This window comes from Aedes albopictus, chromosome 2, assembly GCF_035046485.1.
Source record: "Aedes albopictus strain Foshan chromosome 2, AalbF5, whole genome shotgun sequence".
Classification (NCBI taxonomy): domain Eukaryota; kingdom Metazoa; phylum Arthropoda; class Insecta; order Diptera; family Culicidae; genus Aedes; species Aedes albopictus.
Genome location: NC_085137.1, coordinates 330582262 through 330654350, shown reverse-complemented (window position 1 = coordinate 330654350; position 72089 = coordinate 330582262). Strand labels below are relative to the sequence as shown.

Genomic DNA, 72089 nt, shown 5'->3' with positions numbered 1-72089 from the left:
AAGACAGCACTACTCTCTCCTCGACATACTAAACACATTCCCATGGTCACCAAACCTTAAGTCCCTCCGGAATCACCAAGAAGGCATTGCTTCAGAGAGGGACTAGATCACATCGCACCTTCAATGCTGACGCTTGGCTTGTTTCCCGAGTGGTCCTCGCCACTCCTTTTGTCTTCGGAGGGTCAACCACCATGCCCGCGCCCAACTGTTTTGCAAGCATCAAGAACTGATGTTTACGTGCAACACGTGCAGTACAAATCGGACATTCAGGAGAACCCGCATAATGTAGATATTGTCGGAAGCAACCTTGACCTGAAGGGACCTGGGTCAAGTGGAATGTTTCTTCTGCATGGCGCCTTTTAGCTCAAGGATCAGCCTATGGGTCCTTTGGTGAAACTGTCCCACGCGCGCTGTCATTTGACCATGGAGGCCGTCCTGGCAGTACTGAGTATGCCCCTTGTGTGGCGCAGTTCGATTCACTCTATGACCTCCCTGATAAGGATTTTGATAGGCACCATTACCCATCACGCTGAGCTCATCATGTGACACGGTACGGTACGCGCTCGCAACCCTTAGGCAAATCAGCCTATAAGTAAATACTTTCTAGCTTACCACGGTAGCTTTCGGTACTAAGCACCGTGTCCCACGCCAGGCCGCCATACCTTAGTATGGACGTAGCGACACTAGCCAGAGGCTTGCGCTTACTGGCGTACACCGCTGAGCTATTGGACATCATCCGGGTCAGTGCCACTATAGCTGTGGGTGGGGAGGCTCTTTACAGGCGTAATCAACTTGGCTACCGAAGGTAAGCTTATCGTTGATCATCACACCCAAGTGTTTGAGGGAGCGGTTCGAAGTAATAGTGCAATCGCCTACACTGATCACTGCTTGCTGCGCCGACTTTCAGTTGTTCACAACCACTACCTCAGTTTTGTGGTGGGTCAACTCCAGTTTCCTAGATCTCATCCACGCCTCCACAACCTTAATCGAGTGGGTAGTAGTTAACTCCACTTCTTCCATCGATTCACCGTAGACTACCAGCGTAATGTCATCTGCGAAGCCTACGATCCCCACTCCTCCGGGAAGTCTAACCTCAACACCTCGCTGTACATGACAATTCATAACACCGGACCCAGGATGGAACCTTGCGGGACTTCTGAGGTTATGTGAAAGCACTTCCGACCCACCTCTGTGTCGTAAACTAGTACTCGATTCTGGAAGTAACTTCCGAGAGTCTTGTACAGGTACCCAGATATCCCCAGACTCAGGAGAGCGTCGGCAACAGCCGGCCAACTGGCGCTATTGAACGCATTCCTTACATCCAGTGTCTCTACAGCGAATCCCTCTGCTCTTACGCTGAAGCGGTGGTTTTTGTAACCGACAGAATAGCATCAACGGTTGACCTCCCCTTCCGGAAGCCGAACCGGCTACTCGAGAGACCATTTACACCCTCGGTGTGGCTAAACATTCTATTGAGGATGATTTTTCGAGCACCTTCCCGGGTCTCCGAGTAGTTTCCCGCCTTTGACAATATAACCAGGCTCTGCCAATTCCAAATTTCTACGAAAACTCCCTCGTCCAGGAATCCTGCTAACCCTGCAAGTACGACATCGGTGACCCTCTCTACATCGCCAGCCCCAGGCTCCAACTGTCCTACGAAAGGAAGTCGAGGACTAGAACCATGGCGCGGACAAAGCCTTTTGATGAACCCTTCCAACATCTCTAGATATTGCCTTATAGGAGTCATTACACCTCTCAAATTGGCCATCACGATCCTGTAGGCACCACTCCACGGATTCGCATTGGTACTCTGAAAGAGACCATTGAAGCAGGCCTTTTTGCTTGCCATTGTTTCTGTCTTCTGCGCGGCTTTTACAGCGGAAAACGCCACCTGTCGTTCGTTTCGCTCATCCTCAGATCGTGCTCGATGCATCTGCCGCCTAGCCCGCAGACAGGCGCGGCGCAAGTCCGCAATCACTTGAGTCTACCAGTAAGCCGGTGGTATCCCATTTCAAGGGTGGACTCGCCTAGGCATGGTCGTACGCACGCGAGAGCACCGCTACCAGCTCGTCGCCGTCTAAACCGAGTAGGTTTCGCTCACGGCGGAGCGCTTCTCTAAATACCCCTTCGTTGAAGTATGATGTCTCCCACCTTCGAGGGCTTTGCCTTGACCTAGCCGTCTCTAACTCTACCCGCAGCCTACAGATGTTGTAGTCGATACTGTAGCGATCTGCCAGGTGATCGATGTGAGTATAGCCATCGTCTACTCTCCAGTTCGAACTACTTGTTAGGCCAAGACTACAAAAAGTACCTGTAATCGACTTCGTACCGTTCCGACTAAAGTTACTCTTGGTACCGACATAACCCAGGTCGACATCTAATATGGTTAGTATCTCTAGCAGGATCTGACCCTGCTAGTTTGTGAAACGGCTTCCGCATTCCACGTCCCAGACATTGAAGTCACTCGCTCTTACCACCGGCCTTCGCCCTGTCAGCACGGTCGTCATACAGCCCATCATCTACGTGAACTGCTCGATCGGCCATCGCGGAGGCGCATAACAGCTACAGAAGGAGATCCCATTTACTTTGACGACCATGAAGCTGTCAAAGATAGTAGACGCTTACTCTTGGATGGGTTATTTTGCCATCGTTCAAATCGCCGTCATTTTTCCGGACCCAGCCATTACCCAATTCCCGTTACCGTTGCGGTATGGGTCCGCTATGATGGCGATATCCGTCCCCCACTCTGAAACCGCATGACAAAGCAGTTACTGAGCTGCGTCACAGTGGCTCAGGTTCAGCTGCCGTACATGCACTACGGCTTTCTTGAAGGCTGGGCTCCTTGGACTACACGCTGGGTGCCTGTTGTTCACGGATTTTCCGGAACAAATCAAACGCGTCGGTGCACTCGTGTAGCCTTGTGCCTCATGGCCTTTGGCGCCGCATCGCCTCCACAGATTGCTCCTACCAGGTCATTTCAGTCCTCCAGTTGCAGAGGCTCCAGTTTTATGTAATACTTAAGTAGTACAGATCTTGGATTACTTGCATAGTCAACTGCCCAACGTTCTTGTCCTATCTGCAAGAGAGGAAGTACATACAAGATATAGCGCTTTGCTCTAGTATACCTAATTCATAACGAGTTGACTAATTAACATATTGTGAGATATAAGATGTACTGCATAAAGCTGTGGAAAGGAGATTGATCACAGCAGGCGATATAGCGCATTTGAATGTGATGCGAACTGTCAAGCGAACAATGTTAGCATCCCTGCTTGCGTAGCAACAACTCCAGGCGTCACCCAACCGCGTTCACTCTTGCCACTTGCGAACCGACGTCAGCCTGGGTAAGTTGTGTGTGCTGCATGTGAGGGGTGATTCCTTCCCAGTGAAATACCAAACTCCACATTGGCGAATTCCTGCCAGTTTTTTTTCGTTTAATTGAGGAAATGGAACCTATATTTTTGCTGGGAGGAATCACCCTTCAATGTGCATGCATTAGTGAACAAGTGAGGGAAACACAAAACCCATATGTGAAAAGTGGAAGTTCGGTGTGATATTTTTCGGGGACGTAGCTCCCGCTGGAGCATGCCTGCGGAAAACTATTTGTGCATGGGCAATTATTGACGGGAAAGAGTGCAACAAAAAGAACAAATTCCAGCAGCGCTATAGTGATCGATTTTTTTTTGTTTTGTGCTTACAGCGTGTTGTTTGTCGTGGAGGAAGACTCCCGGCAATGTCCGCTTACGAAAAGCTAGATAAGAAAGATCCCGTTGTTTTGCATCGTGCAAATGTCGGATCGGAAGCTTACAGCGTGTTGTTTGTCGTGGAGGAAAACTCCCGGCAATGTCCGCTTACGAAAAGCTAGGTTAGAAAGATCCTGTTGTTTTGCATCGTGCAAATGTCGGATCGGAAGCTTACAGCGTGTTGTTTGTCGTGGAGGAAAACTCCCGGCAATGTCCGCTTACGAAAAGCTAGATAAGAAAGATCCCGTTGTTTTGCATCGTGCAAATGTCGGATCGGAAGCTTACAGCGTGTTGTTTGTCGTGGAGGAAAACTCCCGGCAATGTCCGCTTACGAAAAGCTAGGTTAGAAAGATCCCGTTTTGCATCGTGCAAATGTCGGATCGGAAGCTTACAGCGTGTTGTTTGTCGTGGAGGAAAACTCCCGGCAATGTCCGCTTACGAAAAGCTAGATAAGAAAGATCCCGTTGTTTTGCATCGTGCAAATGTCGGATCGGAAGCTTACAGCGTGTTGTTTGTCGTGGAGGAAAACTCCCGGCAATGTCCGCTTACGAAAAGCTAGGTTAGAAAGATCCCGTTGTTTTGCATCGTGCAAATGTCGGATCGGAAGCTTACAGCGTGTTGTTTGTCGTGGAGGAAAACTCCCGGCAATGTCCGCTTACGAAAAGCTAGGTTAGAAAGATCCCGTTGTTTTGCATCGTGCAAATGTCGGATCGGAAGCTTACAGCGTGTTGTTTGTCGTGGAGGAAAACTCCCGGCAATGTCCGCTTACGAAAAGCTAGGTTAGAAAGATCCCGTTGTTTTGCATCGTGCAAATGTCGGATCGGAAGCTTACAGCGTGTTGTTTGTCGTGGAGGAAAACTCCCGGCAATGTCCGCTTACGAAAAGCTAGGTTAGAAAGATCCCGTTGTTTTGCATCGTGCAAATGTCGGATCGGAAGCTTACAGCGTGTTGTTTGTCGTGGAGGAAAACTCCCGGCAATGTCCTCTTACGAAAAGCTAGATAAGAAAGATCCCGTTGTTTTGCATCGTGCAAATGTCGGATCGGAAGCTTACAGCGTATTGTTTGTCGTGGTGGAAGACTCCCGGCAATTTCCGCTTACGAAAAGCTAGGTTAGAAAGATCCCGGTGTTTTGCTTCGCGCAAATGTCGGATCGGAAGCTTACATCGTGTTGTTTGTCGTGAAGAGAGAGTCCCGGTAATTTCCGCTGACGAAAAGCTAGATTAGAAAGATCCCGTAGTTTTGCTTCGCGCAAATCTCGGATTGAAAGTTTGCATCGTGTTGTTTGTCATGGTAGATAAACATTGGCAATGTACGCAAAAACAAAATATTAGAAAAATCACGTAGTTTTGATTCATGCAAATGTGGTATCGAATGGTTACAATATATTATTTATCAAGGAGTGTCGTCAATGTTGGCTGGCCAGAAGAAGGATTATGTTAATGCAGTTTGTTTTCTGTGACTAGTGTTTCAATGAATGGCAAGGCAATAAACTTTATCTCTAATGTATTTTATCAGATATCTCGAATTTAAACGACGGTGTAATGGGATAAATTTGGGTATAAGATTAAATAAAGACTCAAAGAACAAGATGTTTTTTTTTCTGGATCACCCAGTACCAAACCGGTAATTTCTTTTAAATACTACAAGTATAGAGGCTTGCATTACCAACATAACTAACGAAATGAGATACAATTTGTAAGCATTGCCCTCAAAATTATTTCGCGAGCAAGGACGGCTGTATCGAGCGACCCTGAACGAGAGAAAGAGATAGAGAGATGATGATGACGTCACTGTGCAAGCTCCCATTGCTCGTCGGAAAATATCATTCCCACAATTAAGCACTAAAATGTTTGATCTATTTTGAAAAAAAGTAGCGGCAACATAATCAGAATGGTACCTCACAATAAAACTGTATTCGGTAGCTTCATGGCAGCAATTACAACGTATGCGATGATGTAATATAACAGTAACTTTTTGCCCGTTGTGATGATTTATAGATTCCGACGCAAATGATTATGCTCATTTTCAGCGTAGGTGCGTTATAAATGTTTGCGTACAATGCAAAATCATCACCAAATGTGTACCTAGCAACACAGCGTAAAATATTCACCAGGACGCGGTCTGGTTTTATATCTGTGGGCCCACGCAACTAATTTTCGCGCAGGAGTCTAAACAGGTGGAATCTCCGCAATATGTTAAATAGTTGTAAGTAAACACTCCAAATTGAGATACGGAAAATCATTTTTTTTTTGTTGAAAATGTGTAAAACTTCTTTAGAGTAGAAGGAGAATGTGAGATATAAGATGTACTGCATAAAGCTGTGGAAAGGAGATTGATCACAGCAGGCGATATAGCGCATTTGAATGTGATGCGAACTGTCAAGCGAACAATGTTAGCATCCCTGCTTGCGTAGCAACAACTCCAGGCGTCACCCAACCGCGTTCACTCTTGCCACTTGCGAACCGACGTCAGCCTGGGTAAGTTGTGTGTGCTGCATGTGAGGGGTGATTCCTTCCCAGTGAAATACCAAACTCCACACATATGTCAGACGAAGAATCATTATCAGACCATCACTACATCTTTTTTGCACATGTGAAAGTTATTTCACAAGCTTTGCGTTTCAAGAATCCCCGATCAACCAACTGGGACCTCTTTACTGATTTGGTTGCGGTCAAATTTCATGAATACTCACCATTCATTGACACTACAAATGATTTAAATGATGCCGTTGATACTAACGACCTTCGACATGGAAGCTTTTGAAGAAGCTTGACCTCTACGGCCTGTGAAGACCACAAGAGGAACCCCTTGGTGGAACTCTGATCTGGTAAAGCTCAGGAAACAATGTGAAAAGACTTGGAACACACGACGTTCCGTTGGATCGGAGGCTTTAGACCGGCAAGGCCCACCAGAAATCCTTGCGAAATCTAAAGATTCCCGAGTAAACAAACTTCGTTTGGCAAATGGTGATTTCACTTCCTCTGATGAGGAAGTTTTGGATTGCTTATTTAGTACACACTTCCCGAGATCTATGGATATTACATCTTCGGATGAATTTTTCCATTCATTCCTAGGCACGGTAAGCAAAAATCCGCACAACACCATGAACTAGGGGTCACCTGACTAGTGGACTCTTACCACTGGAACAGGTGGTCCGTAGTGCTATTCTTAATCAGTAGAAACAACCACTCGACAGACAGCTCTAGGCTAATCGGGAAAGAAATTGAAATAAGCGATTTAATGCACATTTACAGGATAACAAATCCCAAGAAAGACAACTCCGAGGCCCTTAAACGGTCAATAAATTAAATTACTTGGACTTCCATGCGTACTAAAACTGTCAAATTTATCCAAAATTCGTTCTGTCAGAAACGTTGCAATTAATTGCATTCGCCGCAGCATGCTCGTGTAATCCGCCCTATCAAACGACACAAGGGATGAATTATGCCCCTACCGGTAATAAAAATGGTCAAATTAAGGAATTTAATTTGCTTTTACCTTGTTTTATGTTCATCTCGGTGCGGATTTTCGTTGTTCTCCCACTCGCCCCCAAGCGGACCATTTTCAGAAGCATCCATCCACACCGCGGACTCCGGCGTGCCGGCAGCGGCGGTCCCCAGAACGTACGCACCGTGCATTTTTCCAATCGAGTTCGGAACTAATAAGCCGAGTTTTATGTCTGCGACCAATGATAAATGACCACAGAAGCGAGGAAATGTGTCTCCATTCGAGTGCAACGTCAGTTTGGGGGAGAAGCTGCAGTGCAGTCACCGAGAGGAAGACCACCGCCCTTCGGCTTAATTTGACGTGCAATGGGCGTGTTGCAATCTCGGACTAGCAGCTCTCGACGGTGGTGGTGAGGATGAGAATGACGACGACGACGACGACGATTCAGACCGTTTGGCTTCATCGAAGTTAAATCTTTTGCGCGCGGACAAGGATCGAATTAAAAATGATTTATGATCGTCCGGTGGCAGTCGGTGTGTGCCAAGTCAGGGCGAGGTGGGATGGTTCTGCAGGACCATGTAAGCCATCGCCCGGTGGGTTGTTTTGTTTGACTTTGATGGTGGTGAGTGCATCTGGAGTGAGACGCATTCTACTGGTTTGAATTTGTGTAATTGAAATAAGAGAAGAAAGTGTTATGAAACCGGTGATCTAAGTAGTGCCCAGATAACAATTTAATGCTGTTCAAACTAACAGTTAGTAAGTTAGTGATAGTTACTAGCCTTACTGCAGCTATAATCTCTTGGAATCTACTCGATTTAAAATGATACGTGGGTAAAGAAACTCCAGGAGGAATCCCAGATAAAAACTCCAGGAGAGAAATTTTTGAAAGAATTTCTAGACGAATTCTGAAGAAATTCCAGGAGGGATCGCAGAAGCAACTCCAGTAGGAACCCATGAAGGAACTTCTGGAGAGATCCCTGAAGCAACGTCAGAGAAAATACCTGATTGGAGCTCTAGAGGCATTACTGAACGAGTGTTGAGAGATGCATCAATGTGCAATTCTGAACTTAGCAACATTCACTTGGTGATCTAGGTCATCCAAACTATTCTGGAATTAACCTTCAAGCGCTACAAGCTCTACTCTTGTATCTCTTCACTCTATCGGTGTAATTCTTCCACGATAACCTCTGTTGTATCTCATAATAAATATTGAGTATTTCTTTGTGTTACCTGTGCACCCACTGATATACAAATGATCTTTATGGTATTTGGAAGTGTCAGACATTATCCAATAAATCCTCTAGGCATTCCTCAGAAATTCCTCCAGGAGTCCCACAGAAATTCATCGTGATGTCCTCCGAGAATACGCCAGCGAGTTCCTAGGGAATGCTTCAAGACTTCCCATGCATGAGATTCCCAGCAGTTTCTCAACAATTTCATCAGGAGCTACAGCTGTGCTGAAATTCCCTCAGGAGTTCCTCAGGAATTGCTTTAAAAATCTTTCGAAAAATCATGCAGGAGTTCCTCGGGAATTTCTCCAAAAATTCCCCGAGGATTTCGCGGAAGTCCCCCAGATATTTCTACAGGCATTCTATTAAAACTCCTTAAGGAAATTTTCTCAAGAGTTCCTCCAGAAATTTCTCCTGGGATTCCTCCAGAAATTTTCCTAGGAATTTATCCAGGGATTGCTCCAGCGATTTCTCTAGAAATTCTTCCAGAGATTCCTTAAGGGATCCCTTCAGGAATACCCCCAGGGATTCCTTCGCGAATTCCTCCATGGACTCATCAAGGAATCCATTCAGATATTCCTCCAGCAAATTTTTACAGAGCTCCTTCAGGAATTCATCCCAAATTGCTCCGGATAATCTTCGCTTGTAATTTCTTCAGGAATTCCTCCAGGAATACCTCCAGGAATTTCATCATGAACAACTGCTAATTTATTTATGAATTCATCAAGGAGTTCCTTCAGAAATTCCTCCACGGTGTCCTCCAGAAATTCTTCCAGGAGTTCCTCCAGGAATACCTCCAGGAATTCCTCCACAAAATTATCCCAGTATACCTCCAGCAATTCCAACAATTGCTGCAATTCTTCCCGAAATTCCTCACAGAGATTCCTCCTTAAATACTTTCAGGAATTTCATCAGTCATTCCTCCAGGAATTCTTTCTGGATATACTCGAGGATATATTCCAGAAATTCCTCCGGCAAATACTCCAGGAGTTCCTTCAGGAGTTTCTCCAAGAATTACTCTACGAGTTCCTTCTGGAATTTCTACAGGAAATCGTCTAGGAATTGTTCCGAGAAACATCCCAGGAACTCCTTCTAGGAATTCCTTCAGCATTAATCGCAGGATTACCCACAGGAATTGCTGTAGGAATTACTACGGGAATTTCTCCAGAAATTCCTTCAATTCCAGTTCTTGCGGGAAACACGTGAGATATTCGAAGTTACTCGCATGAATTTCTCCATGAATTCTTACAGGAAATAATACTTCATGAAATTCTCCAGGAATTCCCCCAGAAAACAAAAATTGAAAAAAAAAACTTCTAAAATTTCTTCGCAGTTCAAGGAAATCCTTCAGGAATTCCTCTAAGAATTTCCCTGGGGAATTCATTAAAATGTTCTTCACAAACTACTGCATGAATTCTTGCAGGCAGTACTCCAGGAATTCCTCCAGGGTATTCTCCAGATATTTCTTCAAGAAATTCTAGAAGAAATTCCTGGAAGTATTCTTGTAGGAATTCTTGAAGGAATTCCTGAAAAAAAAATCTTCAAGTAATTCCTGGAGAAATTCCTAGAGAGATTCTTTGAGGAATTCTTGAAAGATTTCTTGGAGGTATTCCTGAAGGAATTCATGGAAAGGAATTCTAGAAGAGATTGTTGGAGGAGTTCTTGGAGGATGTGTTGGAGAAATTCCTGGACGAATTCTTGAAGGATTTCCTGAAGGAATTCTTGGAGAAATTTTTGGGGGTATTCTTGTAGGCATTTCTGGAGGAATTTCTGAAGGTATTTATAGAAATTCCCTGGAGGTATTCCTAGAGAAATTTATAAAGGAATCCCTGGCCAAATTCATGGACGGATTCTTGAAGGAATTTTGACAACAATATTGGAGCAGGTCTTGGAGAAATTCTTATTAGAGTTCCTGTTGAAAAGAACTTCTGAAAAAATTTCTGGACGGATTCTTGGAGGAATATCTGGAATTTTTGGAGAAAGTTTTGGAGGAGGTCTTGGAGTATTTCCTTGAGCAACATTGGAGGAATTCGTGGAAGAAGTCTCGGAGCAGTTCCTGTAGAAATTCTTGAAGGAATTCTCGGTGGAATCCCTGGAGTTGTCCCGGGAGTATTTTCTTGAGGAATTTCTGGAGGTTTCCTGAAGAATCTAGGAGGTTTTCATAAAGGAATTTCTTCTTAATGAACTTTTGAAGGAATTTCTTAAAAATTCCCTGAAGGCATTTCTGGCGAAATTATTGGAGGAATTTCTGACGAAATTCCTGAAGGGATTATTGGCAGAAATCTTAGAGGGTTCTCTGATGAAATTATTGGGGAAGGTCCAGTAGGAGTTTTTGAAATTCCTGGAGGGATTCTTGGAAGAATTCTAGGCAAATATCTTGGAGGAGTTCCTGGATGAGTTCTTGGAGAAATTCCTTGAGGAATTCTTGGGGGAGTTCTTTGAGATATTATAAGAGGAATCCCTGGAGGACTTCATGAAGGAATTTCTGGAGGAAACTCTGGAGGAATCCCTGAAGAAATTTCTGGAAGAATTCCTTGAATCCTGAAGAAATCCTTGGATTAGTTGCTGGAGGAAATCTTGGATGAATTTCCGAAGGAGCTTTAGAGGAATTCCTGGAGGAATACCTGAATGAATTCCTGGATGAATCCATGCCCAACCAAAACGCGGTTGCGCTGTAAGTCATAGTGACTTCTGTGCAACCCTTACATACGCTGCCGTCACTGTTTTTTAACCATGTGCGTTGCTTGGGATGCAGGAATTTCTGGGGGTATTCCTGCAGGAATCCTTGAAGGAATGCCTTAAGCAATCCCTGGAAGAACTTCTAGAGAAACCGCCGGAGTAATCTTAGAGAAATTCTTAGGAAAAAACTTCCTGGAGGAATCCCAGGAGAAATTTCTGGATGAACTCTTGGGAAAACTTCCTTGAGAAGTTTTCAGGGAACTCTTGGAGAAATCCTTGGGGACTCCCGTGGAATCCTCGGAAAATTATCGGAGAAATTCCTGAGGAACTTTCGGAAGAATTCCCGTGGAAATCCTGCTTGATTTTTCGAAAGATTCTTAAAGTAATTCCTGAGGAACTCCTGAATGAATTTCAGCATAGCTCCTGATGAAATTTTTTAGAAACTGCGGCGAATCTTCTGCAGAATTTCACGGGAAGTCCTGAAGCATTCCCTAGAAACTCGCTGAGGTATTCTCGGAGAACATCACGATGAATTTCTGAGGGACTCCTGGAGGAATTTCCGACACTTCCGAATACCATAAAGATAATGATCTTTATGTATGTCAGTGGTCTGCCCTTACTGCGCTAACCGGAGCAATGGTGCAGTTGACCTTGTGTTTCTCCGATATAATCAGCTATCCTTTTTAAACCTAAATTGCTAGGTTTAACAAGGGTAGATTATTAGTATGTTGTTTATTAGCTTTAAATATCACCTATATGGCTCTTCGTGTTATGCATTTTACATAATGTCCTCTGTGTATTTTCGCCTCTGGCGTTCTTCAATCGATACTGAATTGGTATTTATCGCTACTGTTATTTTCTTGTGTTGTGATTGTAAGAGTTTTTATCATGCCTTGTTTGGGTAGTGGCTATGATTATGACAGCTCAGATCAATCTTCAGCATAAAAGAACAGCTTTAGTTCAAGAACCTTACTTTCGTAGGGGAATTTCTATCTAGGTGTCTTAGCTTTAATTAACACCTTTATGGTTTCGCATTATGCGTTCTACCCGATGTGTGCTACTTTCAGTAAAAATGAATTGGCATACTCGCGTGTTATGCCTCGAGTGGCAATTAACTTCCTCTGATGATGATTTCCAAGAATGCTTTTTCGATACTCACTTCTCTGGGTGTGTGGATATTACATCTTCGTATGAACTTGATAGATATCGATTGAATGAGCACTAAATCGCTATGCTCCTTTTAAATCTCCAAAATGTAAATACATTAAACATGTTTCGATCAATCTGCTTTTTAGCAGCCTGGCTATTCCCAAATCCTGGCGCGATTATACTGTCGAGTTATTCCGGGAGAGGATCATGCATCGTATGAAGATCAGACCTATCAGTTTGACCACTTTCTTCTGAAACAGTTAGAACCAAGATTAGAACGCTTTGTCGAGCATCATATCCGTGATGTTTTTCTACTAAACATGCTTTTCTATCGGAACCAACATGCTTACTAAAATGGAAAGTTACACAATGTTGCTCACGATATCAAGAAAGCATTCATTCAAAAGCAATTGTTGTTTGAATTTTTTTTATGGATTTCGAGGATACGTTTGAATATGCACTTTTCGATTCCATATTGGAAGCCACACGGGTTTTTCTGTTTCTCTTTAATGGTTTCCAATTGGATTTACCAAATGCTCATAAACATTTCTTCTCGGCATTACGTTAAGCAGTCTTTAGAAAATTGAGTGTTTGTGGATGCCCCCATGCGGGAGTCTTGTCGCCACTTTTAAGGAATTGAGATAACTCGCAACTGCGTTTCCGGGTACTCGATAAACACTTGATTAAGTGGAACTGATTAAGAAGCCTGAATCTTCACGATGTTCTGATGTTCTGAACCTCTTGTGATAAGTACACTGTTGCGACAGGTGATGATTCCTCGGACAATCCAAAGAGCGAACTCGTAATTTTGATTGTGGAGTTGCTTTTAGCTGCAAATTTATTTAATTAATTAGTTTCTAAGCTCTAACATAGTTCATAAGTTCAATATTGCATGAATAGGAAATTTTACAATTTAATTTATGATTTGCATGATTTAGATTTAAGTAGAATAACAAATTGTGTTCGTGACTTACATTTTTAGTCCCTTTTTCGTGTGAATCCTGTACAACAAACTGTAATTAACGTAATTATCACTATTTTCACTGACCGTCTCAAATTGTTCCACTTATCGTGTGTGTCTTGTGTGCTATCTGTTTCTGTACTGTATTGTGTACCTATATTGTGTGTTGAAGTCGGCTACGAAGTCATTGTTTGTTTCTCACAGTTGGCAGTAGGTACACGGTGGGAAATTATTAGGTCGATAGGGCGCCGTCCTGAACATTCCTATCGACCCGTATTGCTCCATGTCCTCTCGAGCATTACCAGCAACATCTAGGACGGCTAGTTTCGCCACCGGACGTCGCAGTACACCAGTTGCTGTCTGTACGTTTGCGCTGCGACATCTGCCATCTCGTCCAGGGAACACGCGTAGGACTTGTCCCCTTATCCATCCGTTACGGACTCGATCGTCCACGATGACCACCAGATCACCGGCAGAGACCGGCTTGGTGTCAACGAACCACTTGGTTCGTCTGTTGATGGTGGGTAGGTACTCCTTTACCCAGCGCGTCCAGAATTGGTCCAGCAATCGTTGGCACAGGAACCAGCTGGTGTAAAGAGTCTGCCTATCGTCCACAAGCTGGGTTGGAGGCTGGTTCACCCCGCTAGTACTCAGCATGAGGAAACAGTTCGGAGTAAGTGCCACATGCTCCGAAGTTTGCAGCGGCATGTAGGTCAACGGCCTCGAATTTACCATCGACTCAGCTTCCACCAGCAACGTGACCAAAACTTCCTCGTTAGGTTTGCGTTCGACCGATAGCGAAGCCAATGCACACTTCACCGACCGAACCATGCGCTCCCAAGACCCCCCCATATGCGGCGCAGCTGGAGGATTGAAGCGCCATTGGGTGACCGTATTGGTGAATGTTGATGCTAGCTCTTGGTTGACTGCTCTGACTTGCTCCTTTAACTCGCCACTGACCCCAACGAAGTTAGTCCCTTGATCACTGTAGATCTCCGAAGGTGCCCCCCTCCGTGCTATGAACCGCCGTAAAGCCATCTTGCAGCACTCCGCTGATAAGCTGGTGACGATTTCTAGATGGATCGCCCTGATTGTCAGACAGGTGAAGAGGGCGACCCATCGCTTCACTTCACGACGACCTTGGACTACCAACAGCGGGCCGAAGTAATCCACTCCAACGAAGCTGAACGGCCTGATGCGGGGAGTGACTCTTGCCTCCGATAGCGGTGCCATTCTTGGAACTGCGGGTGTCGCCTTGTAGACCTTACACCACATGCAAGTTTTGCTGATCTTTCGAAATGCTGCTCTCATCTCCGTCAGGTGATATTTTTGCCGCATTTCATTCACTGCTGTCTCTCCGTTGGAATGCTTGTACCGCCGATGGTACGAATCGACGATGAGCTGGGTAACGTAGTGGTTCTTCGGTAGCACAGTAGGGTATTTGAAATCAAACGTCGCATCAGAGAAACCGTCGATCCGTCCTTCCATTCGAACTACGCCTTGATTGTCCAAGAAAGGAGACAGTTTGTACAGCTTGCTTGAACTTTCGAGGCGCTGACGCTGATCCACTGGTAGAGTCTGGTTGTTCTGCATCGTGATCACTTCATCTCCAAAGGCTTCGAACTGGGCCTGCCTGATAACCGTCTGTTCCGCACGCTGAAGCTCTTCTCGAGTAAGGATGTCTGTTACGTCAGATTCTTCTTTATTCCGCTTCCGCTTCAGCTGGTCTACGAAGCGGTGAACGTAGGCGACAGCACGAAGACATCGTTCCCACTTGGAAAAGTGGCTGAATTGCACCACTTGTTCCTTCCGAAGCTCTCGATGGACGTAAATGGGTCTCAGTTCCTCCGTTGTTGTGGTAGATTGCACCTCCTGTTTTGGCCACTGGTTTGGAGGATCGTACAGGAAGTCTGGTCCGCTGAACCAGCGATGACTGTTGCTGATCTGGAGCCGCTCTTTCCACTTAGTGGCATCATCCGCCACGTTAAGGTGCGAGGGAACATAGTGCCATTCATCGACTTTTGAAGTGTCCAGGATCTCCGACACTCGGTACGCTACAAACTGGCGATATCGTCTATGATCCGAGCGTAGCCAAGAAAGGACAGTGGAAGAATCACTCCAGAAGAATCGTTGTTTGATTCGCAGAGTGTGGTTTTCCGCTACAGACTCTGCTAATCTGGCTCCTAGTAACGCAGCCTGGAGCTCAAGACGGGGAACTGACAGTAACTTCAGTGGGGCAACTTTCGTCTTTGACGATACCAGAGAGCAGCGAACTTGAGACTGGTCTACGATCCTGAAGAAGGCGGTTGCCACGTACGCCTCTTCACTTGCATCTACAAAGATGTGTAGCTGCAAAGATTCGTAGCTTTCCGGAAGGTATGCTGGGAAGTAGCACCGTGGTATGCGAACTGTGTCGAGCTGCCTCAACAGCTCAATCCACCGACGCCATAGTTCGAGCAAGTCTTCGTTGATTTTGTCGTCCCACCCGATTTTTGCTCGCCACGCCTTCTGAACGAGGATCTTTCCGTGACCCACGGCGAGCGACACCAGACCTAGTGGATCGAAAATGCTCATGACCACTTGGAGGAGCTGCCGTTTTGTAGGAACCACATCTCCATGAAGCAGAGGCATTAGTTGTTCTCGGAAAAGTCCGCGGAATCCGAACTCGTCCGATTCGGGAAACCAGCTCATCCCGAGTACGCGTTCTGAAACTGCAGTTGAGTGCGTCTTGAAATTCTTCGCAGATTCTTCAGCTGAATCCCCGACCCGTGAAAGCACCTCTCTGGAGTTGGACATCCAGTTCCGAATGTGAAACCCGGCTTTAGCATGGACAGTTTTCACTTGCAGTGCCAGGTCTGCTGCCTCATCGACGGTGTCCCGACTGTCCAAATAGTCGTCCACATAGTGATTGTGGACGATCGCTGCGGCAGCCTCAGGAAATTCGGACTCAAAGTCCTTCGCATTTTGATTTTTGATGAACTGTGCAGCAGAGGGAGAGCAAGCTACACCAAAGGTGGCCACGTCCATGACGTAGATGTCAGGTGCTTTGGAGGAGTCGCTTCGAAACAGGAACCGTTGTGCCTGTCGATCCTCGGGTCTGATCTGGAACTGGTGAAACATCTCCTTTATATCGCCACAGATCGCCACCTGGCGTTGACGGTATTTGGAGAGCACTGACGGGAGGGAGGACAACAGATCTGGTCCTGGAAGCAAGGCAGAGTTGAGAGACTGGCCTTGGACGCTCGCTGCCGCATCCCAGACTATGCGAACCTTTCCTGGCTTTTTGGGATGAACAACCACCTCCAACGGAAGATACCAGACTTTCTTGGGATCTGAGCCGAGAACCTCCTCCTGTGTTATTTTGTGTGCGTACCCCTTTTCCACGTACTCGACTATCTGCTGCTGCAGGTTCTCGAACAATTCAGGTTTCCGCCGCAAACGACGCTCCAGCGATTTGAGCCGACTCTCTGCCATCGGCTTACTGTCTGGAAAGTGGATGTGGTCATATTTCCAGAGCAGCCCTGTCTGAAACCGACCGGATGGCAGCCGTAAAGTCGTTTCTTCAAGGATCTTTCTGGAACGCATTTCGTCGGATCCTTCCAACAAAGGAGCTACAGCAACACCAACGTGCTCCACCGAGAAAAACTCCTTCACAAGGTCGTGTAACACATCGTCAGGGTTCCGAGCTTCCTTGTATAGATGAAACTGACTCTGCTGAGTCGAGGAGCTTCCACCAGGAATAGGGCCGTACACCGTCCAACCCTGTCTGGTTTTCGCCGCCGCTGGTTGACCGACTCTGCCTTCCTGTACCTTAAGAGGAATCTTCAGGTGAGTGTTGTCCAAACCGATAAGGATTGTTGGAGTGGCGTTGCGATATCCTTGAATGGGTAGACCACGGAGGTGTGGAAACTGTTGAGCGAGTTCATCAAACGGCAAGCTTTGTTGAGGAAGACACAGTTGATCCACGGTATGAGCTGCCGCAACGATGTATCGTTTGTTGGCCCCACGACCCGAGATTTCCAGTCGAATCAGCTGAGAATTGTCCCCACATCGTTCAACATCACTGGTCCATTGCAAGTAAAGCGGATGGACTTCACCTTTCACTCCCAACTCCTGGGCAATACGGACGTCGACCAGTGTAGACGAGGACCCTTCGTCCAAAAACGCAAACGTGTGGATAGATCTTTCGTTACCGTACAGCGTCACTGGTACTATACGAAAGAGCGTGGATACCTTCAGAGCGGTGTGGACGTTTACGATTTCGGTCGCCGTGGCCTGTTTTGCTGGGACTACTGGCTGTGGCTTTCCAGGATGCAAAAGCTTATGGTGCCGCTCATCACATCCTTCCATTCCACACGATGTTGCCTTGCACGGGAACTTTCCGTGTGCTACCAGGCACCGTCTGCATAGGTAATGCTGCTGAACGCGCATCCAACGTTCCTCCAGGCTGCACTTCTTAAAGTCGTCGCAGTCTCGCACCTTGTGCCCTTGTTTCCCACAGATTGGGCACGGTTTTGGTTGGTTCTGCTTGCCTCCAGGATTGCTAGGAGGATTCCGTTTACCAACGTTGTCCACCGAATTGCCAGATGCGTGAGTGTTCACATACAGCTTCTCTTTTTCCTTTTGTTTGTTCGAACCAACACTAGCTTCTTGAGACGGTTGATAGGGAGCGACGTCACTTGCAGCTACCACCAGTTGCGCCATGTAATCGCCAAATGTACCGAGGTCGACCACAGGGCACTTTTGTTTGAAAAGCGCCCAATCAAGTTTGATGTTTGCTGGTAACTTGCTGACTAACTCCTGCAGCAACGCCGGATTGGAGAAGTGGGCCTGTTGTCCAGCTGCACGCAAATGACCACAGAGGTTTTGGCAGGCTAGACCGAACGATATCATAGACTCCAGCTTGTCCGGTTTTGGGGCTGGAGTAGAGCGCACCTTCTGCAGTAGTGAGTTGATGACCAGATCGGGACGACCGTACAATGTATGAAGTGTCGAGAGGATCATAGGAACCGATGAGGGCTCCAGAAGTAAACTCCTCACTGCTTCCAGGGCGTTTCCTTTGAGGCTCCGTTGCAGACACATCAAATTCTCTCCGTGGGAAAACCCACATAAATGTGTGGTGTTCTGAAAACAACTCAGGAATAGCGGCCATTCGACAGAATCGCCCGAAAAGATGGGTAGCTCCTTGGGAACGATGTGCCTAGCAGCGAGCTGTTGAGATGTCGGAGAACTTATCCACGGTTGAGGGACTGGCGCAGTTGCAGAGGTAGAATCGAAGGGAAGGAACGCTTGTGGAAACACGTTGGGCACCACTGGATCACTGTTGGCAGCCATCGACGACGCTATAGGCACCGTACTGCTTTGAACTGTTTGCACTTGAGTAGACAATGGCAAGCGGGCCGACGAAACGAGCGGAAAGTCAGCAAATCGCACGGAGGGGGCAGTCGAGGGACGGACATGAGGAGTGCTTCTATATGCTGGATTGAAGGCAAACGCATTGTTTTGGCTAGTTTGGGTAGTTTGGTGGGGCTTGCATGGTTCGGTCAAGGGGAAGGGAGTGTGTGAAATAAATGACGACAATTTGGGCATATCGAATGTCACCTTGCTTTGCAATGGTCTTGTTAGTGTCGGAAATATATTAGAGCACGTTTGACTCACCGAAGTAATCGCTGCCGACGCTTCCTGTCCGGTTGGTGCTGATTCGAGGCCGGACGTCTGCTGGTATCGGGTTGTGAGGGGCTCCAACGCGAGCGCCGCTTGGATTTGTCCCATACTACTTGCCAACGCTGGGCTTATAGTTGGAATCTCCTGCTGCTGTGAGGAAACCCAGTGGATGGGATTCTGCTGGGCTTCACTTAGTACCGGCTCGCTAGCTGGTAACGGCCAACCTACTGGGTGCTGGCTCGGGTTGGGGGGACGTAATTGCACACCGCAGAACTTCCGCTGGATCTCCTCCAAGTCCACTGCGATTCGTCGTTTCGGTATGGGTTCGTCAGGATGTTCCCAAGTCAAACTCCAATCCAACGGGTTTTGCGTTTGGTTCACCCGTGGTACAACGCATCTTGACGCATCTTGGCTTAGTGGCTGGCTCGGATTGAGCCCGAAAGAGTGCTCCGCATGCTGCCCTGACTTGGGAGTTGAAGATGCAGCGACTGTCGTTGGTACTAGCCGGTTTGGCTTGTAGACCGTGCCTGTCCGAGACGATACACCGGCGGGGATTTCACTTTGCCCGATGCCGGATTCTACGTTGTCGGTGGGCTTGTCCAGAAGCCAAGCTTGAACCTTCTCGATGCTGGATATCGATCGACGACTACTGGCTTCACTATTTGCAAGCAGATCAGCCTGCATGAGCTCATATTTCTTCGCGAGATATTCCCTATCACGTCTCACTTTCTCCTCAGCAGCCTTCTCCTGCAAGCACTTTTCTTCTTCGAGCCGCTGCAAATCGAGCAACAGCTGGGCTCGGGTAGAAGAGCTTGCCGACCGCCTTGTAGTTGAAGGGGGAGGTGGAGGGTCTCGCCGATAACAACGCTCACACACAACGCGTTCACCACCGATACAACGACCGATCACAGCACACGCGAGATGAATCGAACGCAGGCACTCACTACACTTTGCCTTTTCTTCATCACCGACGATTGGTTCGCCGCATGTGCAATTATATCTGGCCGCCGCCATCGCGCTTTGGGCTTCCACGTGGGTGTCGTTGAAAAACGGTCGCGGATAAAAATCTAAAAGATTTGTTGCGACAGGTGATGATTCCTCGGACAATCCAAAGAGCGAACTCGTAATTTTGATTGTGGAGTTGCTTTTAGCTGCAAATTTATTTAATTAATTAGTTTCTAAGCTCTAACATAGTTCATAAGTTCAATATTGCATGAATAGGAAATTTTACAATTTAATTTATGATTTGCATGATTTAGATTTAAGTAGAATAACAAATTGTGTTCGTGACTTACATTTTTAGTCCCTTTTTCGTGTGAATCCTGTACAACAAACTGTAATTAACGTAATTATCACTATTTTCACTGACCGTCTCAAATTGTTCCACTTATCGTGTGTGTCTTGTGTGCTATCTGTTTCTGTACTGTATTGTGTACCTATATTGTGTGTTGAAGTCGGCTACGAAGTCATTGTTTGTTTCTCACAGTTGGCAGTAGGTACACGGTGGGAAATTATTAGGTCGATAGGGCGCCGTCCTGAACATACACTGTGGTGCATAATTGATCGGACAAACGCCGATTTTCATACAAAATGGCCAAGTTTGAGATGCTGTAACTATGGTTTGCTTTGATGAATTGAGCTCACGCGTGCCGCTGTCCGATCACTTTTGCAATATTTTCAACGCCTTGCCACGCCCAGACCTGTGAACGAAAACATTTTATACTTTGTATACACAAAATTCAGCATATTTGTAGTTCCGTGTCAAAAATTGAGCTCAATCCAACAAAGCAAACCATAGTTACAGCATCTTAAACTTGGCCATTTTGTATGAAAATCGGCGTTTGTCCGATCAATTATGCACCACAGTGTAGCTGTAGGCTTACTTTACGCTTTATGCGTTTTTTGTTGTGCCCTTTTCAGGGCGCTATTTGAACCCGCCATGGTACGCTCATGCGATTGTGTCGATCCTATTCCCTTACAGTGACCGGCACAAAAAAAAGATCCACCATATAGTGGTTACAATTTCTCATAAAAACTACATGCATAAATGATAAAATATGCCTTTCAATGAATGCACTTCACCCATTTTACTTTGTTTTAGTAATCTGTGTTGAAAAATTTGGTTATTGAGGAATAAGTGAATTCTTATAAGATTTAGAAAATTGCTTAAAAATAGGGTACACACCAAATTTTTTTCGCTGAAAATCAGCAAAATTTTGCTGAATTTTGCCGAGCTGAAATTCCAGCAATCCGTTCAGCAATAAAAATTACTGAAATTTTCAGCAAAGTCAAATGTCATCGTAAATGACAGAAGCTTACTGAAAAAATCAGCAAATCATTGAGGATTGCTGAAAATTCAGTTATTTCGTCCGGCGTGGGATTCGGCAGCACATTGCTGATAGATTTCAGCAAACTGAATCAAAACATTAAAAAAAGTTTGTTTTTGTTTGAAATAGGAATAGACTTGTTTGAATTTCACAGTTTTATTGAGAATTGATGAAACATTTTGCGATTTGTTGGCTGTTGTCTGTGGAATCTGATGATTTTGAAGCATCGCGGAAAAGTCGTTGGATCAACTTGATGAATATTTTCAGATGCTTGGAAAACATGGAAAATCGTCTGAAAGAAAGAAGTTTCGTTTATAATCATGCAGTTTATTTATTCAAACATTGATACGTACCTGCCGAGAGGTGTTACATTGTGTAATAGACTACTTCGTTACCAATTCTTCTCGAAAAAGACTTGAGATAATTTTGCGATTCCGCCAAAACAAATGACACACAACACATTTTTTTTAATTTTTTCACGGCCGGTGAGCGATCGGAAAAGTTTGCTGGAATTTCAGAAACTCAGGCGACTTTGCTGATTTTCGGCAAACACAATCAGTTTACTGATTTTTTCAGTAAAGTATGTGTTTGCTGAATGTGCTTCAGCAAAGCATTTTGCTGAAACCTTGAATCGAATTTTGGTGTGTATGACAGAAAAAAAAGATCCACCTAGCAATTAATTCTGAAATTTCAAAATTTCGTCAAATTTTCGCACGTTTTACTTCTTGGTGTATGCTATTGTAATGTTTTCGACATATTGAATTTATTTTGACAAGAGTTTTATCAATTTTAGGGTGATATGGGGCGAATTTGTTTTTCGTGGTTAATTTAATGGGTAAACATTTTCCTAAACTGCAGAAACTATCTGTAAGCAAGAATGAATGCTATTAATCTACAATATAACAATAATTTAGCTTGCAGACATACATGGATGTACTTTTTTGGACAATTTTTATGAGTTTTGATCTTGGTTTGGTCGACTAATGCAAAGAAATGCACATGTTGTGATGATTCTTAAGGATTATTTGATAACTCAAAACACTCTCACCTTTGTATATCGCAACGATCTCCTCCATCTGCTTGTGCTAAAGCATGCTGGAAGTATATTCTAACATATACATTTTGATAATTACAAATTTACAATTTAATTCAAGTAGTACACACGGGTATTCAATTATAATATTAATTTTTAACATCAAATTCAACTGTCGCTCCTATACACACATTCTCAGAATCAAAAGTTTACAAAAGAATAAAGACTCAGATCATCTTGCTGTCTTCTGCAATATTTTTCGTTGGATTGCAAGGAATATATGTGCCGAAGACACCAACACGATTTGACGTTAGTCTCTCTTGCAATCACTCATTTCATGTGTGCGCATAATTTAACACCAATGTGATTTCATTTTGAAAGTTAACATTATAAGTGTGCACCATGTGTACCATTTGTAATACATTGAAAATTTGTAATTATCAATGTGTATATGATAGAATATAGCTCCAGCAAGCTTCAGCACAGGCGGATGGAAGTGATACACAAACGTTAGAGTGTTTTGAGTTATAAAATAATCCTTAAGAATCTTTACAACATATGCATTTCTTTGCATTAGTCGACCAAACCAAGACCAAAACTCATAAAAATTGTTATATTGTATATTAATAACATTCTTTCTTGCTTACAGATAGTTTCTGCAGTTTAGGAACATTTTTACCCAATATAATAACCATGAAAAACAAATTCGCCCCATATCAGCCTAAAATTGATAAAACTCATGTCAAAATAAATTCAATATGTCGAAAACATTACAATAGCATACACCAAGAAGTAAAACGTGCGAAAATTTGGCGAAATTTTGAAATTTCAGAATTAATTGCTAGGTGGATCTTTTTTTCTGTCATACCCTATTTTTAAGCAATTTTCCCAATTTTATGAGAATTCACTTTATTCCTCAACAACCAAATATTTTTTAACACAGATTACTAACACAAAGTAAAATGGGTGAAGTGCATTCATTGAAAGGAATATTTTATCATTTTTGTATGTAGCTTTTATAAGAAACTGTAACCACTATATGGTGGATCTTTTTTTGTGCCGGTCACTGTGCCTTCCTTTTCTCTTTCCCATCCCTTATTTATCCCTTCCTTCTCCCTCGAGTGAATGATGAATAGGCTCGTATTCATGGCGATGGCACAAATTTCCCAAATAAAGGAGAACGTGCCTCTGGAGCCGACCTACTTATACTTGATACCAGCATTAACGTGGCGTTGACGGTAACGGCCAACCGTGAGAGTTACGGAATGTTAAAGCGGTCTTCTCACTTTACCGGGCCGGGCCCCGGCCGTGCCCCGGTCATCGATTTCTTTCTAACGATATCTATAGCGTGCTTCTCACTTGCCCGGCCGGGGCCCGACGACCGAGCCCCGGCACGGTGTGATGTGAAACACGCCATAGTAATCGCATGTAAGAAATCGATGACCGGGCCACGGCCGGGGCCCGGCACGGTCCCGGCCCGGTGTAATGGGAATAGCCCTTAATTGTTTCAAATGGTTGAATCTTAAAGCCTCCATTGACTGGCAGGCGGTTCAAAAGAATAACTTCGTAAATCAAATTCATCCAATAAGTAGGTTGATGTTGACAGAGAAGCTTCAGAGCTACTCAATGAAGTAATACATAAACAAGGACGACATTTTACAAGCAGGAGGAAGATTGGTAATTTTTTTAGGAACTTTGAGGATAATAATAACCTTAAAGAAAATGTAGAGTTCGGGTCATGCTTGTTAGGCACCAGTGCTGTATTAAACGAGTTTTGTGTCAGTTGCGAACGGTTTAAGGCAGTTGAGTGTGGAAATATTAAAAGCATGTTTGCTAGCTAGATTTTATTATCAGGGTTCTTTAGAAGACTGTAGAAAAAAACATGTATGAGTGAGTATGTCCCACTTTTGCGGAAAGTTTACAGCGCAGAAAAATATTCTTAGTAGCTAAGACGAGTGTTTCGTATTCTACACTTTTTTCGTTAACAAAAATAAATAAAATATTAAAAAATATGTGTGCGAGTTCATGATTTGACAATATGATGCATTAGTGTGGGTCATCGGAAACGTTTTCTCAGATCAAAGCTTTTTTGGTTTCGTTACGGGTCCTGAGTATCTGTGCAAAATATGAGCACGATCGGTTGCGTCTACACTCTGCGCATTGCAATTGAAATTTGTATGGGATTTTGTATGAGAAAACATACTTTTTTTGCATTTTAGCCATAAGTTGAAAAATTGTGTCTGAAACTGTAAAATTATAGCCTAGGATGTTCTGAAGAACTTTGTTGAAGACCGCAAAGCGATCCGATGCTTATGAAAATAGGGCATTGGTTCCCTTATTAAGCATGTGGCTCCCACTTTCATCCTACGAAAAACGAAGGATTGAGGCGCGGTTTGTTTTGTTTCTTAATTTTGTATTTTTTGTTAGAAGTGAGCACCCATGAAAACAAAAAGAACGGAATCAAACGGTGCCGTAATCGCTTGTTTTCGATTAGGATGAATATGGGAGCGTGAGATTACTGATGGAACACATACCCTAGTTATAACCAACGAACCGCATGCATGTGTTTATGTTTTAACATGTAAAGGAATAACAATAGCAACAAAATCATGATGTTTCGCCAAGCAATGCCTAAACAAATAAAAAACATGATCTCTAGTGAATCAAAATTCAACCATCGCGCAACAATAACGACAATGTCGCAACCTGAATTTGTTGCGATATTCTACCTAATGCGACATAGGTTTGTCGCAACCTTCAACTGAATAGGACAAAGATCGCGCACCATGAGTTTGGAGATTTTAAAGCCTTGCATTGTGATTTTCGAGCGCTAACTTCGAGTCGTTAAACACTGTAACGCTGCTAAAGATGTATCATCAAAAAGTTTCGATATTGGGTTACAAATAATTGATTAGTCACGGATTGAAAAATACGCAACAGATTCAGCTTCCGTTTTGTCTGCAACAAAAAAATCGGAGATCACATCAAAAAAAATTGAGATCATCATGTTACCGCGTCTTCTTTGTGTCTTGTTTTGTGCCTCTTTTGTCTGACAATTCTCCTCACTGATGATCTCAGAAAAAAATTAGTAAAAATGGCGTAATTGATTCTTCCCAGGTTTTGATGAGCATTTCTTAAGCAGCTTGTTCAAAAATCGAATATAAAAAAGAGTTAGATAATGTTTGGTATTTAGTGATAAATAATGCTGAAATTAACACCTTTGTGCAAATGCAAATTTTGAGCATGACGTAAACTGTTAGAGAACTCTATTGATCTTCACACTATCATGACAACTGAAAGGAAATGTAAAATATGGATCACAATACACTATATTCTGAAAGAAACCAGAATGGTTCGGTTTATTCAATGAACAAAGTCCATTTTTAATTTTGAAACAGTCTATACCATGAGCTAACACTGAGGGCTGTGTTTCAATATGGTTAAAATCAATGAGCGTGTCGGTTTCTCACTTTGTCTGACACTATAACTTCTCACGTATCTTTATCGGTGCATACTTTTTCGGCGAAAAGAAAGCTACAATTACGATCGTCCGATGTCACAGTGTAGACAACCGATCCAATGAGATTTTTCTCTTTTTGTCATGATAATAAGCCATTTTTAGCTACTCCTGCTCCAATGAAGGGGACGAACAGAGTCCTTAAGTACCCATCGACCGCCTTATCTATGTATGACACACCATCAACTGAACGGGAGTGTTAACTGACACCCGATTTACCAAGTGCTGTGCCAGCAGATGAGCTTACGCTTTCTACACAAATTGGCTCATTTCTGGCGTCTGCCACGGGTAGAAATCCTTTCTCATCCGAATAAGACTCCTAATGCTACACACAACATAGAAAATGGTTTCAGTTGATGGCGAAAAAATGCCACCCGCATTTCTCCGAAACATGGTCAGAAAGCTTTGCAAAATTCCAGTATTATCTTACATTTACATTGTTGCTTCGCTAGAATGGCTGACGGTTGACATTTTTACGAGAGGACAATGGACCTTTGCCTTAGCTGCAAAGGCAATGAAAGTTTAGTTCCCAGAATTCTCTACGATCGACGGACTGTAATAGTCTCTGAAGAACGAGTTTGGCGCGGAACGACAAAGTGTGTCTAAAAGTTTCCAATTGAAGCTTCTTTCAACAAAAAAAATTAAATTATACCAACGACTGATGCAGACTGACAGGCGGAAAGTCGAGACGATTTAAACTGTAACAAGCCCATAATTGGCATAAATGATTCCTGCACCGAGGCTCGGAGTCTCACTGCAGTCTGTCTACTGGTTAGGGTCGGGGTATGCGCTATGTCGGATGCCTAACGCTAGATGAATTTAGAAAGGCAATAAGAAAGCAACATTAGCTCGATAGTGAGTAACTACCCAAACTACTACGCCGTACTCTACTTAAAATCAATCCTCGGTGGATCAAGCTGGTTTTTGTGAGTGATGATTTTTTTTCATCTGCGAGAAATGTTCAACTTCAACGAATTTTTGGAGTAAAACTTGTAGACTTAGGTCGGTCCAAAGAACTTTTTGTAAAGGAAACTTTCTTGTCTTTTTTGAATAAAGAGTATCATTGTGCCTGCTATACGTGCAAAATGATCATTGACAGAGGGAGTTCTTAGTTAATAACCGACAACCGTGGAAGTGCTCCCAGAACACTAAGCTGAGAAGACATCGCATACCCCTATCCCGCAGTATAGGGCCGTATATATGTACTGCTTACCGTAGACGTCACAGTCGGCCCAGGAACGGCGGCAAAAAGTACACAACACTCACACTCCCCCTTTTATTCCGGTTCGAATCGGACTTTGTTCCGTCTCCCTCGCGATGGTCCAGACGAAACGCAACAATGTTGCCTACGTAGGTACAATCATGGGCGCATGGGTAGGTATCCACCGCAAGTCAGCAGACAGATGAGGCACGCGGGACGGATGCAACAATGTTTCGAATCATGAGGAACCGCGAAAAAAGCGCCCAGGGAACCAGCCAAAGACAATGTGCTCGCCTCGCTCGTTCGCTACATTTCAACGGATATCGAGAGGAGTTAATTTGCGATTCCAGTCAAATGGGCCAAAGGCACCGGACAGCCTGATGAGTGCTGCTGACTGTTGTTGCTGGCTGGGATGTCATTTGGGAAGTTCGAGACTATGGGGTGTGGAAATTACGGACGACTTACATTGTAAGACTATCGTTTTAGGTAGTGCCTTTCCCACGTCTCCTCTGTCAATTTCTAATGAGCATCTGAGGGAGAGGATACTGGTCTGTCTAGACGGTTCCGATACTTCCTTAGGAATTAAATCCTAATTTATAGGGCTAGCAGAACAAGTATATATAATATAAGTGATTAAGATCAAGGTAACACACTTCTGGCGTAGTCCATAAACTACGTGGACTCATTTTTAGGCATCCCAGATACTTCCTCCATTCTACTCTCGTAGAAATTAGTCATACCATATTTACGGAATTTGTATGGATCGTAGATTTTTTACGTTGATAACACTAGTTTACAGCATTTTTGAACTCGGTAAGCTGATGATTAGGATTAGTGTAGTAGTGCCCTGAGTTCGAAAACGTGAAGGAAAGAAATTAGAGCGTATTTTTTTTTTCGGCATTCCATACAAGGCTGTCAGTTTGAAATCGATTTTTGTTCTATTTTTAAGCGAAATTTCTCCCTTCATAACCAATGCTCCGAATGGCCTGAAATTTTTACTGTAACTGGCTAACAGCCAATGTTTCAAATGTACGTTGAGAAAGGATTTTTGAAATGATTTTTTCTTACTGAAAAAAAAAATCTTCATTATTTTTCGGAAATTTTGCACAAATTTAAGGAGATAGGCTTATATCTTTGAATCCCACTAATTTGAAGCAAAAATTATGTTCCGATGATCGAAACATATAATATTCAGCTTTCTATGTATGCAAACTATTGACGAAAAAAGAAAACGACTGAAAATACATAAGTTTCCCTATGATGTTCTAATAGAAAACTCGTTTTTCAGTGTCTAACCGACAACACACTTAAGCAAAAAAAAATTGGCACTGTCTCGCCTAGGCACGGTTATTATTATTATTATTATTATTATTATTATTATTATTATTATTATTATTATTATTATTATTATTATTATTGTCTTTATTAATGAGGTTTTCAACCCTTAATTGGTTCGTCTCAAATAGGCACGGTGGACTGGCACGGTACTGCAATTCAGAGCTCTTGTAAGGTCCTACTTGTCATGCAACTCAGATAGAGACTGTTCAAGACTGTTTCCCGCCCGGAACGGGAATCGAACCCGCCGTCTCCGTATTGGCGTTTCATAGCCTTAACCACTAGGCTAACTGGAGACCCCCCTGACAGCGACCCTCCGGACAGTAAACGGCCCTGCGAACTGGCCGGAAAAAAACAACCAGTGGATAAGCAACAATAGATAAAGAACCGATACAATTGGCGATGACCCCCAGCGACTTGCAATAGAAATCCCAGTACATGGAACTGTATTTCTCTCAATTTCATCGAGAGCACCCGCGGGTGCCCTATCCGGTGCCACCCGCATATTTGCCGATATACTTAAGGGTAGCGAGTGATATGCTGGAGCGCGTGATCGCCCAAGAAACAGAGATAGCTGAACAACAGTTTCTTAAGCTGAAGTTTGCTTAAGAGCTGTTTGTTCAACTCTTACACAGCTAAAATGTTCGTTGGGCGGTTGATGCCTGATAAACGAAGGAATGTGCAAGTTGAGGGTCAAGGGTTAGCTCTCTAACTTCAAAGTACAAATCTCATATACTGGAAACACTAATGATGACAATTCAACGTGCAGCACGAACACGAGTAAGACAGCTAGCCAAGCCATGACGTCAAGATCATCACAGGATACCAGCAGACCCGCTTCCGGGAGAAAAAGCACCGCTTGGATGAAGCAGAGTGCAAACAAATAGAACTGCATCCAGCAAAGGCTTTGTGTGCGAGCCGATATGTGCAGGAATAAGGACGGGAGAATTTTGAACCAATTCCCAAGTTGAGGAAAGTTAAGGATATAATTCAGTAGCTCAGGAATAATTTGTCAGCTGGTAAGGATGGTATCGGAGCTGACCTCATCAAGATGGTCCCGGAGAAGTTGGATAACTTCCAGCACCGGCTAATGTTCGGATTTGGCCGACCGAATAGCTATCGGTCGAATAGTGGAAGGAAGGAGCCACAAAAAAAAAGTGATAAGTTAGAATGTGAGAAATTGGGGACTCCAGTTAGCCTTGTGGATAAGGCTTTGAATCGACTATCCAGAGACGACGGGTTTGATTCCAATTCTGGTCGGGAACTTTTCTCGACTTCCCTGAAAATATTGTATAATTGTTCTTGCCTCACAATGTACAAATTCCTGCAATGACAGACAAATAAAGCCCATCAATTAATAACTGTGAAAGTGCTCAAAGAACACTAAGTTGAAGATAAGGCAGGCCAAGTTCCAGTAGGAACGTAGAGCAACAAAGAAGATGAGGAAGTGTGTGAAGTTCTGAGGGATCACAACTATGAATGCTGCTTACAAAGTGTTATTCCAGATTTTTCGTCGCCTTTCACCTAAAGCAAATGAGTTTGTGGGAAGTGTTCAAGCCGGGATAATGGATCAGATCTTCATCGCGCGGAAAATCCTTCAAAAATGCCACGAATGCGGTGGCGTAATGCAGTATTGACCGCACAAAGATGTAAAGGCGTGGGCACGGTGTACAATATTTAGAAGGTGATACATTCCGGAAATCTGACAGTTTTTTGATGACGTAGTTAAAATCGTTCATAGGCAATCTAGTACTCCACACCAATTTGATCAACGTTAAATGATAAGAACGACGTCACATTTTTACATCCAAAATTGATGTTTATATAGGTTACAAGCCTGCCTTGTGATATTTATGCCGTGGGCGTGGGTATTCAGCATGACAATTCTAAGAGTGCCGGGTTCGATTCCCGGTCAGTTCAATAATTCGTAAAGGCAATTTTCTTGACTTCCTTGGGCATAGAGTATCTTCGTGTCTGGTTCGTTCAAATATCGCCGCAACCTACCGCGACTACAACAAGGTGATGAATGTCCCTTATTTTGCAAAAATTGGAATTGTTTAAATTCGTTAGTGGAAAATGATCGTTTTAGCTAAAAAATGATCGTGTCAAAATTTGAAGTCCGTATCTCAAGGCTAAGTGGTCCCTCAAGGGGCCTAAAGTTGTCAAAAATTGTATGGGACCAAAAAAACATGAAATTTTTTTCGACAAAAAAAATACGCTATTCTACTAAAACCGGTGATTTTAGGACCCTAAAGGGCCAAAAATGTGCTTAGATTTACGATATCTCTACTCGTTTCCAAGATATTGACAAAAAACAACTGAAAAATCAGCATTTTTGACCATTTTTTTAAATTTCGAAGGAAACTTACCCTATTTTGCTCAATAACTCAAAAACGAGTAGAGATATCACAAATCTAAGCACATTTTTGGCCCTTTAGGGTCCTAAAATCACCGGTTTTAGTAAAATAGCGTATTTTTTCGTCGAAAAAAATTTCATGTTTTTTTGATCCCATACAATTTTTGACAACTTTAGGCCCCTTGAGGGACCACTTAGCCTTGAGATACGGACTTCAAATTTTGACACGATCATTTTTTAGCTAAAACGATCATTTTCCACTAACGAACTTATAACATTTCTAAATTTTGCAAAATAAGGGACGGCCTAGTGATGAACTCTCATGCCTGCCTTTCAACATCGCCCTGGAAGTTGTTAGCGACGAAAAAGGCACAACATCCAGAGCACGATTTTCACGAAATACGGCCAGTTTGTCTGTTTTGCGGATGACATGGATGTTATTGCCGGAACATTTGGAACGGTAGTAGAACTGTACCTGCATCCGCCTGAAACCTATTGCACAATCGTGGGAGGTGTGGGTGTTAACCCCCCTCCCCCCATTACCAACGCATCATACACTAGGCGCCCCTCCGTCTTTTGCCGAAATTGGGGAAAACCCCTCCCTTGGCGCCACTTCTGTGCACGGGCCTGATGTAATACTTAGTTAATGAAGTACTCATGTTGCTACCGGCTTAGAATAGCACTACGGGCCCCCTGTTACAGCGATAAAAGTTCACCAAACAGGGGACCCCAATTCAAGGTGCCAGGTGATCCGTTTTGAGAGACGAACGGTTGAAGGGATTTAAAAGATGCTCAATATTTAACGGAGCCCATAACGTGAGTAGATCACCTTTTTGGGTTGCGTTACGGAGTAAGACCATCCAAACCGATACTTGGTTTTGTCCTCTTTTTCAATTTTGGAATATGGGTTTTGGTAATTCAAGGAATCATAGTTTTTACTCCTTCCTACCGGTGTCTTGGTGACTTATAGTCTCTGAATAAAACTAAGTTAACATACTTTACTTTGCAAATAGTTAAAAACCTCCCCATCCGAGGCTAAACTTAATGCAAGGGATATCAAATTGGGTTAGGCATCCATGTATGTACTAACTCTTCAAAAACTGGTAAGTGCTGGTATGCAAGGAACATACTATAATTCTCATTACTGAACAAATGCTCCTTTATTGGAATGATATTGTTGCTAATTTTAAAACCAGGGTCCTAAACTTCCTACTGAGGAGAACTTAGCAGTAAAACAAGGGCGATGCTAGGTTTCCGATGCATAGCCAATTTATCAGTGCTTATGATTTGTTTTCTAAGAAACAAAACAAAAACTGTATCAAAATCGATACTTTATTACCCTTCAATGGCAATGGAGTAATGCGACATGCACTACACGGGTAATGTCACAATAGATCCCAAACAAGAACACCGCTAGCCATGATGGTCTCCAATAGCGGAAGGTCCGAAAGAGCTTGAAACTATTGAGAAATCATCATGTCTACAGGTCGTAAGCCCTGATAAAGTGTGGAACGTTTTGATGGCTGTGATCCCTGACCATCATGTCAAAACCCAGGGATACCCAAGTGACCATACTGTTAGGGTGTAGGGGTTGCATGTGTGAGGCGCATATATTGACAGGCATTGCTATGGACCGTTAGGGCTGAGTAGGGTCGAGGAATGGATCTACGATTGCTGAATTATACTGAAAAAGTCGTGATTCAGCAGTGGTGGCACCGGTTTCCGCTTTTGTTCGGCCTTGGTGGTTTGTGTGGGGTGGTGCATGTCGGTGTGTGTGTGCTTTGTGCGTGCGGTGCTTACGGCTTCAGCAGGGTGGTTACTTGGGTAGTGTGGGATAATTGGGTTTGGGACTGAGGGGGTCGTCGTTGATAAGGCCGACATCATTGAGTGCTCAGTGTTGGCGGTTGTATTGATGACGATTTCTTCAGCCTTAAGATCTCATTTATACCACGCACAGATTTTTGGGAAGAGGGAGTACTTTGTAATGCAAGAGAGGGATTTAAACTCTGCGTTACGGGTTGGGCGAGGTCATGCAGACAGACTCAACCCAGGTGACCGTGCGGCTCGGACAGTGATGCATGAATGAGTGCGGTGTGGGTGAGGTGCGCTGCCCTGTGGGTGCAGTTGAGTCCGGGTTGGAGTGGAAAGAGACCCTTCTCTACTCTAGGTCGGTTTCGGTTGTACGAGCGGGGTAGTGTTTGTCTTATTTGTGCCGTGTTGTGCGTGATTTGCGGCTCGAGCTGCGTGGTTACGTGGGAAGTATTGTGCTCTGTAATCTAGATTTTGGTCTTAAGGTGAAGCTAAGGCTGGGCTGTGCCTCGGATTTGTTGGGCGCAGGTCGGGAGAGCTGGTGGCAGTTTGTGCTGGGGGGTTTACTCGATTGGTTATTCACTGATGGTGGCCAGTCGATCGACTTATCGGCGCTGCCTGTCATTTGGTTCTTGGGGTTTGTGCTCTCGAGGTTCGGGGCGTTGTTTCGTTGTATCTTCGCTTTAATACTAATATTCCTTGTTTGATTTAACTGACTGTTTTTTACAGGCGTTTAACTCATTCTATTTCATAGATTGCCAAATTTAAGGGTAATGGTTCAATAGGGTGTTAGCTATCAGAGTGGATTAGAACGAGTTGGCGCCTACAATACACCAACACTGACACACACACTCCAATACTTACACGCACACATGCACCTACAACTAGCTGTAAAAGACCAGTGGGCGGGACAATGGTGCCTACCCAACAGTTGTAGGTGGGGTGTTTGGCTTAGCTACATGACTTGGTCCGGCAAGCCCATAAACATCAATTGGTAGACGTATTGCCTAGTGAAAAGACAACGCAGATGGGCGAAAGCCAGGGGATGCGTTGATAATAGCAGAATAGATCCCAAACAAGAATTAAAAAAAAAGTTAATGAAAATGAAATTTTTGAGTTGCTGTCTATGGTTCTGTACTATAAAGACATGATATGATTATCAGAAGTTAAACATTCATTTGGAAATAATCATGAAAGGACTCTAAATTTTTGAAACCCTTGACTTCTTTAGTTTTTACTCACATTCTGCAGCTAATATTGTTCTTATTTCTCGTTTTTTTTTCAGGTACGACCAGGTCCTTTTAAACTACATAAGTAATGTATGACATTTTAATAACTGTAATTCGCGTTAATGTTGATACATTGTTTAATCAACCGCATCCTAAACCAAAAAATCACACCCTATTTTCCCTAACTCGTTTGATCATTCTAACATTTCCATTTATATGAGAGAGTAAAAGATATTACTTTCCAGTTTGTTTTTGTAGCTGAGTCCCAGAACTACTTCTTATTATCACTAGGGAACTCCATATATGCAAATTTATTGTGTTAATAAAATAATTCACTTTTTCACAAAATTCAGAAATAACGAGTTGATATTGTTATAACATCAGTATGTATATCTTAAAACCATCATAATGAACCTTCATCGAGAAAGACGTGATCTACGTTCAATTCTGATACAAGCTTCACCTCAACTCAGCGCTAAAAAGAACTTCATCCCGATTCCTCCACGCCTCGTCGGCTATATTTGCTCCAGTCGCTAAGCTAAGCTTCCTCCGTTATAACTCATTAAAGGTTAAAACTTTTCGGATGTCATTTCATCCGTCAGATTAGAGGTAATTCAATTGCCGAGACTGAGCCTGAGCTTGCTCAATGCTCACTCACGCTCGGGACTTACCTACACCTTTCAAGATTCAATTGCCTGTCGGTTTGGCCTGTCACACAACCTGAACTGAACCGAGCTGAAAACCTCATTTTTATTGTGCTGTTTCTACGGTTAATCCAATAATAAAGAGAAAAAAAACAAACCTTCAATATACTTGATTTTTTATCGCCTCCACCGTAGCGTAGTGCACAAACAATCATAAACTGTCGTCCAGATTTGGATCGTCGAATATTCAGTGTCCGTAAAAAAAAAAACAGATGATTTAATTCACATGAACACACAAGCTGCAATTTTGGAGGGACCACCCTGAAGGTCGAGTCAAACGGAATCACAATCATTGAAATCAAGTGAACCGCCACGAAGTAATCGACTGTGGTAGGTAGGTTCGATTTCGGATACGTTCAGTTCAAACAGTTTCTGAGTATTTAGTTTTTGCTATTCTTTTTCTTCTTATGCTTCTTCTTCTTTTCTTGGCATAAAAATCCAAGTTGACCCAATGCCTGCTTCTCAGCTGCTCCACACTGAGCGCTTCCTTTGCTAATGATTATTTTTTTCATGTGTAGGTACAGAGTAGTGGACGTATTTTGGCCCGGGCAGGTATTTTGATCCACCTTGTGATTTTTTTTTTTACATTTATCAAATAGTCTCTACAAAATCTTGGCAAATTATTATTGGAACTTCCAATAAGAATTTGCCAAGATTTTGTAGAGATAATATAATAATTGCAATAAAATTACCAAGGTGGGCCACAATACCTAACCCAGGCTAAATTACGTCCAGTACCTTATCGTATGGCAGGTACAAAGATAAACTATGTACGAGGAAGTCAAGAAAAATACCTTTGCAAAAGGTTCCTGGTTTGACATGAAAGTGAATCCGTTTCACTCGACATGGACTTTCTGAATGAACACAATCGCTTCGGATATATGAGCAATACTTTACAATTCAGTAACAGATTTTGAAAACGACGTATAATCAATGCTACACCATTAATTATACATCGTTTTCAAAATTTGTTACTGAATTGTTTTGTTATTATTTGAACACATTTTGCACCCCCTTGCATGAACGCATATCTTATTCGAAATTGAGATGTTTTCCTGCAATTTTCTGGGTATAAGAAAATCACATATATTTATAGATATTTGTGACGCTCTCATATCAATAAAAAGCTACCTTTGTGAGTTTTCCAGTTTTTGCGCCCCTTTCAGATAAGTCCTCAGGCATCTCTCTGTAGATTCTTTTAGAAAATACTTCAGAAATTGATTGCTTCAATAATGTATCCAAATTATATTCTGAAAATCATTTGAGAATTCCTCCAGGGATTCTATTGGAAATTTCTTCAAGGATCCATCAAGAAATTCCTCAGAAACTGCTTCACAGATACTCTCAAAAAATCTCCAAGGATTGAATTGAATCATTTGTTCATGGATTGCTTTAGAATTTCTACTAGAGATTCTTCCAGGAATTTCTTAAAAAAAAAACATTAAAAAATATAAAAGAAGAAATGTTTTTTTTTTAATGAACTTCTTCGAAAGTCCCACCATGGATTCCTGCAGACATTCTCCTAGATAATGCATCAGATTTTTTTTTTCGGAAATTTCTTCGAGAAATTTCTTCAGAGAATATACCAAACTATCGTTAAAACTATCGTTTCTCTCTGATTTCGATCAATAATCGCTTGTCACAACAATAGGCACACTGTTCCTCTTATGGAGGTACAGTTCCTATTGTTGCGGTAGCCTATTGGAATCTCATATGAGATACCGCAGCATTAGCAGCACTACCGCAACAATAGGAACACAGCAGCAGGATTTTTTTTTTAATAGGTTTTAGGCCAAATCTTAATCTCTTAATTTAAGCATACTACATCAATTCAATGCCTTTTGGTAACATTTCAGTCGAAAAAGTGCTCAATTGCCATTACCGCAACAATAGGTACTACCACAACGAAGGGAGCAACTACCCTATGTGTTCAAAGATTTTTTTCAAAAAAACCGTCAGGAATTCCATGGATTCATTTGGAATGTTTTTTTTTTATTATTTGAGGCCAGAGACAAACCAGCCAAGGGCTGAAAGCTCTTTAATAAAGACAAATCAATCAATCAATGTTTTTTGAGGATTTGGTTAGGAAATTGGGTTATGGGGAAAGGGGCGTTGGTTTGGTGTTCCCTTTCAAAAAAATTCGAATGAAATCGGCGTAGTTTATCCTAAGTAGTCATATTGACATGGAAAGTAGAGGATTATACTGAAGAATGTTTCTTTTTGCCTAATTTTGAACAGCTTCACTACCAAGATTCTCACAAGTTGGCATGGCACCTGTAACCCCAATGATTCCTTCAGGAATTCCACTAGGGATATTTTTTTAAATCCTACAGTATCCGCCAGTAAGAGATTTAAGAAGTTTTCCAGGGATTTGGTCTAAAGATTCCTTAAGCAATTCTTTGAATTTCTCGAATTTATAATTTTCAATGGATCCCTAATGAATCACTTTAAATTTGTGTACTTAGTGATAACGTAGGAACAAGCACGACAATCACGAAACGCGACGCGAGATAAGAAACGACCTTTATGAATCTTACATCGTCAAAATAATTTAAAAAATATCTTAATGCCGACAGGTTTTGGGCTCGATGCAGCCCATCTACGGGACAATGTCCTACTGTTCGGGCATCGAGCCCGAAGCCGGTCGGCATTAAGGTAATTTTTAAATTATTCTGACGATTGTAAGAACCATAAGTGTCGTGTCTAATCTCGCGTTGCGTTTCGTGATTGCCTTAAAGAATCCTTCGACGATTCTTTCAAAAACAAATCGGGGATTCATCCGGATTTTGTTTTTCATGAATTTCTTCACAAATACCCCTAGAAGTAAAATAATATATTACATGACTTACTTCAGAAATTTTTCGAAGAGTTTGTATCAGAAATTCTCCTGGAGATTTATTCAGAAATATTCCCATGGATTTTTTGATCTTTCAAAGATTGCATAAGTAATTCTTTCATGAATTCCTTTAGCAAACTATCCAAAGTTTTCTTCATTAATCTCTCCAGGTATTCTCCAGAAAATTCTACCTCTTTTACATATTTTTTTCAGCTATTTCTTAAAACAATCATCCAAGGATTATTTAAGAAATTCTCCCAAGGGCTTCTTAGCAAACTACTCATAAAATTTCTTCAAATATTTCATCTTCCAGAGATTTATTTAAAAGTTCCTCTGGAGATTCCTTCTCACATACTGATGAATTGTTTCATAAGTCCATGCATGATTTTTTTCAGAAAGTTATCCAGAAATGTCTTCAAGTGTTCCTAGAATTCTAGAACAACTTCCATGAAATAACACCTGGACCCTTCCAAAAATTCCTTCGACGATTCGATAAGAAAGTTTTAAAACTTAGAATTTTTCAAAAAAGTTCTAAAATGTTTCTTTTGTCCAGGGACTCTTTTATAAGTTCCACTAAGGATTTCTTCAAAGTCTTGCAGAGAAGCACCGTCGGAAATTGTGTCAATATTGTTCTTGCTGCCCTGCAAGAGTGCAAAAGCTGAAAAATAACAGGTTTTCTTAGCAACATTAATCATTTGTTAAGCAACCTCCTCTGTACAAATTTGTGCAGAAATTTGTTAAAACATTTCTTTAGAAATCCCTCCAGCTAGCCTAATGGTTAAGGCTATGGATCGCCAGAGACGGCGGGTTCGATTCCCGTTCTGGTAGGCAAAATTTTCTCGATTCCCTGGGCATAGTGAACCTTTGTGCTTGCCTCACAATATACATATTCAAGAAATTGCAGGCAAAGAAAGCCCTTCAATTAATTACTGTGGAAGTGCTCAAAGAACCAGAGTTGTTAATAGTCATCGGATCTGAAGAAGAATCATTGACGACAACAGATAATAAAAAGTTTGCGTCACTGAACCAGCAGCGCTTGAATATTTTCGTTCAATCATCGTCAGTCAGTTTGCTAGTCGCGACGAAAAAGTTTTGCCGTTTCTCTTCGTCGGCATTTTCGTTGAAGTGCTTCCACCGAACAGGACAGACGAACGAATAATCAGCATCACGAGGATGGCTGACCAGAAAAAAATGCAAAAAAGAAACCTCAATTGATTCTGAATTGAACCAAAAACCTTCGGATTGGCAGCGCACCAAGCATACCAACAGAGCTAATTCAGCAGCTCGGAAAGGTGGAACTTAACTCATCAATAAAAAGCGTGAATGGTTCACCTTTTGTCTGCAGTCAGATGCCATGTGACGATTACATGTTCGGTTTTCGTCGTTGCAGAAGAAGACAAAAGAGAATGACGAAAACTATAGCTCCCTGTTTTATTTTCAGTTCATCCTCATCGTGGTTTCTTTGTCAGTCGCTGATGATGGTCAAGTGACGGAGTTTTATTTGCTGACGAACTTTTTTAGTTTTTCGTCGTTGGTCAGTGACGAAACTGATGGTTACCAACCCTGCAAAGAACACTGAGTTAAAGCAAGGCAGGCCAAATCCCAGTGGGGCCGTAGAACTTTTTGTTCAGATTTTTTTCCAGGAATTATCGCAAAAATCCCTAGAGGTATTCTCAACAGACTCCTCCAGAAATTCTTTCAGGAATTTTCTAGGTATTCCATTGGAAATTCGGATGCTTTTTGGAATTCGTTCGGAAATTTTCATTCTGGAGTAATTCCTTCTTTTTCCCCTTTTCTATTTTTTTGTCAACAATAAAAACGGACTAACTAATTAGCAGCACTGCAGCTTATGTCTTGCCTGCTGCTGTTGCTGAGGCAGTGCTGCTGATAAAACAAAACATTAAGCCATTCGTCGGATCAGTAATTGGTAATAATTAAATAACTTTTTTCACAAGCATCCAATCGTTTGGCGGCCTTCGAAGGAATTATTCGTGGATGAGTTTTCTGAAAGGAGCGTCGACCGATTTGAATTAAGAAGACAAAGAAGGGGTGACCTCTGGGATTTTTTGTCCGAAAGTCTAACATTTTCCATAAAAACCGATGTAAACTTTCAACGACTTGCTATATTTTCCAAAAGTATCGCAACAAATTGTTTTCAACGAATAAAATAAAGCTCGATAAAAACTTCAAAAAATATATCCTTAAGTGTCTATATCTATTATACATACAACCATTTGTTTGAACTTAAAACATAGGGTTTTGAACCGGAAAATTTAATTTAAACACAAAATTCGATATTTTCAAGATCAATCAAGGTGGAATCTTAATCAGGCCTTAAATTTCTTAGCGAAGCGTGCTTTTACAAATTGGAATGAATTTTGTAAATTGGGACAGAAGCCGATAAACGCATAAAAGTATGTAATGATCTAGTAATAATTTGTTGGCTAAAAGTATGACCCGTGTTTGAATTTTAGGTGGATTAATCACATGAGTGATACTTTTAAAAGAAGGGCTCAAATATACGAAACAAATTATTCATAGACACCAAACTTCTAAAATCATCTGTTCAGGTGCAAAATAATTATGATCATGGAATTGGGTCTTAGGGAGTCCTACCGGAAGTACACTCCTGGGACCAGGTTCCAGATGCATCTCATGCCAGAAAGCAGCCTGAGCATTGTGTTCTTGCGTTGGCCTACCATTTCAAGTTGTTAAAGATTTCAGAATCATCATAAAATACCAGATTCATAGACGACTCACCAAACATTACCCCAGGGAACACTTATTTCCGGTGCAAAAACAGGTTCAAACATGGACTTCCGGTTTGACAACTACTCTTACATGAAGTACAACTCTTCCCATCGATCATAGCGAAAACCGCTTATTTTTATATTTTACAGATCCTGAGTATCAGACGATTAAAAAAAAGAAGTTTGCCCTGGGGCTTTGAGGGTTAATGGCGAATTCCCGGTAGGTACAGACTTCCAACAGTTGAAAGCATCCAGTTAACCTTCCAGGACGCGCGCCATCAAGCAACCGAAACTGCATCGCGCTCGCGCTGTATGCGAAAAGCGAGGTTTTTTGCTAGTGTTGTACTTTTTACAACAGCGCGCGCGCTGAAGGGTTAAGAAGAATTCCTCTTGGAAATTCCGTATGGAATTCCTTCAGTGCGCCTGTGAGTTTTTCAGGAATTTCTGCGGCAGATTCTTCCTTACCTTCCTTTACCTAAAATTCCACCAGGTATGGATTTTCTAATAATTATTCTTGCTATTCTTGGAAAGATTTTTCCAAGATTTTTTCAAAGTTTTCTCCAGAATATTTTGTTTGTGGAGCCACCTTTAGGGGGGAAGTCCCAAAGTACTGCTTGAATTTCTCCAAGGCTTATTCCAGGAGCACCTTTATCTTGAATTTCTACAGAAATTTGTGCTTGGATTTCTACAGAATTTCTTTTAGATATTTCTCAGGATACTTTTAGGGATTTCTCCAGGAACTCTCATATACCCGAGCAGGAGAGAAAAGGTGTAGAATATTAAACTGAGGTATGCGAAACCTAAAACAATGAATGGTGCGTGTTCTATAATTCAATATTTAGCTCAAGGACTTCTCAATACCAAACCAATAACTCGTTGAGGTACACAGCTAGTCGCGTTCGGTCATTTTTACCGAAATCTCAACTGCTGAGCGTTAACGGATTTTTAAAGAGATTCTGTAAAAAATTACCAAATTTTGGTAAAATCTTATCGCTTATCTGTCAAACTCTATCGAAGTTTGGTAATAGTTTAAAGCTTGACCGGAAACCGTTTAAGATTCCGGAAAAAACATTACTGAAGTCGGTGATTTTTCCTAGGTGTGTATTTTTGTCGATGACTCAATACGTTGTCTTGGTATGATATGTAATTCGTTCCTACTCGGGTATAGTCCTTCAGGATGTTGTTCATGGAGTCCTCTGGGGATTTTTCAAGAAATGTTTACAGAATACTACTAGGAATTACAGTTATTTCGGTAGTGATTCAGAAACTTATTTCAAACTTCTATATGGATTCCTCCCGTGATTCCTCCAGGGGTAAATCTAGAAATTCCTTTAGAGATTTTTACAAAGATCGCTCTAGCGTGATCGTTTTCTCTAGATTGTGATCGTTTTTGGGTATTTTCTGGGTTTGAATACTTTGTAATATAACGCGAAAAGGCAACGAAAACGGAACCACTCGTTGATATGAAATGGGAAAGTTATTTGTGATGTTTATTTTTATTTGCGGCTCAATAAGGATTTATGACTCAAGCTGACTACACCCGTTCCATTTCACATATCGTCTATTGTCTCATGTTTGTTAGGACACAAATGTATTGATTTTTACGAAAAAACACCTTTTTCTGAATCACTTATTATTGTTTTTCAGAGTATTTAGAATTTTATGTTGGTACCTGAAATCATTGGTCAACAGATTTTTTTGAAATCACCTTTTGACACCTGGGCAGCTGTTTGACAGCTCCGCCCACTTCCAACTGAGACGAGGGGTGATTCGAGAAATCGCTCCCCTACAAACTTCAAATTGATTTTTAAATAGGTTCCCGGGCACCAAAATTCATGAAAATTTGGATTATGGCTCTGTTTGACGTGCAGAATATCGAATGATCTCAACATCGTTGAAGAAGACAATTAATATAAGCTCCGACTCCGAGAAGACTGTGTTGCAGGCATATCATGCCAACTAAAATTAAAAAATAAAATTGTTCCGCAATTTCAATGTTTTATGGTGCAATTTAATTTTTCTATGGAGCAATATTCAATTTTCTATGGGTACAATTTTAATTATTTGTGGAGCATTTGCATTTTTCTATGGAGCATTTGTATTTTATTATGGAGCATTTCTGTATTATTTATTGGTGCAAAATTTCACTTCTAATGAGAAAATGTTATGTTTTACCGGTACATTTTTTATAAAGTATGGAACGTTTTCAATAATTTATGGGTAACATTGCACATTTTCATGGAACATATGTGCATTCTTTATGGAGCGCTTTTCGATTTTCTATGGAGCGTTTCTATTTATTTATGGATGCAATAAATAGGCTGCCATCTATTTCAATTCAGTGTACACCGTATCCTTCTGGCTTTTTTCATCTTCTGAATTCTGAGTTCTCCTTAGAGTGCAACGAACTCGTAGTTCATCCTTCACCGACACACACCGTTCTCCTGCACACCTTCGAAGATCGTCCTTGACACGCGTTACTCGATGACTCCGAGTGCTTGAAGGTTATCCTCGAGTAAGGTCCATTGGCCCATGCCTCATGTGCGTAGAGGACCACTAGTCTTATTAAGATGTTGTATATGGTGTACTTGGTGCGCCATATCCTTTAGAACCTAGTAGGCTACGCATGATTTCCACTGACGACCGATACCGGTTACCGATCAGGCTAAGGCCGCGGTGGCCTCTGCTGTACATAGTAGCCGTCTCCATTCCACTCGGTCCATGCTAGGGTCCATGGCTGTTTGTCTCCAGTTCCGCACTCTGCGTAGGGTCCGCAGATCGTCCTCCACTTGGTCGACCCACCTAGCTCGCTGCACTCCATGTCTTCTTGTACTGGTCGGACGACGCTCGAGAACCATTTTAGTCGGGTTGCTATCCGACATCCTGATGACGTGACCCGTCCACCGTAGTCTCCCGATTTTCGCGGTATGGACGATGGTTGGTTCTCTCAGCAGCTGATGCAGCTGGTGGTTCATTCGCCTTCTCCAAGTCCCGTCTTCCATCTGCACTCCGCCGTAGATGGTACGCAACATCTTCCCCTCGAAAACTCCAAGGGCGCGTTGGTCCTCTGCACGTAGGGTCCATGTTTCATGTCCATAGAGGACGAGCGGTCTAATCAGCGTTTTGTAGATAGTTAACTTCGTGTTACGGCGAACTTTGTTCGATCGTAGAGTTCTGCGGAGCCCAAAGTAAGCACGATTTCCTGCCACAATGCACCTCTGAATTTCTCTGCTGGTGTCGTTGTCGGCGGTCACCAGTGAGCCCAAGTACACGAATTCTTCAACCGCCTCGATTTCATCACCGTCGATATGAATTCGGGGTGGCGGGCGCGGTGATTCCTCCCTGGAGCCCTTTGCCATCATGTACTTTGTCTTCGACACATTAATAACTAATCCGATTCGCCTGGCTTCACTCTTTAGTCGGATGTACGTTTCCCCCATCGTCTCAAATTTACGAGCAATAATATCAATATCATCGGCGAAACCAAGCAGCTGAACGGACTTCGTGAAAATCGTCCCACTCGTGTTTATCCCCGCTCTCCTAATTACACCCTCTAAAGCAATATTGAACAGCAAGCACGAAAGACCATCACCTTGCCGTAACCCTCTGCGGGATTCGAAGAGACTCGAGAGTGTCCCTGATACTCGAACTACGCACATCACTCGATCCATCGTCGCCTTGATCAACCGTATCAGTTTATCCGGGAATCCGTATTCGTGCATAATCTGCCATAGCTGTTCTCGATCGATTGTATCATACGCCGATTTGAAATCGATGAACAAGTGATGTGTGGGCACGTTGTATTCGCGTTGTATTCCACTGACGATATGCCTTCGAATTGCACGAATCACATTTTTGTCAGTCATCAGTAAAGATCCAAGGTAGACGAACTCCTTCACCACCGCGGAGCTATGCTTGTCTATCGTTGTTGCCGATTTGAGAGCCACTGTTGAATGCCCCTCGTCTGAGTTACCACGATCGTCTATCTAACGATGATCGCTACCGCGTCGACGAGGAAGAATGGGCAAGGCTTGGATAGATATTTGCTATTGTTATTGTTGGGAACATTCTACTTTGTATCGTGATAGTACGGACAAGATTTATTAGCTAAAATTGTCATAAAACCTACAAACTACGTTGAATTAAAACTTGAACTTGAATAAATACCATGCAAATTGAACTAGTAAGTATAGCTTAAAGTAATGACTAGGATTAATATTAATTAAAATGCTCTAAAGGTTGTAGGACGTGATTACATTCCGTAAACTATCTTTGTTGGGAGGACTCGTAGAGTGAGGTTAGACTCGATGTGAGTATTATATTGATCCTAAATGTTTATAATGCAAAAAACTAATAAGAAATAACAGCTTTTAGCAACTTCCGTTACACACAAACAACGAGTTCGCTTAAAAGTAGTCCGAACCATCCGAACACTCCGTCCCGTTCCCAACAATCTAAAAGATCGAGGCGAATCGATCAATTTCGACCACGAAATGGACACGTGTGAGGCATGCGGTATTCAGACGGACGATTCCTTGGTCCAGTGTGACCGATGCGATTCTTGGTGGCACTTCGGGTGCGTCGGAGTGAGTGACAGCATCAGCGAGAAGAGCTTCATCTGCACGAAATGCTTCAACACTACTCCCCCACCACCGCCGCCGCATCATAATGAGGATTTGCGATTACCACCCATCGATACCATGTCTGTGTCATCCAAAAGGTCGTCGATCTCGAATGCGAGCGCTCGAGCTCGGCTAAATCTAGAGAGGCTCGAAGTTAAGAAAGTTCTCGCCGAGAAAATGCTAAACCTAGAGCTACGGGAACAAGAGAGGAAGCTCGAACTCGCCCGCATGCAGAAGGAGGGAGAATTGGAACGCAGGAAACTGGAGATACAACGAGATTACGAGGAAGAGAAGCTACGTCTGATGGAGGAAGAGCTGCTTGATGCTGCTGATAGGAGTCTACGTTCCCAGCAGAGCAGTAATAGTAAGGTACGACAGTGGAGAAGTCAAATGCAACTCGGCGGAGCCTGTTCGACGATGCAATCCCCTGCAGCGAACGAGGTTCTGGGCGATCGTGAAGCACCGACTGCCACGACGACGACTACTACGACATCTGTGGAACGCATTACTACGGTAAGCGGCACCGGTGGTGAAACCAGCGGTAGGCAACCAGCCGGCGACTCTGGCATTGAAACAGCGACGCACTCAGTAGCGAGGATGGCAACGGGTACCGGAATCGGGACGGTTCGCAAGCAGCCATCGAACAGCGCACACAAAGGCGAAACGGTAAACTCTTTCCCACCCCCTCCGGCGGCTCCGGTAAGTGCAAAGCAAATGAACCCCTCTGGAGTTGTAAACCCGCATACTACAATAGCTGTATCAGCTCACGATAGCTTCAGTGTAGGGACTAGCAGGCCAGGTCACAATAGCTTTGTAACCACCAGATCAGAGTCAGGATTAGGCGTTCCTCAGAGCAAATTCCCTCCTCTCTCTTCAAACACGGTAAGACAAACCCAATCATTGCATACACGCCCCTTGGAAAGCACATTTGCTTCTCTACCACATTGTGTTGAAGGTTCCTCTCGCCCTTCAAATAATTTGGGGGAACCCATGTCAACTTGTTTTTCGCGTCCGATCGTTTCTTGGCGACAGTCAACGCTCGGCCATACAATCGCCCGGCCGAAGCCACCGCGAGTGATGTTTGATACAAGTGTATGTGATGAAGCAGTGATTGTAACTTCGCAGCCCAATCAAGTTGTTCCTGAACGGTACCGTAATGAGTTTCCCGTTGGCGAGGCAGGATTTGGACCCGAAACGGTGACGACGATTCGACCAGCACCGGTGATACCAGCACAGCACACAGCGTGCGGTTCATCTCTAGGACTTCCGGGGATGAGATCGGACCCACCGATGAGCGATTCACAATGGGGGAACAGCTTTGAAGTTCAACAGCCAAGTCAGAATGCCAGTGCGGGACAGGGATCATCGTCGTTCGTCACATCTAGCCATCCCGAGAGGCAACCAGGGACACATGTTCAATCCAGCATACGTCATCAAGTCGACGGGCCTTCTTCAACTCAGCTAGCAGCCCGGCAAGTAATGCCAAGAGATTTGCCGATGTTTTCTGGGAACCCGGAAGATTGGCCAGTATTCATCAGCTCGTTCGCCAACTCTTCCCAGGCCTGTGGATATACGGACGCTGAAAACTTAATACGTTTGCAGCGATGTCTCAAGGGACCAGCGTTGGAGGCTGTTAAAAGTCGCTTACTGTTTCCTGCTGCAGTTCCCCATGTAATCGCTACTTTGGAGACATTGTATGGGAAGCCGGAACACCTGATTTTCATGCTACTCAAAAAGGTTCGAGAAGTTCCAGCACCGAGACCGGACAAGCTGGAGACCCTGATCGGCTTCGGAATGGCAGTGCAAAACCTGTGCGATCACGTGGAGATGGGACAACAAGTGGCACACCTCAACAACCCTACTCTTCTGTACGAGCTGGTGGACAAGCTACCGGCCAATTTGAAGCTGGATTGGGCGATGTTCAAGCAGCAAGCTCCGATCACCAACTTGCGAACATTTGCGCAGTTTATGTCAAGGCTGGTAACTGCTGCGGCAGATGTTACGCTCCACATGGATCCGAGAACGACGCAGCGTGGAAAGCCGGAGAAATCGAGGGAAAAGAATTTTTTGGGAGCACACAGCGGATCGAGAAGAACGGAGTATCCTACAAAATCAGACGTTCCTGTAGGCCAGTCAACTCGGTCGGAGAATTTCGTTACGTGCCTTGTGTGCAAGGAACCTGGCCACAAGGTTAGGGAATGCAAAAAGTTTGCGGACATGGCCGTGGAGAATCGCTGGAAAGCTGTTCAAACCCATTCACTTTGCCGAACATGCATTGGCGCGCACGGAAAACGACCATGCAAGTCCAAGAAACTTTGTGACGTGAACGGGTGTCAAGCGAGACATCATTCTCTTCTTCATTCACATGGTAACCAAGGGGAACCAGAGACTGCGCACGGAATCACCAATCACCACTTCGTTGATCGTTCGAGTCTTTTCCGCATTCTACCGGTGACGCTGTATGCCAACAACCGCTCTATCATGGTGTACGCCTTCCTTGACGACGGATCGTCGAGAACCCTGATTGAAGAGGATGTCGTAAAGTACCTGGGAAACGAAGGGGAAGTGAATCCACTGTGCTTGCAGTGGACAGCGAATGTTAAGAGAATCGAGAAAAAATCGATGAAGGTTAGCCTGGAGATTTCCGGAGAACAGAAGAAGCATCTCTACCAGCTGGTCGATGTCCGAACAGTGAACCGTCTAGACCTTCCTCGACAGTCAATCCGCTACACGGAAATGGTGAAGAAGTACCCTTATTTGGGCGGACTACCAATCAAGGATTATGAAGACGCTGTCCCTAAGATCCTCATCGGTAACGATAATTCCCATCTTGCAGCCGTGTTGAAGATCCGCGAAGGCAATCCTCAAGAGCCCATCGCCGCAAAAACACGTCTGGGGTGGATCATCTACGGATCGGTGCCAGGCAGCAGTGAGAACGCATTGAGCTTCCACATCTGCAGCTGCGAATCGGATTCATCGCTTCACGAGCTGGTGAAGCAATATTTTTCTGTGGAAAGCCTCGGGGTGAAGATTATCGACGGTCCACAGTCACGAGAGATCCAGAGGGCAAGTCGCATACTGGAGAGTTCGACGAAGCGGATCGGGCAGCGCTACGAGACCGGCTTGCTTTGGAGGTTCGACGTGTTTGAGTTTCCGGATAGCTATCAGATGGCCGTAAAACGAATGGTGTGTCTTGAGCGGCGCATGGCGAAGAATGCGACTATAGGAGAAAGCGTGAGGAAGCAGATGGTCGAATACCAGGAAAAAGGATACATCCACCGGGCGACAGAAGCGGAATTGAAGGAAGCGGATCCAAGGAGGACTTGGTATCTCCCTTTAGGAGTAGCCTTAAATCCCAAGAAACCGGAGAAGATCCGAATATTCTGTGATGCTGCGGCTATGGTAGATGGAGTATCTTTGAACTCCATGCTTTTGAAGGGGCCAGATCTCCTGAGCTCTCTGCCCGCCGTTCTATTCGGGTTCCGAGAGAGACGCTACGCCCTCTGTGCCGACATCAAGGAGATGTTCCATCAGATCCAAATCAAGAAAGAAGACCGGCACGCTCAGCGACTGTTGTGGCGTGATTCCCCGGACGAAGATCCAGCAGTTTACATCATGGACGTCGCTACCTTCGGTTCTACCTGCTCCCCTTGTTCGGCACAGTATGTAAAAAACATCAATGCTGTCGAACATGCAGCGGAGTTTCCGGCGGCAGCGGAGGCTGTTATCAAGAAACATTATGTCGACGATTATCTGGACAGCGCGGACACTATCGACGAAGCAGTGCAGCAGGCTGAGGAAGTGCGAATCGTTCATTCCAGAGGAGGTTTCCATATCAGGAACTGGATGTCAAATTCAGAGGAAGTTCTTCGACGGGTCGGGGAACCCAGTACGGCTACGAAAAAGCACCTGACCCTGGATAAAAGCGGCGTAACGGAACGTATTCTGGGAATGCTGTGGTGTCCCGATAAGGATGAATTTACCTACTCCACGAGCTTGGAAGTGACCACACATCCACCGACTAAGCGCATAGTTCTACGAGCGGTCATGAGTCTGTTTGACCCATTAGGATTGATGTCATTCTTTGTCATCCACGGCAAGGTGCTCATACAGGATATTTGGAGGGCAAAAACGGACTGGGACGAGCCAATCCCGGAGAGATTATGTCGAAGATGGTTCCAGTGGACGAAGCTATGTGAACAGCTAAACTGTGTTCGCATTGGCCGTTGTTATTTCCCGGATCGTGGTCCTGGAGACTTAGAATCGCTACAACTTCACGTTTTTGTAGACGCTAGTGAAGGAGCCTACGCCTGCGTAGCGTACTTCAGGGCTGTGTACAGCGGAAAGGTGGAATGTGCGCTGGTTGCTGCAAAATCCAAGGTGGCACCGTTGAAGTCCCTGTCCATCCCTCGTTTGGAGTTGCAGGCCGCAATACTGGGTGTACGGTTGAAGAAGATGATTCGCGAAGCGCACAGTTTACCAATCGACGAATGTTTCTACCACACAGACTCCAAGAATGTATTAGCCTGGATAAATTCGGATCACCGAAACTATCGACAGTACGTGGCCGTCAGGATCGGGGAGATACTGACCGAGTCGAATGAGAGAGAATGGCGCTGGATTCCGACGAAGGAAAACGTTGCTGATGACGCTACGAAGTGGGGAAATGGACCCTGCTTTTCGCCAGCTTGTCGGTGGTTCCGAGGACCTGAATTCCTGTACCGGTCGGAAAAAGAATGGCCGGTAGACAACCAAGTCAAATATGAGACATCGGAAGAAATTCGGGCATGCCTGGTTCATCGGGAAGACACTAATACGGAAACGATCGAATGGAGTCGTTTTTCAAACTGGAAGCGGCTGTGGCGAAGTGTGGCGTACGTGCAAAGATTCCTGAGCAACCTGCGGAAGAAAGTGCGTGGCGAACCTCTACAATACGGAACGTTGACGCAAGAGGAGCTGATTGCTTCAGAAACCTCTATTTGGCGGCTGGTACAAGAAGCAGCCTACGGAGAAGAACTTCGAGTCCTGGAGACAGCGAAACGAGAAAGTGTACGAGCAAAATTGGAACGGAACAGCAAGCTACGTCAGCTATCACCTTTCCTGGATACCGCGGGAGTATTGCGCTCAGAGAGCCGCATTCAGAAGGCGTATTTTGCGTCATATGACACCAGATGTCCTATAATACTTCCCAAGGATAACCCAGTTACGGTGCTACTAGTAGAGTCGTATCATAGGAAGTACCTCCATGCGAACGGTGAGACGGTGCTAAACGAGATGCGGCAGCGGTTCTACATTTCCGGCCATCGAACGCTGATACGTTCTGTTACGAAACGCTGCAATCTGTGTCGGATTAGGAAAGCCGTACCCATTGTTCCACGAATGGCCCCGCTTCCTTCGGCTAGACTTCAGGCTTACGTTCGACCCTTTTCCTACGTAGGACTGGACTATTGTGGTCCCTTGGCAGTTCGTGTAGGCAGAGCAACAACGAAAAGGTGGATTGCTCTGTTTACGTGCTTGACTATCCGTGCCGTCCACTTGGAAGTCGTGCACTCACTCAGCACGGAATCCTGTAAGCTGGCTGTTCGTCGTTTCGTTGCCCGCCGTGGTGCACCTTCGGAAGTGTACAGCGACAATGGCACCAATTTTGTTGGTGCCAGTAACGAGCTTCGACGGGAGATAGAGAACATCGGTGCTGGACTCGCAGAAACCTTCACCAACACCCATACAAAATGGTGCTTCAATCCACCTTCAGCGCCCCACATGGGCGGGTCGTGGGAGAGATTGGTGAGATCGATCAAGACGGCGCTGGAAGCGATGTATACTACAAGAACTCCAGATGAGGAAACTTTCGCAACCCTGATCATCGAAGCGGAAGCCGTTGTGAACTCTCGTCCACTGACTTTCATTCCGGTGGATCCGGGACAGCGAGAGGCCTTAACGCCAAATCATTTTTTATTAATGAGTTCGAGCGGAGTAACACAGCCGGCGAGGGCATTGGAGGAGGCCAGTAAAGCGTGTAGGAACAGCTGGAACCTGTGTCGGGTCATGGTGGACTCGTTCTGGCGTCGGTGGATACGTGAGTATCTACCCACGATTGCCCGGAGGACTAGATGGTTTGAGGATGTGAAGCCGGTAGATGTTGGGGACCTGGTAATCGTTGTAGCCGAAGGAATACGGAATGGATGGACAAGAGGTCGGACCCTTGAAGTAATTCGAGGAACGGATGGTAGAGTACGGCAGGCAATCGTCCAGACGTCGACTGGAGTCATTCGTCGGCCGGTTGCGAAGCTAGCGCGTTTGGATATTGATGGTAACATTGTCCAGAGCAGTTCCGATCCAAGTTACGGGTCGGGGAATGTTGCCGATTTGAGAGCCACTGTTGAATGCCCCTCGTCTGAGTTACCACGATCGTCTATCTAACGATGATCGCTACCGCGTCGACGAGGAAGAATGGGCAAGGCTTGGATAGATATTTGCTATTGTTTTTGATTGGAACATTCTACTTTGTATCGTGATAGTACGGACAAGATTTATTAGCTAAAATTGTCATAAAACCTACAAACTACGTTGAATTAAAACTTGAACTTGAATAAATACCATGCAAATTGAACTAGTAAGTATAGCTTAAAGTAATGACTAGGATTAATATTAATTAAAATGCTCTAAAGGTTGTAGGACGTGATTACATTCCGTAAACTATCTTTGTTGGGAGGACTCGTAGAGTGAGGTTAGACTCGATGTGAGTATTATATTGATCCTAAATGTTTATAATGCAAAAAACTAATAAGAAATAACAGCTTTTAGCAACTTCCGTTACACACAAACAACGAGTTCGCTTAAAAGTAGTCCGAACCATCCGAACACTCCGTCCCGTTCCCAACAATCGTCATATTACTACCTAGACGGACCCTGTTGTGATTAGTATGTACTTTGTTTTCGACGCTTTCACAAGCAGTCCGACCTTTACTGCTTTGCGTTTCAGGTGGGTGTACAGCTCTGCCACCGTTCTTAAATGTTCTGGCAATAATGTCCATGTCGTCCGAGGGGGAGTGCTTCTTGCGTGGCACAAGAGGTACACGCAGGACTGCCAGGGTTGTCTCTACGGTCAAATGGCAGTGCGCGTGGGACAGTCCCACCAAAGGAAGGTGGACCCGTAGGTTGCCCGCGTTTTCGCACAATGCGTGACTGCATGCTGGCCACATGCGGAGAGGACACAACTCCGGACAATATTGTCCAAATTATGTGCAGTTTGGCTGGAATTCCGTTTCAACGACTATCACATATCGTCTGGCAGCTACAGAGGAGGTGGCGCGTGGACTCGGAGAATGGCTAATTCAGATGCGGTACAAGAGGTGGTCCATGGGTTCGGAGTCGGCTTCGTAGGTCGTACTGGTGCCCTACAGTTGAATTCGACCCTTACTGCGATTAAGTGACCGCGGAGAGGAAGTCCTGGTGGCGTTGCTGTCGCTGCGTCGGTTTACTGGGTTGGATCCGAGCCCGCGGTTGGAAAGGGGTACCCGTTAAGGGCCGGGGCACCTGTCGGCAGGTGGAAGGAGACCCTGCTGTCAGCAACCTTCTGGTGCAGCTGATAGGGGCTGGACGGTAGTGATATCCTTGCCTTCAGCAGCTCAGATCTGGTTGCACGTAGGCATCAGTTCTTGATGTCAGCAAAACAGTTGGGCACGGGGCTGACCCTGCCCGTCTCCCGAGGACAAAGGGAGTGGTGAGGACCACTCGGGAAACTGGCTAAGCGCCAGCATGCTACCGTGATGGACTCTCCAAAGCTAGTCATCGATGTTCGTTGATGCAGGCTACGCAGCTAACCTTGAGGGTGCGATGTGCACTAGCGTTAACAGTTTAAGAAGAAACAATATAAAACTCCCTAAAGACTCTATCTATCAAACTAAGTGGCACAATGTGTTTGATATCTTCGGTCTTAGCCATCATAAAATCGATAACATGTAATGCATTGCAACGATGCCTAATAAAATTGTCCCGCACTTAATCCCCATCATCAGCAATCCGTTCACATTGTTTCATTACACCATCAGCCAGGACCGTGTTGCTAATATTGCACTCCACCTTGGCGAAACCGCGTGGCCGATAAATTCAGCTTTGCGTCCAATTTAAAAGCCAGTCAAGCGCTTTTATTAAAAGCACTAGCAAGTTGGGAAGGACCATTTTAATCCCTGCGCGCACCTCACCAATCGTCATGGGTCTCTCTCTCTCTGGTCGTGTGAAGAACCATCAGCCAGCCAACCAGCATCCCCCCAAGCTGACCAAGCAAGCTCGACCAAGTGCGATGCCGTATCTTCATCTTAATATTTTCCATTTCAAGAAATATAATTTCATTTTTATTACCTTCATTCCCCGTCGTCGCCACCATCATCATCAGCATCGCAGTCGTCGTTATTGTTATTACTGGCTGTATTTCGATATTTACTTTTAATTTTGACTCTCCCCGCCCGTGTCGTCCGTAGGGAATTCGAACTTTGCATGCAAATCTTCAATCTGGCACGACATCAGCACTCAGCTCAGCTCTGCTCAGCTTGGCTCCCAACCTTGTGTCCCTTATGTTTGGCATTTTTTTTTCGGCGAGACATGGCGGGGACGCGGATTTGATGCGGGAGATATCGAGTCACCAGCGAGTGCGGTACTGAGGTTATGTGTAAGGTATTATGGGGTTGAAACTCGATTTCAACAAAAAAAATATTTGAACCTGTGCTGTCATGGTTAAAGCAAAGCTGGTTAGTTGTGGTTTCCAAATTTAAGCACCATCTGCACCACTCTCGTGGAAAAGACTACTGTATTGCGTTTTCTGCCCATTATCTGGACGATTCTCCTAAATTAGGACGACAGTTCTTTAGAGAGGAATAAAACTAAGCCTACCTGATTCTCAAAACTATTCAGAAAAAAAAACCAGATTTATCCACCTAGTGGTGATAGTGCCTCTCTCGTCGAATATGTACTCATGCTCTTTCCGTCGACGCAATCAATCTTGCCTTAGAGTCAGTGATCAGCCCCAAATCTCTGTGCTTTGGTAAAGGACGAGAAGGAGGAAATGCTCATAACAGCTATCTGGGACTGCACCACCTATGAATTTCTGAATCATGAGAATACATTATTTAGAAAATCAAGAATTTTATCAAGATCATCATCGCATTAGGGCACTTATTCCGACGTTATGTTCAACGTATGGGCAGAGCTGAAAGTATCAGTCCTTTCAGTTGACTGCTTGACCATCTTCACTGGAGGCTGATTCATACCGAGATGACAATTACTAGCCAGGAAACTTTTTTCACAGATCACTTTGACAAAGTTTTATCTGCACACTTTGTGCTATATTTTATTATCATTAGTTACAAGATTCATGAAATATTTGTAATGTAGTAATTTGAATTGCTAATGCTATATCACATTCAAATATCAACCACATTACAGAGCTCGCCCTCCAGTCGCATCAAAATTTTGCGCAGTAATTTTAGACGCAAATAAAGATTCAAAAGAATATTCGGGGCTGATGCGCTTAAATTTGAATTTTTCCATACAACGTTGACCCATCCTACTGTAAATTTACGTCTCAGGAATCTAAAATGGTGTAATTTGATGAGATCGCTTTATTTTTTAGGTTTGTGATTTTCTTACACATATCCATCGCTTGCGCTGATTTAGTTCACTTTCGTAATTCCGCTGAAGCACCCAACGCTACTTCTGCAACACCACCGGTAGTCTCTTATGTAGTCTGAGTCTATTGTGTATTGCTTATGAGACCCCCGGAAATGATTCCGGAACACTATCGGTATATTTAATTGTGGTCTGAGTTTATGAATACTTTTAATCAGGTTACCCGGAACTAAAAACACTACCGCTAGTAACTTCTGTGGACTGTGCCTATTTTATTATTATCTCGCATCAGGTTACTGACAAAAAAGCGATTTGATGTACCGCAAGCATAGGTTTGATTCACTTTTATATATGTCCACTTCCAGTAGAACAACCTTAACCGGTTCCGGAAAATTTACATGGTTCATTTTTACATTTGATCAATTCTGTCGGTACACCTGAAACTGGTTGTGGAACACTACCGGTGGTCTCTAACGTAATCTGAGTTGATTTTCTTGAAAACCGATGATATCAGCTTATCGAAAAAAAAACCGCGATTTGATGAAGCGCATGTATGGAGCTCGGTTCCCTTCTACATTTGACCACATCAGGAGGGACACCGGGAACCGATTCCGGAACACTACTAGTTTTCCCAAGCATGATCTGAGATATTTTTTCTTGGTAACCGTTCATCAGGATACCTTAAAAGCCATTTGATGTGTCGCGAATATTTTTTTGGTCTCTTTTACATTCGGTCACATTCAGCGAGACACCTCGAACCGATTCCGGATCAGTAGTTTCTAATGTGGGCTTAGCCTATTTTCTTAGTGATTGTGCAAGTTATTGAAAAGGCCACGATTTGATGTGTCGCATGTATGAATTAGGCCACTTCCGGCGGGACACCAGGAACTGGCTCCGGGATGCTAGCGGTTCAGATATGATCTGAGACTATTTTCCTGTCTACCGTTCCTCAGGTTATAGAAAACGCGGCGATTTGATGTGTCGCATGCATGGGATTGGTTCACTTTTATATTTGGCCACTTCCGGCGGGACACCCGGAACCGGTTCCGCAACACTACCGGTTCAGATATAGTCTGCGACTATTTTCCTATTTACCGTTCATCAGGTTATAGAAAAAGCTGTGATTTGATGTGTCGCATGCATGGGTTTGATTGACTTTTATATTTGGCCACTTCAGGCGGGATACCCGGAACCGGTTCCGGAACACTGCCGGAACAGATATGGCCTGAGACTATTTTCATGTTTACCATTCATCAGGTTACAGAAAAAGCGGTGATTTGATGTGTCGCATGATGGGTTTGTTTCACTTTTATATTTGGCTACTTCCAGCGGGACACCCGGAACCGGTTCCGGTATACCGGTCTAGATATGGTCGGAGACTATTTTCCTGTCTACCGTTCATCCGATAATCGAAAATGCCGTGGTTTGATGGGCCGCATGCATGAGTTTGTTGCCATTTCATATCTGACACCTTCCTGGGGTACCGGTCCGGAACACCTAAGTGGCCATAACTCCGGAACGGCTGGACCGATTCAAACCATTTTCAGTAGGAAACAATGGGACAATATTCTGCGTCGATTGAAACCAAAAGCGTTGAAATCGGATGATATTTACTATCCAAAAGTGAGGTGACATTTTTGTAGGAATACACACGCACACACTTACATACACACACACATACATACATACACACACACACAGACATCACCTCAACTAGTCGTGCTGAGTCGGTTGGTATATAAGACTTGACCCTCCGAGGATTCTATCAAGATTTCATTTTTGGAGTGAACATAAAGCCTTTTGGTACACCTTGGTGTACGAGAAAGGCAAAAAACAGTAAAAAGAAAAGTACTTCCATACTTCGGATTACGAATGTGATAGTAATATTTATTAAATTACTTGAGAACTCGTAGCAGCAAAATAGTTATTTTTGCAAAGTTGCATTATTTATTTCTTGCAACTTTAACAACCCAAACTTTTGCTCAAAAAGCATCAAATTAGGCAAGAAATTATAATAAACACGCAGTTTGCACCATTTCATTGCAGAAATGGAGAATTGATCATCTTATCATACAAAAATCGGGCTCACTACTTTTAATCTAGTTTTTCACTGATTACATCCTATTCGTGAATTACTATATATATACCAATCAACTCAGTTCGACGAATTGAGATGATGCCTGTATGTGTGTAGAGATCACTCACTTTTAAGGCACTTCCCTTTGGGTGAATTTTTGGTTTTAGCACGAATCGAACCGGAATTTTGCCGCATTGTTAGCTCTTGAAAATGGTCTGGTTTGGACAAGGCGTTCCGAAGTAACTGCCATGTTTGTGATCCGAACCAGCACCGGCAGAACTGGCCGTATATAAAACTGAACCCTGCCTCATCATGCAACATTTGGATGGGGAAAATATCTGGAGTCCAAACATGGCGGCCAGAATATCCAAGATGGCGTTATAAAATCCAATATGGCGGCTTCAAATTCAAGATGGCAGCTGTTTATCTGAGTTTAAGCTCTAAAATCATGCAATACAGGCCTAAAATCCAAGATAGTGACTTTGAATTCAAGATGGCGGCTGCTTAATGAAGTTTTAGGTTCTAAAACCATGTTATATGGATATATTTGGTGTGGGGAAGATGTACGTAGTTCAAAAATGACGACCAGAATATCAAAGATGGTGGTATAAAATATAAGATGGCGGATTTGTAACGCATTTTTAGGCTCTAACACCATGCAATATGGGTATATGTAGTATGGAGAAGATGTCCGAAGTCCGAAAATGATGATCTTAAATCTAAGATGGCGTCCCAAAATTCAAGATGGCGACTGTTTAATGAAGTTTAAGGCAAAAAAATCATAACCAAGATGGTGGTCTATTTCCCAAGATGGCGGCTGTTTAATGGAGTTTCACTTTCTAAAACCATGCAATATGGGTATACAGTTGACTCTCTACATCTCGATATTTAATCGATATTTAAGGGACTATCGAAATGGGGAGAGATATCGAGATGCAGAACATCAACATTTAGACAGTCGACTGTACTTGGTATGGGGAAGAAGCCTGGAGTTTAAAAATGGCGACCACAATTTCCAAAATGGCGGGCATAAATCCAAAATTTATTTTTCAGATTTGTTGATTTTTCTCGGTGAAAAAAGACTTTCCAAATCGTTTTGGCATAACGTTTCGGCCTACTTCATTCAGTTACCACTGTGGTCTAACATTGTGTGGCACATGTAATTTTCTTGAAGTTCCTCCTGGGATTACTCCAGAATTTCCTCCATATAGTCCTTCAAGGACTGCCAATAATATTAAAAGATGTATTACAACATTTCTTCAAGAATTCTTTCAGGCAGTGATTTTTCTGAGTTTTGGCAGAGCCAACAAGCTTTTTTGTGCGCGTTGAAATACGAATACGTCTATTCGTGTACAAACATTAGAGTCAATTTGTATGAAGTTGACTGAGTTTCAGTGGAAAAGTGTCTAAAATACCAAGTTCTTCTTCTTCTTTGTGGCTCGACGTTCGCATTGGAACTTGGCCTGCCTCTCTTCAACTTAGTGTTCTTAGAGCACTTCCACAGTTATTAATTGAAGGGCTTTCTTTGCCTGCCATTGCATGACTTTGTACATTGTGTGGCAAGTACAATGATACGCTATGCCCAGGGAGTCGAGAAAAGTTTCCTGACTGGAACGGGAATCGAACCCGCCGTCTCCAGATTGGCGATCCATAGCCTTAACCACTAGGCTAACTGGAGACCCCAAGTAACAATTCTTTTACTGATTGGTTTTGTTTGATTTTTAATAGGGTTCTATTACAGAAATAATTAAAACTCACAGTTTTATGACTACTTTTATTAAAACCATTGGTGAAATGTTTTATAGTATACTTGAAGATATCCATAATGCTAGGTTTTAAGAGTAAACAAAATTCTTCAATAAGTAATCCTTCTGGCATTCATTATTACCACAACTGTTCAAACTCTCATCAGATGGCGATCCGTTCGATTAGTAACAAAATCTGTTGGCGGTAAAGCAGAAACTATGACACTGCCAGGGTTATTTCTGCTATCATCAAAGTTAACTTGCTTTCGTTTTATTTTCGCTAAATAAGGTCGTCGCCACATTAAAGAATTAGATTACGTGAATGGAAAAAAGTTAATTATGCTCAAATTACCAATGAACTCAGTAACAAATTTTGAAAACGACGTATAATCAATGGTGTAGCATTGATTATACGTCGTTTTCAAAATTTGTTACAGAACTGATAGTTTGCCGTCACTTCCATAATATGCCCACATAAATGAATTCTCTCAGCTGAGTTTTCTTTTAATTCGAGATAGTTTTACTTAACTAACAAATTGATTTATTTTTTTCGATATGATAATGTTCACCAATTTCGAAGCGCATTAAATGTATGTTCTGCAACCTTAACATTCACGATAAAATTGAATGCGCATAAAGCCTAGCAACACAATAACTATTAACATAGGCGTCAACTTAGGGGGGCAAGCATAGTTTTACCGCACCCCCCATATTTAACGATTTTCGATTTTCCCATACAAAAAATTAGAAAATCCAGGCTTTGCCCCCCAATAATTTGAACAATTTGGCACGTCTGACTACTAAAATACTACTTTGAACTGATCGCTTTTCTACTTGCTAATGATGTCGCCTCCTGAACTTAACGTGCGATTGAAAAAGCTTCTCTGCATCTTGAGCATCCATAGTTCTAGTTAAAAAAAAAACAAGAACCATCAACCTCTTTTCGAGCATGGAATTTTTTTTTTTTCGAATAGGTTTTAAAACAGTTTTATTGCTTCTCTTATTACGGTTTGCAGAAAATCTTCAAGAGTGGTCCACTAAGCCGGAAGATGCTTTTAAAAAGGTTATCAAGAGGTTTTTATGTATGAATCAGTTTTATTGCAAGTTCTAGAAAATTGGTCATAAAAATCTCTTATTGAGCCGAACAAAACTTGAAATGTCATTTCGGCAGCCACCATCCAAATGGTTCCCCAAAATCGACCTTCAAAATGTTGAATTCTGACCAAAAATAATTAGACATAGACATGTATTTTTTTGTTTCGCCATTAGGGTGACCAATTTTTAAATAGGGAGGTCCAAAAAATTAGGATTTTTCAAAACTCAAAAATTTTAACCAATAGACCTATTTGCAATCTTTTTTCATAATTGGAAAGATTATTAGTTCTAGATTTAAGAAAAAAAATCACAAACAAACCTTAGTTAATGCAAATATTGAAAAATGGTGAAAATATCCGTTTATTATGATTTTTACAATGTTGGAGCACAACGACTAGTAGTTTGAACTATTTCTACAACATATCAAAAAATTAGAAATGTTCTTCAAGCCGGTTTTCAGCTGCATTTTTATGAAAATTTCAAGCTTTGTGCTCATATTCGTCTGGAATGACCATACGTCTCCATCACTTTAAAATAACCGTTAATTTTATTTATTTTTATACTTTGTGCGTTTCCTTGGTCATTGGATTCGAAGGTCGATTTGACATCTTATTTCAAACTCCATTTTCTGCGAACTACATTCATTTTGAATGGGGACTTGGACTTGGCTAAGGACTTAAAACGTAAAAAAACGCAGTAGGCAGGGCAAAGTTTGCCAGAGATAGCTAGTTTCTTATAGATTTTCTGGAAAAAGTTTCAAAATATCCTTTGAAGATTTTTTGAATGAATACTTGTAGTAATTTCTGGAAATACCCATAGTACAGTATTGTAAGGAAACCATAGAAGGTTTTCTAAAGGAATTTCTAGAAAAAAATCTGAAGAAAACTTTTGTGATTTTTATCTATGAATCCCTGGAGGATCATCTTGCAGAATCCTTTCAGGATTTTCTCCAGGGATTCCTCCTTATTTAAAAAAAAAATTCTTCGTGAAATCTGTGAATGAATTCAGAAGTTCCAATTTTCTAAAATAAATTGCTAGACGAATTTTCTGAGATTTAAGAGACTTCTTACAACTTTTTCGATTAAGCGTATTATTATACCTGGTTAATATGTTTTTGCTGAGAAGCTGATTACTGCTGGGGTTATAAAAATAATAAAGCATTCATTCTGAAAAATATTTAAAACTCATCGGATTTGTTAACCCGGGAGCGGTCGCGTCGTGTACTGAGTACAACGTACCATGAAAACTGCACGCTTGTGGTACACAGCGTGAGCGCTGCATCGCTGCAGGTAGTCAAAGGCGCGACTGCTCGAGGGTTAAAGAATTTTCAGCAATACCCGATATTAAATATTTTTTACTGCCCCCTCAAAATGCAAAATCCAGCCAAAAAAATTGAAGGAAGGAAACAAAAAAGTCCAAATTAAATTTGTATCAGCCTTACTTCTCACAAAATTGACCATAACAAAATAAAGAAAACGACTCTATTCCAAAAATTTAAGCTTATGGAATTACCTTCTCAAAAATATTTGTTTGAAAATTTTCCGCGAGTTCGAGAATTGTTTTTTCGGCTTTTCTTTCTGAATTTTCTGAATGGTGGAAAATTTTGTGGAAAATGTTTTCCACTTTATATATTTTTTGATTTCTGAAAAAAATTGCGTTCGTTTTCATTTAAAAAAAACTTTGTTTCTACGATGCTTCGTTCTTGAGTTATAATTTTTCAAAGAAAGGGCTTAGAGGGTGGTACGGTCAAAACTTGGTCAAACAATTTTTTTCATAACTTTGGACTGCGTACACCAAAATAGCTGATTTTTGGACCAGTAATTGTGCATTATATGTAGCTAATGCCATAAAATGTTCATCAAAATCCATAAAGTATTGGTTGTTATATAGATACATATGATACATTTGGACATTTTTCAACAAAATTGGCCATAACTCAAAAACGAAAAAAAAGGTGCATTCCAAAAATTTCAGCGATTAAAGCTTATGGAATAATCTCCTCAAAAATATGTTTTTTGAAAATTTAGAGATGAACCAGCCTAGGGCTGAAAATCTCTATAATAAAGGAATAATAGTAATAATAATTTTTGAAAATTTTCCACGAGTTCGGGCATTGTTTTTCCGGCTTTTCTTTACGAATTTTCTCAACTGTGCAAAATTTTGTAGAAAACTTTTTCCAGTTAATATTTTTTTTTTCATTTCTGAGAAAATTTGATTTATTTTCCTAACAAAACTAGTGTTTATTTAAGTGAAGATTCGAGTATCCCCGACTCCAATTTCCCAACCTACCCTACAAATGCCGTTCACTTGGAGAAAACCTCATTTGACTGGCACCGACCGTCAGAATGCGATTTTGTCTCCTACCTAATGGTTCTCCGCCATCGCATCGGGGCATTTCGAAAACGACGATCGGTATCTGGTTAGCTTATCTTTCGTTGCATTCAAAACATTCCGAGGTCAGTACAGAAGGAAGATACAGCACAATTGACAATGCTACTTCTCGACGGAATGTAGATTTAACTGCTTCGCAGTTGTTACGATCATACTCGGCAGATTGCAAGTTGTGATGATATTTGGGGAGAACTTCATAATTCAAATGAGTTTAAGGAACAGATGAGAGATGGTAAAAAATGGTATCCTTCGTGAGCCCTTCATCAATCGCACAAAACATAGCTGGAGTCATTCTCTATTATTTGTTTTATTATTTTATACATTTATCACCTCTCATCCAATGGACATCGACAGGTGACTCGAGTGAGTCAATCGTTTCCCATGAAATAATAATGACGCCTAGCAATTGTACCGTCCAGAGCAATGATTCTGCAAGTCTGCCTTCAGTACAATTCCATTCCAAACAATGCTGAAGCATAAAAATCCAATCTGATCCTGCCCTGCCGGCAAATCGAGCCAGACACATGATCGTCGTGGCCTTGCACGGAAACATACGATGAGCTTGGGGCAGCCCTTCAATATACCTACCAGTCTGCAAAAATAGTCAGTGCAGATTGTTACTCCCGTGTTGGTACCAACCTTGACGTGGCCGGGCTGGATGAGATGGTAGACATGGCCGTCCTCGAGCATCACTGCGTCTGCAGCAATTGCAACCATGCAGCCGCTGAGCCGCAAACCTTAATGCCAGAAAGGACCAAGGTAACAGCATTGCGCTCTCTGTGCGCAAGGTGGTCAGGTCATGCTGCCTCCAAGAAGCATATCTCGTCGTGAATCTTGAAAAAGTGTCTGCTTCAAAAAGAAGGAAGAACAACCTCGCCGTCCTTCAATGCTGCCGTCGTCGTCGTCCGTCGTTGTCTTGGCACTTGGCAGCAGCAGCAAGCAAGCAAGTCGTTGCCTTCTTCGGGAATGGAGCGAACGGTGGCCATCAGCCAGCCAGCCAGCCACTCGATTGCCAAGAATTATGGTGAAAAACGAGCGGCAAGAAAAACGACATGAAATGTAAATATAACAAAAGAATCCCGTGAAATTGCACGGATGAAGGAGTGGATAGGAAAATATCATAAAATTTAATAATACAAACCACAGATAAGAATAACAAGCGAATAAATGGAAACTTTAATGATACTAAATGGAGGTTCTCTGGTCGTTCTACTGACGGAGCATGACATGGTTCAGCCCTCTGTTCTCTCGTACTATAAAGAAATGTGGTAATTCGCCAAATGTTGAACTATTTCTGAAACTCGTTTTAAAAAAGAAACTTAAGACGAAACTGGAAGCCTTCTCCTCATTTTTTGGCTTTTATTTTTGTTGGAGCCGGACCCATCCAACCAAATGATTTAGTTTAAGTTTAATTGAATTTGTTTAGTATCTCAAACTGTTATACCTGAACATCATACACAACCCGATTCAAACAAATAATATCTCCCAAGAGATTACGAGAAGAGAGCGCTACGCACACGCTAGCCATTGTCCACCTTCTGTGGACTGTTGAGTAGGTAGGAGAAACCATTGTAAATACTGTAGGGTAAAAGCCCCCTTCTTCGGCCTAGTACCTATATTCATCTCATTTTGTCTCAAAGTCTAGAGATGTGCGCCGTCGAGATTTATTACTTCACGCCGCCGGATGTTTTGATTTTCTAGCACGCCGCCAGCTTAAAACTCATCACGCCGCCGAACTTAGAATTTCTCCAATAATCTTCAGAAAATAATCGATTTAAGTTTAAACGCTCCCAAAATGAATGCATGTCATTCATTGCCGAATAAACAAAATATTTCGTTCAATGATCCTATTGAGATTTTAGTTACTTTTTAGTCACTTATATATCATCATATAAAAATCCTAGTAAATAGCATATTCTTCACACAAGGTGTATAAAGCATGCAATGACAGCATGCATGCTTTTCCTCGCGTGACGTCATAACGACGTTCGTTAATAATTGAGGGGGTTAGAAGCAAAGGGGTGTAAGCGACAAAAACCCACTTTCGAGTAAATGAGGTTTAAAATTTTTCGTCAATTTTTCATTACATAGGGAATCGCGCCACTTGGGCGGTGGCTTCTATATTCGTCTGTTTTCCACTATAACTCAGTCAAATTTGAACCAATTGACACAACTTTAGGAATGTGGTGAGATAGGTACAGTATCTACCCGTGTACAACATTTCAAGTCAATTGGTTCAAAATTTACTGAGTTATAGTGGAAAACAGACGAATATAGAAGCCACCATCCAAGTGGCGCGATACCCTACATACAAAATGTGAGGAATTTCAAAATCAACCCAATTTTCTCCGATTTATTATAAGTTTTTTTAATCATCGTAAAAATAATCTTAAAAAAGTTCCTGAAAGCTTGAAATCTTCCGAAACGCTTCCGTAACGCCTCTGAATCCCAAACCCCAAAATTCCTCTTAATAAGACGCTCCGAAACCCCCGAAAACGCCTCCGTAAGGCCTCTGAATCCCGCCAAAAATGCTCTGAAACTTCCTGAAATGCCTCCAAAATCCCTCTAAAATCCCCTCGGACCCAATGTAACGCATCTGAACCCCCAAAAACGCCTGCCTAACGCCTCCGAATCCATCTAAGACCCACTTGCACCCGTTTAACGCACGTGAGATCCTCGGAAACCCCCGAAAACGTACCTGTAACGCCTCCAAATCCCGTCGAAAATCCTCTGAAACTCTCTGCAATGCTTTCGAAAACCCCCTCAGACCCCCGAAAACCCCCCGGAGATCACCTGGTACCTCGCGAAAACTCCTGGGAACCCCCTGAAACTCCCCTGTGACTTCCATTGGCTCATCCTTATAAACACCCTTTAGCCGCTGTTGCAATAGTTATCGTCATTATTAAATATTCTTATGCTTAATATTGGTTCTGAGTAGCTTTCCCTTAATTTATGCAGGTCATAAAAAGGTGCATAAATTAAAAAGTGCATAAAAATAACATGCATAAATTGAGGTTTTAGTGTATTTACATTCTCATATGCAAAATATAGTTTGTTAAAATGTTTCGCTATTTGAGATGTAAAAGAGCGAAATATTGAAATCTCATTTTTAACCGCGGCGCACATCTCTGCCGAAGCACCAAAGCAAGCATCACAGCGGTGCCAGACATCAAGAAACAAGTAGTTAATTGAATGAAATTTGGTCACTACAAATACGATGTTTTTTTCAATCAGAATATGGTCGTTTCTTGGTTTAACATCTTGGTAATCGAACTTGTACGCAAATCGATCAATAATTTCATTTTCCAACGCCATTTCTTTCAAAATATTTGGTTTGGGTTTCATCTAAACATGCTGCTACCGCTCAAGCTTTACGAAATATCATCCAGTTCGGCAGCACTGATTTGCCAATCAGCTGTGAATGTATGCGAGTGCAAAACGTGGGGAGCGGGCGGAGCGGGCATAGACGATTCGTCGCGCCGCACATTGTTGTGACTTCTCCTTTGCGAGAGAGAAAAACAATCACAATGAAACTGTCACCTGCTAGGGAAAGGGAGTGCTTTAGTGGGTGAGTGCAGAATGCTCTACGATGAGAAAATGTGAGAGTGGTTGTGGATTTGCTGTAAATACTGTTGAGATGAAAAAGGGGCCACCCGGTGGACCGCGATGAGATGAAAATTTTACGGTGTGCTGAAGATAGGTGCGAGTGGCTCGCGATTTGTGATCGCAATTAAATCAAATATTGAAGATAAATCCCACTCTAGTGCATCGTAGGATCAACAGTGGAAGTGAGCACGTGTGTTAAAGGTTTGTATCATTAAGTTTGAAGCGTATACATTGCGCTGTGAGTGATTTTTCATGTTGTACATCCTTAATGAGACTAAGATAGGCACAAATACCCTATATAGCATTAGTACCAAATAACAATCCAATAGAAACGTACGTGCGGTCGTTTTCTTTGTCGTCGCTCTCACGGTCATATACAGTCCCCCGTTACCAAAGGACTTTGTGCATTTTGGTGCAGTTCAATTCGGCTCGATCTTTTCCTAAGTTGTCGGTTACCACGACACTTATTCGTTTTGTGAATTGTGCGGTAATCGGTTCAGTGAGTGGCGATATTTTCTAAGTACACTAAATTCTTTTTTTACACGATCTTTTTTTACGCGGTTTTATTTTACACGATTTTTTTTACACGATTTTCTCGAAATTACGCGATGTGTTTTTGGAAAGATTCTTCTCTCCTGGTCGCAATTTACTTCCGATGGGGCTCAAATTTCTACCAGAGATTTCTCTTATCATCCTTGATACCCTGTCAAAATTTTAGGATGATCCGATAAAAAAAGTTTTGAAAACTTTTTTTACACGATTTTTTTTACGCAGAACAAAAAATCGCGTAAAAACAGAATTTAGTGTACCCGGTTACCACGGGACTTAGACAGATCTAGTGTCGAGAACATCGTTCGGACTCTGGCGAAAGAGTCGAAGAACCAAGACGGCCTAGATTTGAAGAATCGACGGTGGTACTGGACGCAAAGAGCTTGTGGATACCCAAGCTCCCGGTCAGTGATTCGCGCGTGTGTTGGCCGGACTTCAGTGCACTTTTCACCAGCTGCATTGGCAGCGAAGAAAGCCCTTCTATACCTGGCAAAGTTCGAGCTCGAACATTTTTTTTAACTAAGTATTTAGGCAATATTTCCAAAATCGGTTTCCATGCACATTTATAGTTAACATCAAGGAATCATTCATTTCATTTATTTAGTATTACATCAAATTCAAGATAAAACTGAATCAACAATATTTCTCCATAATACACGGTTCGTGGCTGCCGCTCTCCATCCTCGGTGGCGCCCGATGCTCGCCAAGTCACGCTCCACCTGGTCCGCCCATCGTGCTCTCTGCGCTCCACGCCTTCTTGTGCCAACCGGATCAGTTGCAAACACCAGCTTTACAGGGTTGTTGTCCGGCATTTTTGCAACATGCCCTGCCCACCGTATCCTTCCGGCTTTGGCCATCTTCTGGATGCTGGGTTCGCCGTAAAGTTCAGCGAGCTCGTGGTTCATTCTTCTCCGCCACACACCGTTCTCCTGCACACCGCCGAAGATCGTTCTTAGCACACGTCGCTCGAAAACTCCGAGTGCTTGCAGGTCCTCCTCGAGCATGGTCCATCTCTCGTGCCCGTAGAGGATTACCGGTCTTATTAGCGTTTTGTACATGGTGCATTTGGTGCGTGGGTGAATCTTTCTCGACCGCAGAGCCCGTAGTAGGCCCGACTTCCGCTGATGATGCGCCTCCTAATTTCACGGCTCACGTTGTTGTCAGCCGTCAGTAAGGATCCGAGGTAGACGAATTCCTCCACCACCTCGAAAGTATCCCCGTCTATCGTAATATTACTACCCAGACGGATCCGGTCGTTTTCGGTTCCGCCTACCAGCATATACTTTGTTTTTGAGGCATTCACCACCAGTCCGACCTTTGCTGCTTCGCGTTTCAGGCGGGTGTACAGCTCTGCCACCGTTCCAAATGTTCTGGCAATAATGTCCATGTCGTCCGCAAAGCACACAAATTGTCCGGATTTTGTGAAAATCGTTCCCCGGCTGTTGAGCCCGGCTCGTCGCATCACACCTTCCAGAGCGATGTTGAAGAGTAGGCATGAAAGGCCATCACCTTGTCGCAGTCCCCGGCGAGATTCGAATGAACTAGATAGTTCACCCGAAACCTTTACGCAATTTTGCACCCCATCGTTGCTTTAATCCAGTGGTCAGCAAACTGCGGCCCGCGGGCCGCATGCGGCCCTCCAAAAGGTTTAGTGCGGCCCGCGACCTGATTTTGAAAAATATTAGAAAGATTGCAAAAAAAAAAATAAAAGCTAACATTTTTATCAAAGCCCTTTTAAGCAGTAAAGAATTTATTCCCAAGCAAAAGATACAAAAAAAACAAAAAGCTATTTTAAATCAGTACAGTTAACTTTAAAAATCATTTTCATTTGCAAAATAATTATGCCTAATAATGACTCTTAAATATTATTCTGTAGAAAATAAAGGGTGACTTGTTTGTCGATGTTACATTCAGAAACTCTATTAAAGTTTTTATATCAAAATAAATTCTTAAATGGCTTGCGGCCCACAGCCTTCTTGTAAAATTCAATTGTGGCTCGCGTATACTGTAAGCCTGAGGACCACTGCTTTAATCAGTCTACACAGTTCGAAAAATTAATGTACATTTACATGATAAATCATGCACATAATTGGAGCGTGACATATCATGTACCATTACATGACATTTTATTTTTCATTTTGGGTTCATTTTTTGATCATGTAAACTTAATGGTCATGTAATTTAAGCAGTTGGCAGTTCCTACAGAATAAAATTTCGGATAATTTTCAATAATGCACGTAAGTTAAATAATCATATTATCTTTCTATTGATACACATATCTGGGGATATTAAACTTTATTATTTGAACCCTTAGTTGAACCAATAAAAATATCAAGCACATATGCATATCAGGACCACATCATAACACTGCTTTTTGAACCAGATCCGCTGCGCGCTCAGTATTTAAGACTCTCAGTAATGATGCAGGCAGGTCCCTCTTTCGCAGTTTCGTATTTCCTCCGAGACTTGTAAACTGCAGCCCGGAAACATTCTCGAAATTCGACGGATTTCGTCGTCGACTTACTTTAACCGCTTTCCGAAAAACAACACCGCCGCCGCTGCTGCCGATGCCGCTGCCAATTTCGATTTTTTTTTTCGAATGCTGCAAGATGTATAAATGCATCGAAGGTTCACTATCAACAGAATAATATTGAAAAAACTTACTGGATTGAATCTGGATAAATTGGAAAAAAATGCAAATACTTCCACTTCCACGGCGAGCGATTGTTTACACCGCAGCCATGTTGAATTTGACAGCAAACAACATTGCAGCGTGCTAATGTAAAGATAAATGTTTTATCATGTTATTATCCTTGTTCGTCGCAATCCCATACAAAACAAGATGCTTTAGTAAGATCGCGCTTTAATATCATTGCAATTTGAATTGAATGTTGAGAATGAGGTCAAAGTTTGCTCAATTACGCGACACACGCTAGAAATTTCAATTGAAAATGAGTTTACAGGACGGTACATTACAATACATTTTGATTTACATTACGAATAAAGTTCATACACAGATCGAAGAAGGAGTGTAAATTTCTGTGACATATAATGCACATGATTGGAGCGTGGGATATCACAGAAGTTTACATGACATATCATGTAAAAGTCATAAAATATCATATAAATTTCCGTTATATGTCATGTAATTCAGCATGACTCTGAGTATTTACATGGCATATAACACAAATTTACATGATATATCATGTAAACCATCATAACAAAAAGTTTACATGACTAAAATAAAGTTTACATGACGTGTAAATCTCATAATTTTTATCTGTGTATATTTTTGCTGTGTAGTCAGTTTTCCAGGAAAGCTGTTTTTCGTCCATGATTCTCCATAGCTCTGCGCGGTCGATACTGTCGTATGCCGCTTTGAAGTCGATGAACAGGTGATGCGTTGGGACCTGGTACTCACGGCATTTCTAGAGGATTTGCCGTACGGTAAAGATCTGGTCCGTTGTCGACCGGCCGTCGATGTAGCCAGCCTGATAACTTCCCACGAACTCATTCGTTTTAGGTGACAGACGACGGAAGATGATCTGGGATAGCACTTTGTAGGCAGCATTCAGAATAGTGATCGCACTGAAGTTCTCACATTCCAAATGGTCGCCTTTCTTGTGAATGGGGCAGATTACCTCTTCCTTCCACTCCTCCGGTAGCTGTTCGGTTTCCCAGATCCTGACTATCAGCCGATGCAAACAGGTGGCCAACTTTTCTGGGCCCATCTTGATGAGTTCAGCTGCGATACCATCCTTACCAGCTGCTTTGTTGGTTTTGAGCTGGTGAATGGCATCCTTAACTTCCCTCAGCGTGGGAGTTGGTTCATTTCCGTCCTCCGCTGCACTGGCGTCGTCGTTTCCTCCGTTGTCGTGGGCTCCTGTGCCTACGTTCTCCACGCCGTTCAAGTGCTGATCGAAGTGCTGCTTCAAGGAATCATTAGATTTTAATACGGGTCTAATTATTTTCAAAGAACTACAAACCAGCCAAGCTCCACGACAGTCGGAGTTGTACTATATCGTTTTTCTATGAAATGGCTGCATACATACATATAGCAACCAACTCCAGCACCACGCCAATGCAGAATACCAAAACCGAGGTTTTTTCAGCGTGTTGTACAAAATACAACAACGCGATCGTTCTAGGGTTAAAACTAATTTTGCGCCGTCCACAAATTACGTTACGCTCTAGGGGAAGAATGGGAGTACGGCAGAGCGTTACGGCCCATAAAAAAATTCAGGATTTTCATCCAAAAAAGCGCGTAATGGTGGGGGGGGGGGGGTGGTGGGGAGTGGCGTTGGTTAAAAAATCTCGATTTTAGCGTAACGTAATTAATGGATGCTGCCGTTCAAAAAACCTGTTATGAAATAAGCTTTGCTGGAAAACCTATAATATTTAGTGAGGACGCACCATAGCTACAAAAACCGAGAGGATGTTCTCAGCTCTTTGCATTGTTTAAAATGATCTCCTCAGATAAACAATGAGTAATGTAAAGTTCATGGCTGCTCTATGGAATTTCATGGGTATTCCAAGGGCGTTACAGCGGGTTTGAAAGGCGTTTCAGAGGGTTTCAAAGGCGTTCCCGGGGGGTTTGAATGGGTTCCAGGACGTTCCAGGGTTTTCAGGGGCCCTCCAGGGGTTTTCTATGGATTTTATGAGTATCCCAGGGCGTTTCAGAAGCCTCACAGGGGGTTTCAAGGACAATCCAGAGGGTTTTAAAGGTTTTCAGTGACACTCCAGGAGAAATCAGAGACGTTCCATGGGTTTTCAGGAGCGTCTAGGGGTGTTAGGGGCGTTCTGGGAGTTTTCAAGGAATTTCATGGCAGTGCTGAAAATGTCAGTTCGACATATCTAGATTCAAATACCTACAGTTCTCTTCAGAAGCTGAACCTGAAAATACGTTATATGAAAAACTAGTGTGGCTGCAGCACTGCCCATAATCGCATAGTTGACGTAAGCGCCACTGTTGTTTTCAACATACGTTTGAAGTTTTTACAATGAATAATGAAAAGTTTAAGACTTTTTTCACGTTGACATCTAGCTAGTGATTAGATTTTGTGCTCTATTGAATAAAACTGGCCACAATTATTAACATGCGTTAGATATTAGCTTGTGAATGCTGACATTGTCAATGGTGGTTACGTCAACTATGCGATCATGGGCAGTGCACAAGTTCTAGAAGAGTGTCACGGAAAAGCCGCTCTAACTCCAATGTTCCAAAGGGTTTCAAACAATTTCAGAAGGGTTTCAGGGGGTTCCGCGAGGTTTCAGGGGGGTTCTAGGAATTTTCTAGGGGTCTCCAGCAGCTTGTGCAGCAAACATGATTTGCTCTTCACTCTTTGCTCTTTGAATCGCAAGTTCAAACCCCAATGATTAAACCGAAGTTTTTTTTTATGTGGTTCACGGAAAACGTAAAACTCGCGTTATTTAAAAAAAATAAAAAAAGAACGTCGTAAAAAATCGCGTCATTAAAAAAAGGCTTAAATCAAGTCACGGTAGATGAGAAATAAGACTATAAATGACAAATGAGTTTCAAGGGGTACAGAGGCTTTACATAGACGTTTTCAGGGGTTTTGGATGGTTTCAGATGCGTTACATGGAATCTGAGGAGGGTTTTATGGGGATTTCTGAGGCATTTCAAGAAATTATCGGTTGATTTTCGACGGGTTTCAGAGACGTTACAGAGACGTTACATAGGCGTTTTTGGGGGATTCGAATGGCTGCACTGCCGACCTACGCATAATTGTCCAATGTTATATGGGATTCCCATATATTATGGGATGATTGAGCGTAGAACGGCAGTTCAGGTGCGTAACATGGGACCCGAGGTGTTTGAGGGGGGTTTCGGAGGCATTTAAGGAACTTTCAGAGGATTTCCAGTGCGTTTCAGAGTACAGGTATTCTTCGATATAACGTACCCTCGATATAGCGAATTCGATATAACGTACACCATTGAAAAATTTATTTTTTTCCAGTAATAACCACCAGATAATCTACGAAATCACTCAAATCAATGCTGTGTTGCAGCATTAGCCTTGTTAACCAAAATTAGCGCAATTTGGGGAAAATTTTTGTGTACGTTATATCGAAGCAAAATGTACGTTATATCGAAGCACAAAAAACGAAATGAGTTTTTCGTGAAAACCCATGTTTTTCATTATTGTTTTTATGAATTTCACCGAAATCATTATTTGGGGTTAATTTCACGTCGAATACATCAATACTAGCATAAAAAATATAAAAATTTGGTCTGCTTCGATATAACGTACACTTCGATATAACGTACAAAGAGAAAAGTTTTTTGTACGTTATATCGAAGAATACCTGTAATTACAGAGGCGTTTACAGGAATTTTGTTGAGTTTTAGGTATGTTACAGGAGATCCGATGGGATATCAGGGCATTCTGG

The 72089-nt window shown here is 42.8% G+C and overlaps 2 protein-coding genes across 2 annotated transcripts; one reads left to right on the top strand and one right to left on the bottom strand.

Moving 5' to 3' along the window:
* Positions 1–13406: 13406 nt before the first annotated feature.
* LOC134286709 (uncharacterized) lies at positions 13407–19886 on the bottom strand. The gene has a single exon (XM_062848367.1). It carries the CDS (start codon positions 19884–19886, stop codon positions 13407–13409), a length of 6480 nt encoding a protein of 2159 aa, XP_062704351.1.
* Positions 19887–44462: 24576 nt separating this feature from the next.
* LOC134286708 (uncharacterized) lies at positions 44463–51011 on the top strand. The gene is made up of 2 exons (XM_062848366.1): positions 44463–45290; positions 45717–51011. The coding sequence occupies exons 1-2, from the start codon at positions 44463–44465 to the stop codon at positions 51009–51011; spliced, it is 6123 nt and encodes a 2040-aa protein (XP_062704350.1).
* Positions 51012–72089: the final 21078 nt, after the last annotated feature.

What these genes read in the sequence shown, in the direction of transcription:
- LOC134286709 (XM_062848367.1), bottom strand. Translation starts at nt 19,886, where the DNA reads ATGGCGGCGGCCAGATATAATTGCACATGCGGCGAACCAATCGTCGGT.
- LOC134286708 (XM_062848366.1), top strand. Translation starts at nt 44,463, where the DNA reads ATGGACACGTGTGAGGCATGCGGTATTCAGACGGACGATTCCTTGGTC. An exon ending in CACCCCCTCCGGCGGCTCCG is followed by an intron (nt 45,291 to 45,716) that starts GTAAGTGCAAAG and finishes GTAACTTCGCAG; the next exon opens with CCCAATCAAGTTGTTCCTGA.